This window comes from Glandiceps talaboti, chromosome 3 (assembly GCF_964340395.1).
Source record: "Glandiceps talaboti chromosome 3, keGlaTala1.1, whole genome shotgun sequence".
Classification (NCBI taxonomy): Eukaryota; Metazoa; Hemichordata; class Enteropneusta; family Spengelidae; genus Glandiceps; species Glandiceps talaboti.
This window is the reverse complement of record NC_135551.1, coordinates 16611682-16683770: the sequence shown is the minus strand read 5'-3', so window position 1 is coordinate 16683770 and position 72089 is coordinate 16611682. Positions and strand designations below refer to the sequence as shown.

General features: G+C 35.4%; 1 protein-coding gene across 1 annotated transcript; it reads left to right on the top strand.

The window, feature by feature from the left end:
* The first annotated feature begins 38413 nt into the window (after positions 1-38413).
* Positions 38414-53349, top strand: LOC144432890 (small ribosomal subunit protein uS15m-like). The gene is made up of 7 exons (XM_078121192.1): positions 38414-38680; positions 41176-41256; positions 42547-42628; positions 44037-44085; positions 45440-45521; positions 51700-51758; positions 52942-53349. The coding sequence occupies exons 1-7, from the start codon at positions 38476-38478 to the stop codon at positions 53230-53232; spliced, it is 849 nt and encodes a 282-aa protein (XP_077977318.1). The 5' UTR covers positions 38414-38475; the 3' UTR covers positions 53233-53349.
* The last annotated feature ends 18740 nt before the right edge of the window (positions 53350-72089 follow it).

The window sequence follows — 72089 nt, the reverse complement described above, 5'->3', positions numbered from 1 at the left end:
AGTTTACAACCCTGTTTCGAACAAACACTTGTCATTTAGGTGCACAATGCATACAATTATGACTATAGCACATATTACATTTCTTGTTTGACGTCAATAGTGTCTTTTGAAAAGTGGCAATTTCCTTAAAATCTCGTGGACGGATTTCCAATGCTCATTAACATATTAATTCTTTTGTTAAATTACAAAAAAAATCATAAAAATAGAAAAGAAGATGTGCTGACTTGAAATTAACAAATCTGAGTAAGCTACCCCCTGCGCATCAACACACTTCTAGATATCAAAGCAATCTGACAAGTAGTATTTGAGGAGATGATGAAAATATCTTTTTTTGAAGAAAAAAAATCATAAAAAATTGAAAATGGCACAGATCAACTTGGCATGAACAAATCTGAATAGCCTCCCCCCAGGGAACATGCACAGCAAATATCGAAGAATTCTGACTGTCACTTTCGGAGAAGATGATGAAAATATAAAAAGTTGACAGACACCAATGATTCACCTATATACTCTATACCTCAATACCCACCTATACCTAAAGCTACGCTTTCAGCTTCTGCTGACAGCGGAGCTAAAAAAACAAATAAATACTCATAAATAACTTGTAAAGTTTCTGTGTATAAACTTTTACAGGGTAAATCATTATATTGAAAAAAAGAAGATAACCATTTCATTCACAATGGCAAGAACACCATATTTCCATTGGGCAATGTGGGTATACTTTAAATACTTCACAACTGTTCTACTTCTTAGATACGTATTGAATACAACTTCAGTTCCAATGCTGGTTTGTGTTGCTCAGCTTGTCAACAATGCAAGTATAAATGTGAACATGTTTTATTGTTGGAAGGAATAGTCAAAAACTGAAATAATTAAACTATCAACATATTTGCTTGTTATACTTTTTGAATGATATATAAGTAACTTCTATTTCCAGTATTAGGTGATTTCGCAAACACAACCCAAACTGTAGATGACTTCCAAGCAACAGAAAAAAAGAGAAAACAAGAAATATAATGACTATGACTGGATCAAGGTGTTCTTGAGAGGAACTCTTGAAAAACTGAAAGTGAAAGAGTTAGATAAATATCTTGATGAGCATAAATTACCAAAACAGAGAACATTAAAAAGAGAAAAAATAAATATAATATCCACTCACGTAGTAGGAACACTAGAACTTTGATCAAGCAAAATGACTGCAAATGAAATTAAAACTAATATCATGGACATGAGTGAAATAGACAGTAGTGACTCTGAGACTGATGAAAGTGATACTTCTGTAATGCATGTTCTAGGCAGTGATGTAGACAATTGTGATACTGATAGCTCAGAAAATTCATGTACTGATGATAACACTGATAGTGATTTTGATGAAACAAGTCTTGCACATCCCCACGGACAACTTATACTTTGAGAAGTGCCAAATTACAGGTCGATTAAAGTTGCATTAAATAATCTTGTTTTTTTCCATTACCCCCTAGAAAATTGTGAAATTTTTGTTAAACCCCCCCCCCCCCACCCCCCTAGTGATATCTCCCTAATCAGAATGTTACATACTGGCATTGGGGAATGTCAGACAAACAACTGTAAGCAGAGGAATGACAACATTTAGACAAATTCAGATTGGAACCTCTTATCTGAATAGACATGTTTTGTTTACAGTGGTCATGTAGATGAGAAAATGGTATTATTTTTTGAAATAAACAACTTTGTAGAGTAAAAAATCTGGTGAAGTAACAATGGTCTAGACCCATTTTTGTTACCCAATAATCGGTTCAAAACTGAAAGATGTGAAATAATGTTGATATTGTAAATATAATTTGTAAATAACCTGGGTAAATAGGAGTTACTGTTTCATGACATCCAGTCTGTGGTGCATGTAATTTTCCAAAATACATTTGTATATTTGTATTTGACTGTCACCATGCAGTTTCATTGTTGTGTGATTAAAACTTACCTGAATACCCAGTTTGTGTACAAACCACTGTGACTTTATGTGTGTACAACAATAACAATAATCTTGCCACACAATATCAATTTTTATTTATTTATTTATTTTTATTTATTTATTTATTTATTTATTTATTTATTTATTTATTTATTTATTTATTTATTTATTTATTTATTGGGGGGGGGGCAATTTACTGAGTTACAAACAGTGACTTAGTCTGTTTTGTTTCACATTCCTTTGCAAATTCATAGAAAAGTTGTTTTTAGTACCAAAATAGAAAGTATAAAATGCCCAAACTTATATAAGTTATGTGTTTTATAGAATTGTAATGATTTTACATCAGTAAGAAATGTAAATGAAGGTGAAAGATTGTGTGTGTGTGTGTGTGTGTTTTCACAAATTAATTCTAATATTTATTTGTTTGTTATTCTCACTCAATTGCAGTAATGATGTTAGACAGGACATTGATTCTGTGGAAGTAACTGCTTCAGTTGATGGAGTATGACAAAACAGACAGCGGAAAGTGTTACAATAGTTTACCAGGTTAGTAAATGTAGATTTATTATCTAACTTTTAAAGACAGTGCTCAAATAGTAGTCACATGTAAATCAAGACACTTCTACAGTAACACATCTCTGCATTAAATAAATACATAAGATATATATAACATATACATAATTGTCTGTCAGTAATACAAGTATGTAAATTTAGCCACGTTGTGAGCAAGTGAAAAGACATGAATATAATTTAAGGATAACTTGACATGTAAGTTTACAAGTAGTCATTGTTTTATTTTCCCATATGGCATGCTACTATGGTAGGAATAAAGACAGGGAAGTGTATAGGGTATAGTGTTAAATGTAAAAGCTGTAAGACATGCAAAGCGGCTATCAGGAGAGGAATAAATGCTAGGGACCATGACTGTAGGAAAAATAGGACAGGAACATTGAAAGCAATGGAACCAAGTATGATAGATAACATGCTAAGAGAAGCTAAAGCAAACAATGTTGAAGTAGGCACATTTGTAGGAGACAATGACACAACAACAATAGTGAGAGTCAGATCACAAGTAAACAGTGAAATAAAGAAACTTGGTGACAAAAAACATGTGAAGCGAAACATCAGCAATGAACTCTATTCATTAAATCCCACTCACAAGCAACTTAGTACAACACTGATAAATTTTCTAGTGAAGTGTTTTAGTTATGTTGTTGAACAAAGTAGAGGTGATCCAACTGCCCTGAGTACAGCACTGTATTATTCCACATGCCACGAGAGAACATAGTAGTTGTTCTTCCAAATGGTGTGGATACAGGCAAAATCCCCACAATTAAGAACCTGAAAGGGTATGTTCCACAAATATGCAGAGTTCAACCAAATTAGCAAACCTCAGCACAGGCCAGAAAGCTTGAACAACAAGATTGCATCCAAGGCACCCAAATCACACAATTACAGTTAATCAGAATGTTTAGCTTTCAGAGTACCTGCTTCTGTTACACAGAAAAACAGAGTTAACACAAATGTTCAAATCATTACAGTGCTTTGAATCGAAGAATGAACGCTGAACTACTGCAACATATTGATACATTATTCAACTTGTCCTGATGCATTGACATAAATTTAGTAATATAGTAGTCACAACATTGCCTACTCAGCGGAAAAGTTGAATAACAGTTTACTTTGATGATGCCGCCGAACCGGCGCGCAATTGCTCATTGTTGCAAATAAAACTAAAACATACTAGAAAAAAGGCGTGCTTTAGAAACTTTCACCTCGCTAATCTACGTGGAGAACGCCAGAACGCATTCATTCCAGCGCAGTTGTCAACGTCATGGCTGAATACTTGTTTAAAATCCATTTCTCATATTACTATGATGAACGAATCGTACCTGTGTACGTTCGTGAGGAGGACTTCCTTGCTATGTCGTACCTAAACTTTGTCAACTTTATAACTGATCAAGTGGAGTATTTGAAGAGAATTCAGGTAGAACGAATACAAATAGAAGATGAGGAAAACCAGTGTGTTGATTTACCATACAATGATCGATTCAAACAGTTTGTAGGAGATATACTACGATCTAGAGTGACATTCTATGTGCTAAACTATACGTTGTCGACGGTACTTCACCATCTACATCTGCAAAGCGGCCATCGAGTAAGTTTGGTACAAAGTGTGCTGTCACATGTAATATGGCTGATGGTGATGCAACGTCGACAAATAGGAAACGCTGTCTAGACTATAGCCCTTCGGCTTGCTCTGACAACACCAGAAAATCAATCCCAAGTTGTGGACCTGGATCACAACGTCTATAACCATCACAGGCACCAACGATGGAAAATCGAAAAGATGAGATGGAAGAAAAACTAGCCATGGTGACGCAGAAAAAGATATTCCTCGAACGCGAGTTGAGTGACATGGAGACACCACCATCACCTTTAGCTGTTTTACCGCTACCTGGTTTGAAACCCGTAGAAGCTACATGTAGGACCGGACCTGCCATCACCGTGGACATAAAGGAAGTGGTAATAGGAACCGACAAGAGTGTTGTTACGAGCCTTGGCCAGGTTTTATGTACTGTGGTATCAAAGATAAACATAAAGTCATATGGAGTCTGTACGGCAGGTGAGTTCCCTTAATACATGAACTGGTGTTACCGGTACATTGTAAATGTGCACCCCTCTCCCCCATCACATATACGTGTATATAATTAGAAGAAGACACATGTTAGCCCTAATCAATGTGGGTTGATTTCACTAATGCATCCATGATTTACCGTACAATAAAACATACATTGAAATTTGACATTTATTTATCCCTGAACTGTTTATGCTATTCTACCGATTAAATTCGAATGCGGTTCTGTACATGTTTATAGCATATCACATTCAGTTGTAATAATTATGGTCCTTGTCACTATTTTTAAAAATCCTGTTCTGAGATCGACAGAGATCAAAAGTTTTTTGATGATGATCCGCTGATCACAACTACCAGATTTACTTTTGAAAATAAAAAAGGACTCCATCAACAATACATACACATCGTTATGTTTCTCTCGATTTTATGTTTTCCCTCAGAGAGAATAAGAAATCAAACTGGTAAAAGACAAGGTTAGGGAGACCGAAGCAGAAATACAGAACGTAAAGCTGTTTATTACTAAAAATCAAACATAGTTTACCAGAGTGGTGAAGCCTCGCTTGCATAAACTCTACCCGGAGAAGTATGCTGGATTACAAGGGTGCTCTAAACTGATGAAAGACGTGCGTTTATTGAAAGTTGCACTAGATGGGAAGTTACCGCCACCTGATCTCAACGATGCCGTTGAATTTCAGAGGTTGCTAGCAAAGGGAAAGGAGAAAACCTCAGAGTATTCTACTGGATTATCGCCTGAAGAATATGAAGAGATTTCACCTAGTGTTGTAAACAAAGTGAGAGAAACCTCGCCAATAAAGTCTGTTGTCTCTTCAAATCTTAGCCGGAAAGATTTTACTACAAATAACTTATCAAGTTTTGGCTCCGGAGCACCACTTCCTCCGTTTGCTCCTCCACCACTACCCATGTCACCGTTTATCCCCCAGACCCCATGGTTTTGGAGTACCCATTTATGAGTCCATGGCCATTTCAGCATGCATTGAGACAGCCGCTCGGCACGTTAGTGACTAGTAATGAACGACAAGTTACCTCCACAATAACCAGCCCTACTCAGGTATACACCACACCGGTATCGACACCAGTTGTTGTTACTATTGCTAGCATTGTGATTCATACCAACGGTACCAACGCTCCAATACATGATGACAATGAACTAATTAGTACTGTCAATGTACATTTGTTGTGACTACCAACACAGTCAGTAAATGTTCACAACAGCTGAGGACAAAGTCAGTTACTAAAACCAGGTTAAATTATCTTCAATCATTTATCACTTGTTTATTTTAAATTCACATTGATCGAACAGAATGATTTACATTGTATTTCCATGGTTATTATAGAGTAATAAATGTTTTTACTTGGACAACTAGTACTCATCTGAAGTTAGACCTATGGATGATTGTCAAGAACACTTTCATGCTATTCCACGCTGGTAATAAATGAAGGAACATGTTACTGTTCGTGTGTACAGTTCAGTATAATGTCCAGAAACAGAAACAGTATATTCTAAACGCTTTGTGAAGAAATTGAAAGTAGAGTAGTACTACATGTTATTGTTAAAACATAAAGTTGGATAGTATCAGTATATATATTTTTCTCACTGATCTACATAGTTGGTTCATAAAAAAATAACTGGAAAAGACTAAAAAGTTAAACTTGTTATACTAGTTGTCATTTTTCACAGTTTTTCATGTTTGTTTCCAAAGGGACATGACTGTATGGCGTTCAAACTCTCATGTTTTTTGTGACAGTTCTGATTTACAATAAATGTACTACAATGACCAGTGTGTAACAGTATACAGTAGTCAATAATAGTTGCTTATCAATGGCCATTTGAAATGTTTTGTGTAAAAAAATTACTCTTGTATATGTATGTATGTATGTATGTATGTATGTATGTATCTATGTATGTATGTATGTATCTATGTATGTGTTGTGTTATGTGCATGTAGTATTGTTTGTATTTTATACACATGTTTGACCTACTTATTTGTAAGCAAAATAAAGTAAATAATTTTGCATGGGCCCCTTGTTGAATATAATCCTGATAAACTTTAGAGGAAATCTGCAAAATCATGTATACAGTATAGATATCCTTTGGCAATTACCAAATACTATTTTTGTAATTGTGTCAATCAATTTTCAAAACCTCAATAGTTTATGTTTAAACCACATTTGAAAAGCCATAATTATCTCATGCCATGCACTATGTCTAATAAATAATTTACAATGTTCGTTGACAGTGAGTTCAAGTTATAGTCATTATCCAGTCTTCAGCAAAAGCACAACATACCCCAAGTGTAATCCTTTGAGTGGCTTCAGCGACAGCAAGCTCTGTGAAACGGTATGAATACCCCGGTACTCTTGGTTTTTATCGTAATAGTATTATACACATTTAATTTGTCGAAAACAGAGTTCGCAGACATTATATTCCGGATTATATGGTGGTTGGAAAGGCAGACGAACACCTCGCTGCCCTAGCATGTGATGAAGGTACGGTTTGACGAATCTTGCATGGTAGAAACCACAGTTGTCCATAATGACGCAATCTCCAGGTGCCAGACACGGATTTTCAAAGTCATCCTCAAAACCCATTGCTTCAAGGAAAAAATTGATCATCTCTAGTCCATTGGAAGGGCCTAAAATGATACATGTATAAGAATGGTCGACGCCTGACGTACCAATAAGTGTAAATTTATTGTGAATGTTGTATTTGACGAGTGTCTCTGAATTTCGACTGCCGGTTGGCCGATAACTGCATGTCCATAAATTTGATTACCTGTAGTACGAATACCAGCAGATTCATCAAACCAATGTAGTTGGTCAGCACGATAATCCGAGACAATTTCCATGAAATCCATTCATCGTTCCTCGTTCTGTGTTATAGATTCGGCGGGTACACTACTTATTATGGCGAGACATGTTTAGATAGTTGGTGACACCAAAATAAATTGTGGACATACATGGAACTTCGTCCGCGGTGAAAATATTGTCGTCCACCAGTTTCAGTTGTATTTCTCGTAGGTATATACTAGGTTGTTCTGTTTTATAGAATTCAATGTGTTGCAAGATGTCATCATTCAACTGGCGTCTATATGTGTTGATGCGTTTTCCTGCCAGTTGACACTAATTTCTTACATATGTTGTAAGCTGTGCCTTTCGACACACCAGTCTGCTGGGCTATATTGCCAAATGAGTTCCCATTTATAAATAATTCAGCAATTCTCGTTCGCACGCTAAATGGGGTTGGAAACCATCGTTTATTCAATGACATCACCACAGCTAGACATACAAAGTGGTGTCTAAGCTAACAACGGTAACCTCGATAACTGTAAGAGGCACCGAATTTGAAATTTGTTACTAGTATGTTCGAAGTTATCAGTATTTACGCGCACTATTGCGGCACGTCTTTGATCTGACCCTACCAAATTTTGTACAAAGACACAGACCTACTTTGGTGATGTATCAATATGTTACAGTAGTTCATCATTCATTCTTCGATTCAAAGCACTGTAATGTAAGTAGTAACAATAAAGTAGTTAGTAGATATACATAGTACAGTAAGTAGATAGTACAGTTGTTAATAGATAGCATAGTATTGATAATACAGTAGTTATTAGATAGTATAATAAGTAGTACGGTTGTTAATATATATTATATTATACCAGCTAGTATATTGATGATGCAACTCGAGAGATCTGATTGGCCTAGACATCAAACTAGCACGTCTAAAATGAGCGATATTGCACGGTTGGCACGCGTCCAAATGTTGATGTCCACTGTTGTCTATGGGAGCATTACAGTCGGCCACCAGGACACTGATAGTGAACTATGCAAATTGTCAGAAGAGGATTTTCTCAAAGAGACAATATTTTATGGGAAATTATGACGGAAATTTCGAAAGCAGCCAAGTTTTCGCGTATTTGTACAAATCATCGCCTACTAAGGTCAAGGCATGCACACGATCGGTTCTAGTACTAGTAGTAGTACTAGTACTACCATCGACGCGTCTAGCCTCAGCTGGAGTGAAAACAAGTGAGCTGTCTGTCCTGTCTGTCATAAAAATGAAGCAAGTGTAAAAGCTTACACTGGCCGACTTACCATTAATCTAAAGAAAACTTTGTCTGTAATCCTGTCCTCGAGTATCAGTCATCAATCCGAGAGGGAAAACCTCAAACTCGAAAATCTACTGACATAATTTCCAGTAATTATATTTATAAAATAAATACATTGTAAATATCAACCTATCGCCATGTCACTCCACCGAGTCGTGATGTCAACGGGCATGAAGTGGGCTGTATTCAATAAACCACTTCAAGTTTATACCTTGGGTCAAACAGGTTATTTATTCATTACTGTACACTTTTAATGAGCGGATCAATGTAAGCCTTAGAAACGAGTAGCAGATAAATAAATCCAGTCACTGCACGACGTTCATGTCATAGTTGTGGCCCAGATCAGCTGTTGATGTCTTTAAAGCAGCTGTATTGTTATGCAAATTAGTCATGGATACATATGAAACTAGAAAACGTTAGTTCTCATCATTTTTTCCGATGTTTTCAATATACTGGTATAATGGTACATTGTATAATATAATAGCGATACACCACTCCCTGGATAAGGTATACCACTCGGTTTTGACCAGTGAACTCAATATATGCACTCGCTATCACTTGTGCATATATTTCGTTCACTGGTCAAAACCGCTTGTTATACCATCCCCAGGGAGTGGTTTATTGCTTAAGTATAGTATTGATAATACAGTAGTTATTAGATAGTATAGGAAGTAGATAGTATGGTTGTTAATAGATAGTATGGTATTGATAATACATTAGTTAGTAGATACTATGGTAAGTACCATAGGTAGTATAGTAGTACACTGGCACTTATCAATTTTGTACTGGAATGAGGCATTATTTTTGTTGCAGTTATGTTAGCATGCTTTGAGACATGTGGGCTGGTCTACAGTTATTTGCAATGTTGAATTTCATCATCAACAAGTAGTTTATTTGAATTCAATTTGCCATTTTTGTATTGAAATACATGCCATGTCTGAAAGTACATTATTTAGATTTGAAGTTAAAACATGGATTATTCTACATAACAGAACTAAAGGTCTAAGGGAAAAACAAAGGTACACAGGTAAAAGTGTCAATAACATATCCTGTTTGTACATTTTCATTCTGATATCTAGATCAATCGAAGTACAGACCTCTGTCCCGGAACTTATACAACACCATATGCCATCAAACTTAACAATTTACAGAAACGACAACAAGAACTACAAAAACACTAGAGAATTTAAAAGGAAGAGGAGAGCCACAAAGGAAAGGTGTTACAGTGCAAGACCAAGTCAGGAAGTTAGAGAAAACAATACATACAGATCTGTAATTGACAACTATATCAAATAATTGTGTGCCTTTGAGGGGAGCACTCCTCATAAGAGGGCGCCCTCCAAGGAATTAATTATGCAAGCTAGGGAGTCCACTTTCAAACTTTCAGCCCATAGTACCAGTAAGAGTGGGTGAATTGAGCTCTTCTTAATGTAAAATTTTAACCCACAATGGTTGTTTTTTTGCAAAATCTAACCAGAACAACGTTAGTAAACCTACACAAATTGACCACGCTGTATTTTTTGGAGCTGATGTTGTCCGTCATGGCTTCTAAGACAAGTGGAAAAAAAGGTGCCAAAAGTAGTGGGAATACTTGTAGAAAACAGCAATCAACCTCCGCACAGTCAGATTCTGAAGAACCTACCGACGATTTTCTATGAGAATTTCAAGAACTCAGAAGGGAATTCAAAGCCCTTAGAGAACAGCTGGATCACAGAGTGACAGAGAATTTCTGTATTGCCAAATAAGGGACGGTATGCTCAATCCAACGATGTCACCGCAAAGGGGCCACACGAAGGTTTTTTTCCACACTGTTAAGGAGCGATCAGTTTTTATGACCGAGGTTGGGCCTGTGACTTCTTGTTCCTGTTGTACTTAAAAAAAGTGACCCCCTGTTATTCATCCACAAAACAATCCAACCCCCAACCCCCTCTGACAAATACAAAACACACTGACCCCCCCCCCCACATCTGTTGTCAAGAAATATTCTTGTTCTTGCAAAAGACACTCTAGATTCTCAAAGCACAATACAGCACACTGCATAGTTGATTTTACTTGTTACATTTACAGTAATTTTAAGTGTATCTGGTAAATTGCTGTCCCAAATCCATTGCTTCACATGCATAAAGCTCTTTAGACAGGAACCCTATGAGAAGTATGATTGTCTGTTCATGCACATGCAAATATTCATGGTTTAGTAACCAAACGTAGTAGGATATCTCTTAGATAGACTGAGTGAACTATTACCATTATAGATTAATTCAGCTAATTGTAAAGTACAATATTAGAAATGGAGTTTATATAATTGTAAACCTGGGGTTTCAGTAAGTTTCAGAGTAGGAAAAGAACTGGAAACAGTATGGGGAGTAGTGCACGCTACGTTCGTGCACGCCTGCTATACAACCGGGGGGGGGGGGGGGGTTCTCCCTCCCATGGTAAGAGCTTTTGGAAAAATGAACACCATTTGGAGGCCATTTAGAGCACCATTCAGAAGTAAAACAACTTATATCATAAAAGTGTCACTAATTTTAGGGTTTCAACAGTTTAAATCGTTTCAAGTCATATTGACACAAATAATAAAAAAAAAGATCAAGTAGAAAGTGAGAGAATTTGGGGAAAACATGCACAGTGGAGGTCAGTTACCATTTAGAGATAGAAATTCATAAAATGATTTGAAAGTATGTCTTTATTGGCTATATTTGTGTGCAATGCAACATGTTCAGGTCAATGGAGGCACAGATTTTAGAGTCAGTCCATCAAGTAAATTTCAAGGTATTTAATTTCTTATGTGTTACGTGTATAGCTACACTTACAAGTTTTTATATCACATGATGACACAATGCAACTCATGGCCTGCAATATTTCAAACAAAACTATTGCTTAAAAGGTGCAATGTTATGACTCCATGTCATATGCTTGGGGTGTATCAAGAGACAAAGACAGCGCAATCAAGCTTAGGGTACCATAATTTTGAAAATGTGTTACCAGTCTGTGACAATTAATCTTAAGATATATTATTTACTATTTTCACAGTAATATATCTAATTCCCAATATTTTACAACATAGATAACATTTGGCTCTGTTGAGTCCCCTGATTTTTCTCAATTTCAAATAAAAGGGTCAATTTTTCCATTTTCTTGCTTTACCAATGGCCAAATTAAAACATGCATGAGATATTTACATTTCCCACACTAACATTAGTACTGGCTAGGTATTTTCTCACTTACATATCTTGCCTGGTAGACCTTACTTGATTTGCAGAATGATATCAAAACAGGTGTATGGTATATCTGGTCATAGGTAGAGACAGTAGAATATGGAAACTGCTGTGTTACCAAAATGGGGCCAATTATGATGTCACTTTTTACTGGGTCACTGTACTGCTATAAACACCTGGAAAAAAAAACGTTGCTACAATGTGTCTGAATTAGGACTGGCATGAAAAATGTGTTGCATATGTTGCTTGGGTACAGTGACTTTGTTACAGAATTTCACTGGAAAACAAAAAATCTCTCCAGGATTTCTGTAACACTGTGTCACCTCCGATCCTATGTATGTGGTATATTTCTGACATGCAAACAGTTTGCTGTCAGCAGTCAGCTTGGATGTGGACATTTCATAGTACAAAGCAAAACAGTTGGTAGCCTAAACTTGCTTGTCAGTGAAAAGGGAAAAAACTGTACAGAAATGTTACAATATATTGTAAACTATCTCTAAACCACTGAAAACTTGAATTCTTGTGCACTAAAATTAACAATTTTTTATGTTTAACATGAAGTTGAACTTATTTTTGGATTATGACTTGTATAAGTACCCAATTCAGATCATTTCCAAAACCCGGTTTTATGTTTTCTGTATTTCAGTATATTTGCATGAAGGCTAATAGAAGAAACTTATTATATTTTCATCAGTAATTACCTAACAGTTTTGTAGAAGCCCTTTTCTGAGTGAAACTTGGTCACAGCCAATGTAGCAAAAATCTTGTCAAAATTAATGCAGTATATTTAACTAGCAGGGGTCATGCACTTTTGCAATTTTCAGAAGACTTGTATCTCTATACACCAGAAACACTTATTTTCACACTGATGAAATACAACAAATAATATACCACCCATTTAATGTTAGACTGTATTCAGATATTTTTTTACATAGAATTACTGGTAAAATTGTTTTAAAATCATTATGCTGTTGTGCCGTTTCAGATTGTGACCCCTGTTTTGAAGTTTTATTATATATAAGGTTAATATTTCTCATTGACAAGTAACTTTTCTCAGAAATAATGCACATGGTAATCACTTAATTCCTGTGAGTTCCTTCCTTCTGGACTCCTTTTTGTGTCAACTACCTCCAGGCAATTAAATTTCCTGAGATGGAAAAATAAAACTTTGAAAGAAATTAAAGTTTTCTCCCTTTTGAGAGGTGTTCAATTTTTTCACATCCTATGTAGGCATTGTTCCAAAATTAACGAGATGTTTTACTTGCAGAATCATTTTCAAACAGTTAGCTTTTTATGTACCTCAAAATTAGTATTATGTGTGTTATCACATATTTAAAAAAACAGACATGTTTCTATACAGTGATCTGGTTATATCAGAAAGTGTTTAACACATTTCCAGTAGTTTGTTATGCAGTAAATGTAGCAATGTCTGTCACCAACCAGAACAGGATATTAATCAAGAAACATCGATTGACTACTATTTAAAGTTATTGTACCACTCTTATTTAAGTAGGATACTTGATTAATAATGAAAACAAATTGAATTTGCCTCCAACAGTAAGGTTTTTTATCCATTTCTGATTATATCACATCCTATGTAGGCAATTTGCATACTATATCGTAGCATGGCCAAATCTGAAATATTTTGCCAAAGGTTATCTTTTCATATATACATTAGGTGTCCTACTTTCCTACTTGGGTGGAAAATAATACCAACTGGGAAATTTATTTTTTGTTAACTTTGTCCACCAAAATGGTACCCTAAGCTTGCCTGCGCTGAAGAGTTTGTTATATTTGAACGTATATTTATAGCCATTGTTTATGGTTTATTGTATGCACATACATTTGTTGTATGGAAATTTAAGTACAGCAGGGTGGTTCATGATTTCATTCAGTTGCTGAAAATAAGGTGACCCCCCTATTCACTTTGTAAAAATGATGACCACCCACTCACCCCCGGGCCATAAAAAACTGATCGCTCCCATAACAGTAATTCTCCCGTTCAGTCCGTTGATGAAATGAGACAAATGATGTCAGCTGATCGTCAACTCCAGCAAGAATTAGAGGAACATCAAAGGCAGTATATACCAGACTTCTTCAAGTCAGATCAATCGAAACCTGGTAAGTCTCAGCGTTTCCAAACTCGTAAAGATAATGCTACTACTTAGGTCCCATGGCCCCATATAGCCGTTCAACCTAGGCCCCATAGCACAGGGAGAAAGAAATGACGTACGACACCATGGCCCTTAAGGAGTTCGTCGAAGGATTCACTGCTATATACTGCTCACAGGTAATGTCAACAGTGAAGAAAAACAACTTTGCCTACAACATTTATTTATCCATGGGAGGCTGTTCTTGAATTTCACAAGGCATTCTTACAGGATATTGAATATGGCCTTCATGCATGGAGAAGTGAAGCACCTGTTGCATGCTCTTGGTGAACTTGAGTTGGATGCAAAATGTTCAACCTAAGTAGCAGGCTTTAGTGACACTCTTCCTCTCTTTCGAACAAAGTATCATGATATAACTTCATTTGCACAACTGAACTGATAAGGTTCAGTAGTGCTATAGGCATGGTGTGGTGTCTGTCTGTCTGTGTGTGTGTGTGTGTGTGTGTGTGTGTGTGTGTGTGGACGACTTAAACTCAAAAACCGCCAGACTGATTGCCTTGGTATTTGGTGAGACAAAAAAGTGCTGGGCAGATTGGTTGAAATACGGTAGACACATTCTTAGGGCTTTGTAAATTAAGATTTGTTCATGACATAATGCTGTGATTCCATCGGTAAAATGCAAATTGGGGCTAGAAATGTGTCCTTTTTGATCTAAAATCTTTAATGCTAAAACTGCTGAGCAGATTGGGCTGAAAGTTAATGGTGATGCACAGGGGGCGGGGAGAGGGTTATATATGAAGATATTTTAAGCATATAATCATCGATATGCAAATTAGATGTAAAAATGTGATTTTTAATCGAAACGTTATTTCTCAAAACGGACTTGGTCGATAAGACTTGACATTTGGTGAGATGTTATTATAGAAGTGTCATTCTACAGATTTTGTTCAAAATATTGTAATTTAATTGACTCTAGCAACCATGACCACACTCTTAGCAACAACCAAATGCCAGTATATTTCACTAAAATAACATCATCATCTGGTAAGTGAATAAACATTCCAAAATGTATGCAAATATCCCTAACAATGAAGACCACGCCAATAGAAACAGCCAAACAGTTGTGTATTTCACAAATATAACAGGAATTAATAGACAACTAAATAAGCATTCCAAACATGTATGTAAATGTACCTAGCATAAGACCATGCCCATAGCAACAGCCAAATGATCATGTATATTGCAAAGATATCAGACAACTGACAACTAAATAAACATTCCGAAAGTGTATGAAAATGTGCCTAGCAACAAGACCACGCCCAGCCATAGCAACAGCCAAATGATCACATATGTTCGAAAGCTACATGTAGCAACAGGAATAGACAACTGAATAAACATTCAAAAAAAGTTTAAGCAAATGTGCATAGCAACAAGTCCACGTCCATAGCAACAGCCAAATGATCACATATATTGCAAATATAACAGGATTAATAGACAAATAAACATTCAAAAATGTATGCAGATATACCTAGCAACAAGACCACGCCCATAGCAACAACCATATGATGATGTATATCACGAAGATAACATCAGGTATTTATAGGCACGTGAATGAACATTTACAAGAAGTATGCAAATATGTCTAGCAACATGACCATGCCCAAAGCAACAGCCAAATGATCTCGCATAGATTGCAAAGATAACAACAGGGCTGGATAGGCATCCAGACAATCATTCAGCAAATGAACATGTATACCTAGTATGGATAAAGAATTTTAACAACGGTAGATTTATGCTAAAACGCCATTTGCACTATTTTATTCACAACCTAATCTGTATAGTCATTTCCTCACATGTGATTACAAAGCTCAAATGCTCTTGAAGATGTTATTGCATTGCAGAGATTATTAGTCATAGCATAGGTTACAATGACTGATGTGTTAAATCACTCATCCACACTAAAATCTATGCGTAGTTATCAGAAATTTGTCCAAAAAAGTTAGTACATTAAAAGTTCTTTGTAGGGAACAAAATAAGGTAGTAACACTTAGTATGACAAGTAAGATAGCTGAACAGAACTAAGATATTTACAATAAGCCTTTATATTAGGAGAGATGGAATAGAAGGTTTAACCTCACTATTGAATGAGAATTTTCAAGGTAAACCTAGGAACACTAGAATCAAAAGAATCATTAACTTGTATTTGAACATTTGTGAAACTAGTAAGGCAAAATATAACAAGCCTTCTGAAACAAAGACAGTTCTTAATAGTGTGTTTTATGGCAAAGTTGTTGTGCAAATTTTAATGGTAAAGTAAAGGTAAAGATATAAAAAGAAAGCTGACCTCCTGGGTGTAGCCATTTAAGTGGATTCAACTTCTTGAGTTAACATAGAAAGAAATATTTTGGTTATTTCACATTGGAAATGTTTGTCAACGTCAAAGGCCTATGTCTCATTAGAAAGCTCATTGATAATGTGAGGGTAGACACTTGAATGATGTTCATATGTATCACACTTTTGGAGATAACAGGCAAAATGTGGTTGTTTATCACAGACATGGCAGACATTTTGCCATTCAGGTCAAGGTTGCGAAAATAAGTGACATGCCTATACAAATAGTAAAAACCATTACATGATTTAAAATATCCTCACTTGAAATGTTTGATTTAAAAAGCTATGAAGATAACCCAAATTTGGCTATTTGATCTTGAAGAAGAATTTCAAGGTCAAAGTTCAGGTATTAAAAGAAGCTCACATTTGATAATTTGGGTGTAGGTATTTAAATGGAGTCACTACATATTATACCTCCAAAGGTATGATGATGCATATTCTGAAATATAACAACAAATATGGTCGCCATTTGGCCATATTTCATTCGGTTGTAAGGCACAGTGACATACATATGTATCACATAGTGTATTACCTTTATACCAGGTTTGGTTGAAATCAGTTGGTGCATGCCAGATTAAAATCAACAAGATAAAACAAAATAAATAAATTCCTGGCCTACCTACCCTATTTTCTGAGACCATGTTTTCTGTAAAACACAATTTTTTGTCACCTAATATCTCAGGATAAATCAATCAGTGCAGTGCAATATATGAAGGAATAACAATGACTTAAACACAGTAAGTAACTTGAAATTAGCCATCTTTACTTTGTATTGTAAATTTCAATATTAATACATTTACCAACTCACGAAAAGCGTACCATTTTGATTTGTGATGTGCATATTCATCATTTGAAAACTTTTTTATAAATGACTGTGTATGGTGTCAACTTTGTTTGAAATAAGGCAATAGGTTTGAAGGAATACATAGTATACAGTATTTAATTGATATAATGTAGTCATACACTTTGAATCTCATTCTTTAGAGAAATGTATAGGGTGTCATTACAAAACAATCTTCACTGTCATGGTGTTGAGAATACAGAAATTTATGTAAATAGCTGTCATTGTAATGTCATATGTTCCCTGGAAATGTTGGTAATCTTTGCACATTGATACAATGCTATAAAAATAAATCTTTCACTAGTACCACAAAGTTGTCACTGTGTCAATCTGTTAGTAATTCAGTAAATGAACCTTACACATTGTCAGTCCACATAATGCAACCATGTTATTAAAAAAAATCAAGTATGTTTTGTATACATTTGTAATTCATCAACAGTTTACACATCATCAGCTTTAGTCATTGGTGTGTATGAATTATACAAACATTCATCCATTGATGCACATGAATCCATAGGTACACACTCGTACGAACCCAGCATGTATGCATGCATACATACATACATACATACATACATACATACATACATACATACACACACATACACATGCATGCATTCCTTTTTTTTAAAAATACCAAAACATTTTCATTTTAGATTGTTAATCTTGAAATAAACCACAGATATTCATATTATTTGACAATGTAAGCACCATATTATTAAGATAGCAAAATGTCTTGAACAAAATTATATTCATCCAAAAATGATATTGCCAGGGATTCATTTATTGCCATATGTTTTTTTTTTCTGAACGAAACATGAACACATTGAACCTCTAGAGGGCGCCCTCCTTAAAAAACTTGAACAATATTATTTCAGGACACCTCCCCAGGCTCCCAGCCAAAAAACAAACACAAAACCTTCTGACTATCAAAATTTCCATGCCCCTCCCCCAATGTTTTCATGCCCCCCTCCCCTCACCTCTCGCTTTGAGGGGATCATGTGTCTCGTGTTTATTCAACATCAAAGGGTTTTCTTTTGTTTGAGTCGCTGCATCCACATCATATATACATGGCTACATTGTAGTCCATCGGATGTAAGCAAAGAGTTACCGTCTGGGTGTCCATGGTTACGATCACAATGTTTACAGGGGCCCCAGGCAAACCATCTGCCTTCCCATGTCTCTTACCAGGGCGATGTATTATAGTGAAATCATATTCACCCAAACACTTCCATCTATCGGGCAAGTCACGTTGACAATAGGGTTCTTTGAAATTTAGCAACCATCTCAATGAACTGTGGTCCGTTCACAGTGTGAAGTGTTGGCCATACAAGTAGGGTCGAAAGTGTTTTGCGAAGTAAACAACAGCACAGACAAGTAAGAAACTAGCTAGTTTTTGTGTCAAAACTGGTAATGTCATCCTCAAACATTTCTCTTAATAAACCTTTATAAAATTTAATAGCTGGCACAATCATTTATGTGGAGACAATTAAGATATCATTTATTTCTAAATATATTGTTTTCAAGCATGGTGTAAAGAATAAATGCCTACATTTATGTTTATTCCAATTACCATGTGTTAAATGGAAATTGTTAAATGGAGAAACGTATGTAAATGGTAATTAATTAATATGCAAATTATATAATTTAAAGACGTCAAACAATGTTTTCTCAGTCATATAATTCAATTTAATTCAATCATTTCAATGTTTTATCAATGTTTCATTACATAAACTGTTTCAAATGTGAATTGCCATCCATAAAACACCAGCTGATTATTGTTTTACTTTAATATTATGGTCTTATGTAACTTTGGATGAAGATTACTACATAAAGCTTCCAAATAAGGATGTCCATCAATCATTTTTGACATCTACAGAAAAATGGTTTAAGAAAGAAATGTTTCATTGAAATTTGGTACCTCATTTTGGTACCAATTGGCTAACAATCAGGGTCTGTCATGGACTAGTACTTTTTGCGTCATCTTGGACATACACGTAGTCGTACCTTTCTGTCTCCTGTGAGATCGTCACACAACTTGGCTCTGATTCGTAGTTATGGTGCATCACGTCTGTCTCTATCAGTACAGTGAATATACACGTTTTATAGCAAAAAAAGTCGACGCAAAAGTCACGCATGATAGTTTATAAATATGCAGCCCCTGGGACACTTTTATTTCCTTTGAGAGTCCGCCTCAATATACAATGTTGCAATTTGAAGCAAAATGACATGACATTGTACACGCTATACTTCTTTTCAATTTCGTCAACGAGGGAAAGTGGTAGCCAAATTGCAATTTTATGACACGCACGTTAATGCCACAAAATATACAGTATCACATGCATGTGGTAAACTATCATTGAAAACATTTAATTTGTACAAACAATGTCACAATTCCTCCCATTGCTCAAAATATTATTTAAGAAATCCCACTTCATCACGGCGCGTTTCAATTTGACAGTTTCGATTGGTACAAATTGTTGATACATGCCACATGGATGAGATGGATCAAGTGGTTGTAATTCGGTCCGTGATTGGATGATGCATTCATTTGTTACAATATTCCCTTATCTGACATTTACGTTGTATTCTCACCCGACGTAGGCAACTTCACCGACATCGTTTGATCTGACTTGATAAGATAATGTAATAAGTCCCAGAAAGACTGTCAATCAATCAATCAATCAATCAATCAATCAATCAATCAATCAATCAATCAACACAATGTAGCTTTCAATCGTGACCACGGTAACTCTGCAACGTGATATTTCGCTAGCACCGAGCGTTGAACACAACTTTGGTATTCGTAAACATGTATACGTATTCAATGTTTCAATTTATAATAACACTTTTTTGGTATGTACAGATAATGTTTTGAATTCGTCGGAATATCTGGTTTACGCCACCTCAAGGTTTTTAATGGACGTTGAATTGGACTTATTTTCTCGAAAAGATCGGCGGAGCGGTACCCGCTCTCGGTCGTCGTTTCTCGATGATCTGATTTACTATCCGTAGTCTCTTGTTTGTTTCTGCTTTCGGCTTAAATGATATGACTGTGTCTGACATTTTTTCATGAGATTCGTTTTCGATTTGTTGCTGTCGTACATTGCCATCTTGTTTTCGTTGAGTTTCAGCGTATTATCTTCCTCCTTATCCGATCTGAATCTTACCGTTGCTCACCAATGTTACAATCTTTCTCTTTATTCTGAGTTTGGTATTTATTTATTTATTTATTTATTTATTTATTTATTTATTTATTTATTTATTTATTTTGAATGTTAGATGTTAGGGTTATATTCTATGTGCGTGATAACGATGGGTAGACTTTTTAACCACACCACTCACACACAGCACAACATACGGGGAAATTGTGTAATTAGGGGATATGAGAGATTTCGTTTTCTTTTATGAAGATAAAGAGTAGCTGGGGGCGCTGTTTATCGTATAAAGTTAGAAGTTGTCTGAATGCCCACTCTGTCTAGAATACATCGAACGTTCGCCGTTGTTTACAACAAAACGAACATTTCTTGGTTTCAACTTGTTGTATATTGTATGGAGAAAATGGTGAAAGCGAATGGGTGTTGAAATAGGAGTGTGGAGAGCAAGTATTGGGACGTTTACTGCTCCCTCTGGCTACGATGGAAGACATCGGCGTATCGACATAAAGACAATAGCGTCCATCCACCTGCTGCATTCCCCTAAAGAGTCTCTCCGATTAGTGGTCGAGTCTTCTCATACTTAATGGAGAAATTGATCTAAGCCCAGGGCCTCAAAAATCTGATACAGCAAGAAACAGACAAATGACACTTTCCTCGACTGGTGATTTCTTATTGCCTACATCAGAAGACAGTGACATGGAGGTCGGCAATCGTGACATACAATTGTCATAGTGTACAGTACATTACAGATGATTGATAGTTTTTAATTTTTCTTATCTTTGTAAGTAAATAATGTGTACATTTGTTTTCAGTAGAGCATATAGTCATCAAAATTAATATATTAAAGTCCCTAATTTATTTATTTTTTAAAAGAAAAAAAAATGTTGAGATTAACATTTCGCAGATGGTGAAGACATTTCAATCAAGTTAATATTTTATCAGAATAATATCATGTGGGAATTCAATTCTTGTTTTCAATTCTCTGTTAATGTCCCAGATTATTGATGATACACTAAATACGGTGACGGGTTGACTTACAATGTATTACTTAATATTATGCTACTAGATTCTTTCATATACTATTTTATTCCAATAATATCCCTTTACGTTGTATATCATATTTATTTTTTTATTTTTTTTGTATACAAAGAGTTGATGTTGAAATTTGAGATTTGGGTTTTGTAGCAAATGAAATGAACATACTTTAATAACACAGTTCTGTTTTTACACCGTTCTCATGTTCTAAATTCTAATTTATGCCTATATAGTACATTAGTTATACGATAAATACAGAAGACGCGTACATAGTAATTTGAATCATTTCACATGAAATATTTTGCTGAGAGGTGCCCTTTTTTCATTCCATTCCAATTATAATGCTCTAACTATACCAATAAGTGGCATTATACTTCTATACATACTTTAATCATTTCACATGAAGAGTTTCAATACAGTTTCTCATTTGAAAATTCCTCTATTACATGTGGTGTGTAATGTATTCTATTACATTCACTGTACTGTTCTAAGTATACCAATATATGACAATATACGTTTCTATACATACACATAATTGACAGTCATATTTACAGTCGCTTACTATGTTTTTGTTTAACTTTCTGAAAAGAATAAAAGTGAAATACAGTTAAACCTGTGAATTAATTAGTCAAATAGCATTTTATGAAATTGCGTAATTATTGCGTTCAAGTTGTTGTTTATTTACAGTTTATAACGACCCTTTTACCACCTGTTTATCTAATAATTTCATCTCTCTCTCTCTCTCTCTCTCTCTCTCTCTCTCTCTCTCTCTCTCTCTCTCTCTCTCTCTCTCTCTCTCTCTCTCTCTCTCTCTCTCTCTCTCTCTCTCTCTCTCTCTCTCTCTCTCTCTCTCTCTCTCTCTCTCTTTTGTGACGAATGGTGTTCCACTCATTCCCTGTATCCAGCCGGTAAGTTTGCATATGATTATTATGGAGTATACTACTTATGCATTGTCAATAAGTCATATTTCTAGACTTAAAATTGTCACATTGTACAGTACACTACATATAATTTACAGGTGTTTTTCAATATTTCTTGTCTTTGTAAGTAAATAAAGTGTATATTTGTTTTCAGTGGAGATTATAGTCATCAAATATATTAATGTTCTTAAATTCTATCAATGTTTTGAGATTAACGTTTCACAGATGATGAAGACACTTCAATCAAGTTAATCTGTTATCACAATAATACAATATCATGTGGGAATTTCAATTCTTGTCTCGTTTAATGTCTCATATTATTGATGATACACTAAATACGATGACGGGTTGCCATATTACTTAATATCATGCTACTAGATTATTTCATATACTATTTTATTCCAAGATATATCACTTTTACTTTGTATATCATACGTTTTACATTTTACTTCGTATACCAAGAGACGACATTGATACTTTAAGAATTTGACATTTGGGTTTTGTAGAAAATGAAATGAACATACTTTAATTACGCCGTTCTGGTTTTAAATCGTTTTCATTTTGTAAATTCCGTATCATGCTTATATGGTACATTAGTGATACGATAAATACAGAGGACGCGTACACAGTGATTTGAATAGTTTCACATTAAGAGTTCCAATACGATTTCTTATTCGACTTTTCTATACATACTAAAAAATAACAGTCATATTTACAGCCGCTTACTACGTTTTTGTTTATCTTTCCGAAAGGAATAAATGTGAAAAAAAGTTAAACCCGTGAGTTATTTTAGTAAATTAGCATTTTATAATATTGTAATTATTGTGTTCAAGTTATTGTTTATTTACCGTTTATAATAATTATATTCATCACAAACGGTTGAAATAAACAATTTGAAAAGACTGGTTTAAAACATAGCACGTGTGAATTGTCTCCTTATCTTTCTCTATATGGTCTATTAGTGATGCAATAAATATGATGAATATGTTGATATTTTTAAATCAATTCTTATGAAAATATTTATATTACATTTTCTATGAAATACATTCAATTGTACACTTTTCTATAAATAATAACAAATAAGTAATATCCTCATTCTTAGGGTACAGCAGGGAATCTATATAACTAAAATATAATTAACATATCAGTTAGTAATATTATTATAGTTTGTATATTCACCACTATTTATTTATGTGTGTCTCTCTATCTCTTCCCCATATCTCTGTTTGTTCGTCTGTTAATTTCACTGTACCTGTCCTTTCGTTTATCTGTATGATTGGTTTCCCCATTTAAGTATGAAGAGTTATGGAAGGTAAGTTCAGACAAATATGCTGACATCTATAATGTCAATTCCTCTTTGAAAATTTTAAATTTTCTAAAAGTATTTCATTTTCTAAAAGTATTTCATTTTTTGGAAAACAAGATTTTCACTGTACCTTTAAAAACCTACGAAAAAGATTCAGGTTTGTTTCAGTCACTCAATTAGTAAATTAGCACTGCGTAAAATATTGGCTAGTTCTGATGATTCCGTTGATAATCTGTATGTGTCGCTCACTTTGCTGTTTGTTTAAACAATAAGCTTATATCTCATTATGTCTATGTGTCTCTATTTTTTAGGAGGAAAATACTAAACACGTGAGTATAATGATGATATATCAGTAGAGAATTACAAAAAAGTATATATCAAAGACTAATTAGTTTTATGAAGTTTCCAAAACAAATAATATAATACAAAGCGATTGAATCTATCAAATACTAAAATAATCAATTACTGTGGTTGGTTTGAATTATTTGTATGTACACCTTATTTACTCATACAATTTTGGTCAACTAGTAGGTAGTCGTATTAATCATGTTTTGACCCATTTATCGTGATTACATATTATTAAAGTCAGCACATTTCTTTGTCCGGTAATCAGGCAAAAACTATAATCAAATCGTAGATCGAGTATGTGCGACCAGGTATTTAAAGAGACACCTCAAATAGGCAAAATCATAATCCTACAAGCTAAAAATCCCGAGCTATGTTTTTGTCTACAATAAAAAGGACCTTCAACGTGCAGCTGAATTTCCAGACACGAAGAAAAAGTTGTATCGTGGTCGAATTATGCTAGTTGGAGCTTTTGGTGCTGGAAAGACATCAACGAAGAGAAGCCTTTTAAAAGAAGTTTTTAAGAGTGAACATTTCAGTACAGATGGAGCTGATGTTTATGAAATTGACATAACGGAATGGGTTATAAAAGGTGTGTGAGTAATAAGCCAAGTTTATAGTATTATAATCATAGTACCTCATTATTATTCGTGATATCATGCACATTTTCAGTCACGTGATCATGTGGCAGGTTGTTGAAAGAAATTGGGATGTGAAGTGTTAGTTTTTTTAGTTTTTTTCTAGCTATTCAATAATCTGTTATTATGACGACTCGAATGACAAGAAGGCGGTGTGGAAGGGGATAGACATTATTACGATCTGCTACATCAACAAACAAGACGATTGAAATTGAGACCGAATGGAAAGGTTCGCCAGAGATGACTTTGAACTTAGTGATGACATGTGTCTTGCCTTGTACCTAACGGCTTCACTAGTTTCCGAACACAGAAATCAATGCAGGAGCAGGATCTTCGAATTCGTCACTGAGTCTTATTCGTTCCTATACCACAATCTCAATATTGGGTAAAAGATAACAACTATCACTTAAATAATTGATGCAATTAATCCAAGCTAATACATGTCGACGTGACTCTCACTTTGTGAACAATTTGGCGAAAAATACAGGGTAATTGATTAACTGAAAATAATAAATAACACTACAGTGTGAAATGTTAGTGATAACACTATTTAATTTGATTTCAAGGTCAGCCTATTGTTTTAATCCAATGTTGTTCTGTTATGGCGTCATAATATAACAACTATTGATTTCCAACAGTTATAACACACAAGCAGTTGATGGTTTTTGGCATTGAGCTTTCGAACTGCCTTGCTCGACGTGCCTCATCGGAATGACAAATTCCATAGTTACAGTTGACCACTAGGTGGCGGTATGATCAGCAGATTGTAGATGTTAGGTCGTTCAGTGATATCTACAATCGGGTGATCATACCGTACCGCCGCTTAGTGCTCAGCTGTAGCTATGAAATTTGTCATTCTCATGATGATCGTCGACCACGACAGACCTAAAGCTCATTATGCTAAAATATTTGAACTGCTTGTGCTTTATAACCTTTGTAAAATCATTTGATCTACCAATTTCACAAGCTGATGAACATTTCTAATCACAACACTGTCCTTATATCAACACGTTATTCACATATGGTCATTTATTTAGTTTTTCAAAGATTAACGAATGGCATGGAAAGTAATTGGCATCATTGTAAATAAGTACGATGTAGTATATGTACATCTAGGACTTATGGTATAAATTGCTCTAGTATACACAGGGACTGCCAATTTTGAAATTATTTTATCGTATTGAGACACTGGCGATAGAAATATTCCAATGTCTGTGACACAATTCTGACGGTGTCTTTTCCAAGATATGTTTTACAATAATTGTCTCACCTGAAATCAACTAACAAATGTTGCGAACAATCTGTTGAGTCTTCTCTGACATTAAAACATTCTTTCAATGTAATCTTTAGTGAAAATAGTATTTATGACATGTATGGATACTAGAATACATCACATTTTCATGTCTGATAACTCAAATATACGCCAAAATCAAACCTGTATTAATTTAGATAGAAACGGGTATCAATATTGATTGGAACAGTTGATAGAAGAAATGTAAATTGTGATAAGGTTATCTACTTATATTTTAGTGTGGAATTATTCATATTTCAAATCAAGCATGAAAACAATATTTAAAGAGAGAGAGACGAGAAATTAAATGCCTCCCATATACACGGCAAGGCCAATTCTTATAGTTCGTGGACCAGAAGTGTTTGCCGTTTTCTCTTGTTCAGCACTCTCCAATGAACAAACATACATATGTCGGAGATGTTGGGAGGGTGAATGGTATGGTAAACCTCTCTGGCCCGTTGAGTATCATAGTTATTGAATAATATCCATATGTGACAAATTCGTAATCTTGAGTACTGTTAGTTATGTTAATTATTTCTGTATATCCAGTACATCGTCAGACAACAACGTAAAACACTTAATTATCATTGTTAAACAATATTTTATGTTATAAAAATTGATATGAGTTATGACATTGACAGATAAACAGCAAGTATGTATATATGTGTTAAATTTTAACCACACAAGAAAGAACTTGCAATCCAGACTGAGCATGCTCAGACACAAAGGACTGTGGGTTTATCTGTGGTTATCGTAATACCTAATCTGAATCTATTGATAAAATTAACCCCCCACAATTGTCAGGGTGACTATGAATTGATTATTTGTGGTTACAAACAATGTATCAACATTGTTTAAAACACTAATTGAGTGGTATTTATTATCACATTTCCCATGACGCAACATTCCACATGGCGGGTTTGCAAGTTCCCTGTTATGTACATTTGAACACTACAATGCCCCTTTCAAGCATTTACACAACTTCACACTTTATATCTTGACTAAGAATCGAAGACTGATCATTACAGAGGAGAACGTTTGATCGATGAAACGAGACAGTTGATGGAAGACACTCTTTTGTTTGGAATGAAGCAACAAGAATATCAGAAAACACCTGTCAAACCTACAACAACATTTGGTAAACGTAAAGACATTATTGGTGACTTGACGACGGATGATGAGAAACAGTCTCACAACACTGAACGTAGATTTAGTGAACGCATACAGAGACGTCTACGCGAGGTTAAAGACGTTGATAAACCTGACCTATACTTCAGTCTATGGGATTCTGCAGGACAGAGTTTATACTATACAACACATCAGGTATTTCTATTTATATCTTCATCATAATGATTGCTGACATCTCAATATCTTGATAAGGGTGTGTTGAAGACTAAGTTACAAATCCTTAGGCAAACGAATTATAAAAGAAAACATTGTTATAGAAGAAGGGAAGTTTTCTTTACAGTACTTTAAGATACTAGTTTATATACTACAGCTGTTTGATCACAAACTCTTGGTATTCATACATGATAATTCATAACAACATCACGGCAATGATGTCGATGGGCTCATACACGTCTGTTTCACAGTAAAGTGGTAACATGTTATAGTTTGACATTCAGTATTATTTGGCATTTAATAAGGCTATGGTCGAATACATTATTTTGCTTCTATGTGTACACTTGTACATATTAGAATTTATTAATGTTCTACGCATTTGACTGGAAACGTTAACCAGAAGTAACCATCAATGAATGCAAGAAATCGACGGAGATTTACAGTATTCTATTTCATAAATTCTAGAGGAGGACGACATGTGACGTATATATACTAACTAAACATGTTATTTCACAATTCAATTTTAAAATACTAAAAATACTATTCTATCGTCTTTCATGTAGTTTTATATTAATCAATAGCAAACATTTATGAAATTATGTTAATCGGAAAACCATTGTTATTCACAACCAACTCAACGTTTTACTTCACGTCATAGGTATTCCTGACAAGTCGAGTCATCTACATACTTGTAACGGATCTCACAAAAACTCTGGATGAAATCCTATCAAGCAAAGCTGAAGGACCATGGAGAGATGAATGGAGTGTCAAAGGTCGGTTATCAAAATATGCACGTAAATCACTTGATAATATCAAATATGGACATTAACGATCGTGATAGATTTGCGACTGCGTGGTTGAGTCGATTTCCTAATACTAGCAATGCAATATCAATGTATGTATGTATGTATGTATGTATGTATGTATGTATGTATGTATGTATGTATTTACTTATTTATGTATGTATGTGTGCGCGCGCGTGCGTGTGTGTGTGTGTGTGCCTGTAAGTACGTACGTATGTATGTATATGTGTGTCTCTGTGTGTGTTATCGGTGTATTCTGACAAGCGGAAACAGATAAACTGATTAATGGATAAATGAAAATGATTAGTCAGACAGCTAAAACAGTTGTGCCTAGAACATAGTTTTCATGCATTTTCAGATTTCCTCTCCTTCTGGATGAATTCCATTCATGCCCATGCAAGACCCGATGATTCCCCTTCAAGTGGAGCACAGGCAGCAAGGTATTCTGTTACAGCGCCACCAGTTATCATAGTTGGAACAAAGAAAGATCTACTTGATAAGGTCGGTTGGCTACATAGTTTTTGATCTTAGGTTTTAAAGAAGTTTTGATCCCGATAAAATATAAAACTGCAATCAGGGATTCTACAACAGGCGCAGATTGCATTGACTCAACACAAATGTCTATTATATTGTTGATGACGTGTAAAATAAGTGATTGTTTTTTATACGATTTGAAATATCACTCTCTTGGGTAAAACTTGCATTCCACTGCGCTTAATTATTTAATTTCAAAAAGATATTCATCTACACTCCATAAGTAAAGTCCTTACCAAATACCAATACAATACAATTGGTCTGGCGGTTTTTGACTTTAAATGGTTCACCCCCCCCCCCCACCCTCGCCAACCAACACAAACACACACACACACACACACACACACACACACACACACACATATATATATATATATATATATATATATATATATATATATATATATATATATATATATATATATATATATATATATATATATAACTCGGTGAGTATCAATCTGCTAAGACAGTGCTCTATATGGACATTAACGTGTGTATGAATATATATATATTCATACACACAGACATTTCACCATGCCCATAGCACTACTGAACCTCAGGTCAGTTATCATCAAATCGTTTATAAAATGGATATATTATTTTCTTTGCCATGAAATTGACTAAAGTATTTGGAGTAAAGGTGACAGAATTGTAATACATGGACCCTAGATGTGTAATTTGTGTACACTTTACATATATTTCGGTCTATTGTTTTTCAGGGTCGTAGTAGAGAACGATTGGCAGAGGAACGACTACGAGACATCAAAGATTACATACGTAAACACTGTGTAGCTGCCAGTGTGCATCTTGTTGACATGATTGCCATTGACAACAAATCGAGAGAGGGAGACACACCGTCCGATCCGAAGATCGAAGAACTCCGTCAACAGATCAAGTCGCTTGCGGAGAAATATTTCTTTCTTGGCGAAGTACCTGTAAAGTGGATTCACCTTGAACTCACGTTCAGAAAGCTGAAAAAGCAGGTGTTAAAGCTACACGAGGTTTACGAAATAGGAAAGAGAATAAATATGAAACGAGAAGATGTAGATAAGGCTTTGGAATTTTACCACAGTGTGGGCGAGATCGTACATTATGTTGCTGAGCCAGAGCTTAAGGATACGGTTATCCTAGATGTCGGATGGTTAGTCAACCTATTCAAGCTGGTTATTACCCAAAAGCTACCAGGCTTACGTTTGCCACCCATACTTCACAACATGGTTGATGAATTGTCTAGTGAAGGGTGCATACATGAGAGTCTACTGGACCATATACTCAATGAGAAAGGTCGTATACACGACAAGGAAATTCTCTTGAAGATAATGGAAAAGTTTGACATCCTGTGTTATGTACCAACACGTGCTGGTCCTCAGTCGAATGTCTATTATCTACCATCCCTACTCACAAGAGGTAAAGACGAGAAAGAAGACATCATTTGTCCTACAGATAGTATAGCCTGTTGCCCTATCTACTTCCACTTCCCTGGTAATTTCCTGCCCGAGGGATTGTATTACAAATTGGTCGTGAGATGCTCCAGGAAATGGCGTCAGAACCCAGTGTTAGTGAAACACCGTTCTCGTATACCAAGAAATAACGATGGAATTGTCCAGGTCACTCTGTGTAAAACTGGTTCTGATATTGAGATGAGAATTCTGTCACTGGGAGGAAGACACATCACAGAGCTAAACCCTGAGATGGTGACAAACGTCAGGGAAACAGTAGAGGCAGAATTGTCAGCATTGATTAAAACCTATTGTCCTGGTTTATCTTATCGTCCCTGTCTGAAATGTCCTTGTAAACATCATGAACCAGGTAAATTGATACCAGGTGTCGACGACGTTGATGATAAATGCGTTGCCATCGATACACGTGATGATGGTCCTCTCAGGAAAGTGCATGTCATTTGTAGCAGAAGTCGTATTCCTTTCAAGGAAGAAGATTTGAGGATATGGTATTCTACAATTGCAAGTAAGTGTTATTGAAAGGATAACAAATATGAGATATCCATATTTGCGCTCTTTATTTCGAAAAATACATTTTTGCCTTGTAGAGAAATCTCTATCATAAACACACAAAGTGGAAATGTAAACAAACAAACGAACAGACAGACAGACAGACAGACAGACAGACAGACAGACAGACATACATACATACATACATACATACAAACAAACAAACAAAGGAAACAAACAAACAAACAACCAACCAACTATAAACTAAGAACGCGAAATAATTGTATGGTGTTTGTATTTGCATACACTCCTACATATTACCATAATTGATAATTTATATTTACATTTATTGTTTAGTATTCTATGGGGAAAGTATCCGTAAGAAAGCGAACTTTAAATCATTTATATCATGTCAGGTATTTTAAGGATACTATTTATTAATTGAAATAATTTCCAGTTCAAGCTCAGACGCTTAGAGGCATGAATGACAAATTCACACATTCAGTATTTAAGCCAATGTCCTAACCTTCCTTTTTTATTATTATCCTGAAGCTATAGATGCGACGAGACACGATAGCCGTAGGTAAGTAAAAGTAACAAACCATCCACAATTTCTCATTGGATTTATGATTTTACAACGGACTTACAAATGTGTACACAACTGTAAAGTACTGCTTTACAGACACTCAATCCCATCCTTTAAATGGTAGGTAGGAAACGGTATTAAACCCTTTATAACCTAGCAATGAATAACTATACGACCATGGAGAGATGTGGATGGTTCACATTATACATCCTCGACTCAGTATTGAGAGGAACTGAACCCTCACGACTGACAATCAAATCATCTCTGCCACCTCATTGTGTCGGATTACTTCAAAACAGTCGAGGCAGTACATTTAGTACAAGTAATTCTTTTAAAAAAAGCTCACCGTGTATGTATAAACACAGACAAGGAAAATATTTGAATTAAATGGGCGTCTCATAGGTTATGGCTGTACACGCCCACCTAATCCATACAATGCAATGCTCATTTGATCCCTCCTGCATTATACTTGAACCATGCCATACCAAAACTTGTCATACAGTATTATGTCTTGATCGAAGAATATAGCTAGTATTTCTCTGTACCAAGAACACGATGAAAAATTATAAAGTATGAATCAGATTACTTGGAAGATTGAATCATATCACATGAACTTGCAAAGTTATCATATTTCGTTCTTTCAGAGAACGTGGAACTGGGTATATTCATCCCTTACGTATTCTCTACGTAGACATCGGTGATAGACTTGAGAAGGAGGACGTCGAGAAAATGAGGAAATTTCTCAAAGATCAGGAAATTCCACGGGGTAAATTGGAAAGATTGAGTGACCCTGTAGATATATTCATATATCTACAGGACAAGGCAGTGATTGCAGCAAATAATTTGGATTTCCTTGAGACGTTACTCAAAAGAATTGGCAGAAAACAATTGGTTGCATTGATCAATGACTACAAGAAAAGTAATTAGTCATGGTAAGTGGATAGTTGAGATCGTACGCCTAGAGAGGCAGCGCATAAACAAAGAATCACAAATCAGTTACATGGTGGACAAAATTTAAATAATTTGAAAGCACACTTCGATTTGTTTTACAGTATGTACATGTATCATAGTATTAATTACTTCCAATAACCGAACGAATCAAATTCAAGATCCTACTCCTGACCTATCGCGTTCTCAACGGTACCACCCCATCATATCTGTGTGATCTTCTCACTGTGTATAAACCAGCCCGCTGCCTTCGTTCTAGTAATCAACAACAACTAGTTGTACCGAGAGTTGCATCAAAGTCGTTTGGAAATCGCGCCTTCTACTACGCTGCACCGAAGCTTTGTAACAATCTCCCATGTCACATCAGACAATGCACAGAAATTGATACTTTCAAACGCAAGTTGAAAACTCACCTTTTCACCCAGATTTACAGTGTGTAATCTAAACTGAATTACTCTTACCAATCATTTATTTAGATTTAGTCGATTTTGATGTACTCTTTAAATCATTTTAAATCATTATAACGTTGCCATTTTTTTTACAGCCATACTTGTAATTGCAGTAGCTTTTGATTTATTTCAAATGTGAAGCGCCTATGAGCACTGTCGTGGATATATGGCGCTATATAAATGTTTATTATTATTATATTATTTTATACTAATCTTCTCTAATACTCCCATTTTATTCATTTAGATACAAATATAGACCAAGTCAAGCCATCTCCTCTTTCCCTTATACAATTAACAACGGAACTATATTGGAATAAACATCTTTGAATGAGCAGTAACTCTCCATATACTAGATGTGGCAATGCTATAACAACTAAAATGTATATGATTGTGAACTTTCACGATTACTAAAGACATGATCTAGCAGAGTGAACCGTGCACATCCCTGTAACATTCACGTACCAATGACAGGGTTGTGCACATAGCTGTACAAGCTCAGGGGAGCCACGGGTACTGTATCAGCTATGTGTACAATATCCCTGTAACAGCTCTGGCCAACACACAAGGTGTAACTTACCTAGATTGAACACATTAGTATGCCAACATCAATGTAATACGGACAGTCATTAAGATACCAATGCAGTATAGATTTTTATGACGTCCGGGTACACAAGCTTTTCCAACAGCCATATACCAGCTGTGAGCAAAGCTGTAACGTAGGTATTTCCCATAGCCATGAACCGGCTACATGCATATCAACTTGGCTGTAACAGCGGTATTTTCCACAGCATTTACCAGCTGTGTGAGCAATGCTAGTCGGATATGAGCAGAAGAGTTGCAACAGGGTACCATTCCACCATAGCTTTTACATGTGTGTGTGTGTGTGTGTGTGTGTGTGTGTGTGTGTGTGTGTGTGTGTGTGTGTGTGTGTGTGTGTGTGTGTGTGCATAACTGTGTGCAGTACACAACCATGGCACTGGGATGTGCTAAACAGTCATGGCAAAGATGTGGTATCCCGCATCTATGCATCATGTATATTTTTCACAACCATGTACCAGGGCTGTGGGAAAATATAACCTGTAACCACAGGGGCTTGAAAGGTAAAGAAAGAAAGTAAACAATAAACAAAAAAACACTTTTTTGTAAACAAGTATGGTCAATTCCAAGCCCCTGTGCTGTAACTGGGCTATGGGGCACACAGCCGGTACATAGCTGTGCTCTTCTTCCAAGCACTAGCATTTGATATGACCACTAGGATGTGCACATCTTAGTGCTAGGATGTACAAGGTTCACTGTGGATACTTCATAACGTCGTCGTAAATAAGAGTGTAGTCAATCATTATACCGTCATTTGTCCCAGATCAGAGAAATCAGCATAGATAGTGTATATTAATGTTGTCGAGGCCGTTGAATATCCATGAAATATTGTAACAAAGTGTTATTCCCTTACAACATCTATACAAGATGTACATAGGACAACCAATACATAGGTTAAATTAGCACGAAAAGTTAATATTTTGATTTGATATCACATTATGAATCGTGTATGGTATCGGTCTGCTCATATCCCAACAGAAAGAAAACAAATGTACAAGCTAGCACATATGTGTATCTCGTGTGGAAATCACCTACAGACCAGACCAGACCAGACCAGACCAGACAATAAACGTTTCACTGGATTGTTATTTCCTTTACATGTTATGGATTACATATATTTACTTTCAATTGACGTTAATGTTGGTTTTATAGGCTTAAAGTGTGTTATATGATCACCTGTAGACCAGACTAGACACTGAACATTTCCGGTAAAAATTACACTAGTTTGTTTATTTGTTTTAAATGTTATCAGTAACAATTGGAGTAAACGCTATCAGTCGACTAATTGTTGTATGATTAAGTTACTGGCATTGTTGTTAACATTAACTATATATGCTGACTGAAAACGTTCATTTGTATACCAAAGGAAAGTCAATGTATCATTGAAAGTAAAAGAAAAAAAAGAACAAACAAAGCGATAAATAATTTAACTGAATATCTTGAAATATCGTGTAGAACTTTTGTAACCGTTCAATGATAACGTTGTAGTCGTTTATTTTAAATCTTATTTCAGTTTAATATAATTGTAAGCAAATTATTGTACAAGTCGTTCAACTTTTTAGTGTTGAGTTTTCTATATATCCTGGTCAACAATTCCTATCAGAATGACAAATACAAGGTTAAAATGCTTAATGTAGTATAACCTATGTAATGGTATCTACCAAGTTGATGAACATATTCAGTCTTTTCATATTATACTCAATTGTTTTGTACTATTACTGTTTTCGATTTAACTATAAATACATTCTGACAAAGGGAAACTCTATATCCGAGCAGGCTGCGTACATAAGTCTACTTTCAGAATTGTGTCTAATGTCATCCTATGACAACGGTCTTAACATGAAGGACTGTTATGCTGATTAGTTGGCTGCATATGAATATGAGAATTAAATAGGAATTATATAATATCGTTAATATTGTATTTCTCTCTTTAGTCATTGTTGTAGAAATATGAAATTACCATGTTTGATTTTTTACTAGAATTACTTGCTTACAAAATATCCCAATATAGATAAATAAATAAAGGAATACATAAATATGTTTGTATTTGACTTTATGCATGTGAATGATTATATGTTAGGTAATTACAGATGAAAACGTGTCATGTTAACATATTATATAGATAAACAACCTATACTATACAAGTAGTCAGTGATAATTTATGTCTATTATAATGTCTCAAGAATACAAAACATAATGTCTGTTGCAACGTAAAGACTTCACATCTAAAATTGTTATTGAAAATGTTTTGCATAAACCAAAATATTCATATCATAATCTCAGTCCACTGATGATATGAGTTACAATCAAACGATTAATATTATTACTTTGGCTATTATTGTTTAAAATGTAAACCTGTGTGTATTTTGTAATAAACCAGAGTGCTGAGTGGCAGTTCACAAATGAATACGATATACTTGTACAAACACTGAATTCTATGAGATACACTGTCTCTGACATAGCTACTAAGTCGTACTTCTTATTTGTAACATAGTGTTCTCAACATTTAATATAAACAAGTAGCTGAGCTGTTACGACCTATGACCTAGCATGACCTGTACATTGCCTTCAACCATTGACAAAAACAACGACACTCTAGTAAATTTATTATTGGTTGGTCTGCAGTGCAGTGAGATGTGTTGACCTAGCATGACCTTCATATATCTCTTAACCCTTGACCCTATACCAACAACCACGTGATAGTATATTCGTCGGTGATTTGACGCCAACGTTGTCAACATGACACTTGAAATCCCACCTAAATAGTTTACCAGATTAGTTCACCATGTTCAATTGATACCATGCTTAACTGTAAATGTAACATACAAGAGTTTGGTATTGTGAATAAGAAGCTTTATCATCGCCTTATGAGTTGTCATGATCACTGACTATCAATTCCACTCGTCAACAACATTACTGCTTATAACATGCATGCACGACTAAAAATGAACTTTTTAATAAGAATGTTTAATATTTGTTTGTTACACATTAAAATTCCTACTGCATTAGTTATACATGTATACATGTCATTACGCTTTAACATACTCTGTCCTTTGTCTATAATTCTTACTCTAGTTCTAATGACAGTCACCCTGTATAACGTTTCTCAGCTCCCTGGCAAGTTGGAAATCATTCAAGTCCTGCTTTCACAAAGAATATGGTATCAAATTGTTGCCATGGCAACCTCTGTCCTATCAACTTCGATATGCATGATATTAGTAGTTCTATATATTCATTGATATGTGATTAACACAAATTGCTGTATGAAAAGTTATACACATGGTAACGCTTTTTAATCGACTATAGATACGTCGAGGTGTTGACCGATGTGTGAGGGCGCCCCGACACGGTGTCCCTTACACTGGCTTTGTAGAGAATTGTTTAATTCATGGAAACGAATATTTATACTTTGATGATTCATGATGTCATAGTAAGTTAGTAACAATACAATCATCGGATTTTACAGACAATTTATATCCTCTACTGTTATTGAGGTATTGGTTTAGGGGATTTCGAGTAAATTCGTTGCAATACTGTTTGTTCAAGATTGTATCAACAAGTGCATATTGATATTATCATACATCTTATCGATAATTCCCATTTGACATCTCCTAACGTTGTTGGTATGTGATGAAAACGTTTCTACAAAGTTTCATATCTCTAGCTAGCTGTGAATGAAGCAACGACGTCGTTACAGTAAGTCTATGTGAAGACTTATTAGTATTCATACGTTCCGTTATTGAAGAAGCGTAAAGTGCCTCAGTGTTTGCGCAGATTTCAACGAAGGATGACGTACATACTGTCGCATCATATTTTGGCGCCTAATTCAATTGAGATAAGATTATCGTTACTGACCTTTCAGCTTCGTTCTTCGAGAACATCATTTTACTTCACAGCTAAATCCGATATGTATTGTTAGTTGTTAATAATCCGGGGAACGTTGAAAATAGTAATCCATGTATGGAACACAACTAAATACAATAACAATCTCCAAGGAGTAACTTTATCATTTTTGTTCCCTGTACTAAACGCTATTATTGAATGAGACTAAAACCGCGGAACATCATTTTAACTTCACAGGTAAATCCGATATATTGTCACTTGTTGGTAATCCAGGAAATGTTGAAAACAGTAATCCAGGTACCGAACACAACTACAATCTCCAAGGATTAACTTTATCGTAGTGGTCTTACCAGACGTACCTACTTTTTGGCGCCTAATTCAAGTGAGATAAGATTATCGTTACTGACCTTTCGGCTTTGTACTTGAGAACATCATTTTACTTCACAGCTAAATCCGATATGTTTTGCTAGTTGATAATAATCCGGGGAACGTTGAAAATAGTAATCCAGGTATGGAACACAACTAAATACAATAACAATCTCCAAGGAGTAACTATATCATTTTGATACAAGACATTAACGATGCAGATTAATCCAATGACAGTGTACAGGTACGTACGTGTGGTACCCTGTACTCGACATTATTGAATGAGAATTGAAAACCGCGGAAAGTTTGAATATTTCCCTCTATTTGCATACCAGTTAATTATTACACCAACTGTAACGGTGCCCTTCCGGCCACATTCGAATAATATTTACACAATTTTTCCCTCCAAAACCTAAGGTCAGGGAAGTCAATAAGACTCTAGATCTTTCAAGATAACAAGATTGCAATGTCTTGCTACATTTTGTCTAAATAAATTAAATGAATCGTTTAAATGTACTGCAACTATGGCGCCAATGGTTTGATGTCTACAATTTGTAGTCTTCATAGTGGAAAGTTAATTCATTTCTTCATATGATTTTATAGACAGATCTAGAATGTAGCAAGAAAAGATCGAAGAACTGAATTCATTCAGTCTTGCAATCTGTATATGTGCATTTCGTATTGGTGCATTGTGGTTGTATCAAACAAGGTCGTGTCTGTGACCTGGGTCTGTGAGCTCTACGGGGTAGACCATTTGATTTCGGGGGGGGGGGGAGGGAACTTGTCGCAAATTGAGGGAAATGTTACATATCTACTCGATACTGTGGTTTTAATATTGTTTCTGAGAACAAACTGAAAGTTTCTATATTATATTTAAACTTAAGTGAGGGCGACCCAACTGTGTGGATGTGTCTCTTACTACAGGTAGATTTTAGAATGTCCTAAACGAAAGGAGTTTTCAATGCGAACGAAGAGGGCGTTACAGCAGCCGAGAAAACTGGTAGCAAACAAACAGAAATAAGGTCAGTCGAGGTGACCTTCAGCATGTGTTAGGTACAATTTTACTTTATTTGCTCAAATTCAAGAAGAATGTTTATAGTTCGTCGTGTCGTACACAACGGTACAAGTCTCACTCCTCAAAAACAACCTTTTGATAAGACAGTTTACGATCTCCTCACACATTTTAGTCGATCATGTCGTGTGACATCGAAAGTGCGACTAAGTCATTCGACATGTTCGTCGGGTTCATCGATTGTTTTCTCCAGTGATGGCAAGAACTCAGGCGAACAGAATGGTAAGTTCACTCTAAATGTAAAGTCTATCGACATTTTCTCACCTGTCATGGTGTATTTCATCATGCAAATGGTGGTGGTGGTATAGAAGCAATTTTGAGTGAACCTCCCGGTTTCCTTTATTTGTTGGATTTTTCAGAATGATGAGTGCCCCCCCCCCCTAATTATTTTGTCTATGGAAGGAGCCATGGTGAAGCCTTGAACTCCACTAAAAGGAATTAGGCTATAGACCACGTAATATGTGAATCCAGAGCTAGTAAATAAGTTAAAGCAGAAACTAAAAGGTTCCTGAAAATTAAGTTTATGTTCCACATCATGTGTTTACTGGTAACTAATAGGTATGTTTATTATAGGCTCAGCTTGTACTAGCAAGTGATAAGAATTAAAAATAGAATACTAGAAAAAAAAACATTTATCAAGTGATACTAGATAGGATAGTAAGATTTGTTCAGTCTATGTTTTAGTAGTGCTTCTATGTAAAGTCAACACATCCTCATACAGGGCTCGAAATTCGCGGTAGTCCCGCGTCCACAGACTACCAATGTTTGTCTCTGGGCTACCAAATTATGTGAGTGGTAGCCCAATTGGGCTACTAAGTTTTGAATGAAACTGTGACACCCTGACTCCGACACCTTCCCGGGCCGGGGGCCTCCGAGGTCGCAGTCATGTGGGATATGTTCTCGCCAAAATTAGCGTCAAAATCTGTGCGTCTTTTCCAAATTTGCATCCACACTACATGTATATCAAATGTACACGAAATACATGTACACTGTACACGTCATTCTTCCGTTCATCGTATACACAGCTTGTACTTCCAAAATGTCACTACAAAACATTTATAAGCAACAATATTCTGTATAGCGATTTAATGTTATCTTTCTGTACTTTCAATTTCCCATGGTAATCACTCTCTGGAAATCTGCTCTCCGGCCCGGGCCCTTCCGGTCCTTCTCGGAGTCACTTTCGGTACAGCACTACTGCAGTAACTAAATTCCATAACATGAATGACAGCTTTAACTTTCAACTTGACAGAGACACAGTTGTAATGGTGTTTGATAAAATTTTATGCTGATGAGAACTGTTAACTTGGTATACACCTACAGATTCGTTTATTCTTGAACGATGCCTAAAACATTCCGTGTGTAAACCACGCTCACGCAACCCCTGAGAGCATGCAGTGAATGGTAAATTCACGTAATGCATTCGATCTAGTAGTAGTAGTAAAGCTCAAAAGAAAGTTGAAGTTTTAGTGAGAATGAAATGGTGACATGATGATTTGAATTTGTCTGAGTGAAGTTTTCAGCATGGACCGTCTGCTGATGTGGTCTTAGACTCTGTATGATTATCTCTTCGCCCATGAATGGAAGGGGCCGTCATGTATTAATACAAATCCTGTCTAACCCGTCTGTTAATAAGTAACCAATCACGTGGATAGATAATGATAACAGCACATAGTTTCTAAACTACCCAAGACGTAGTCTCCACATCAGGAAATGGCCATGGGGCTTATGAAACTGTTTATACGTTCTCCATACGTTGAATCATATTCAAATTTTACAGGTCTCACTGCACCAAGAGATTTAGATAATAGTTACAATTACGAACTGCGACTACATATTTTTTCTTCATTGCAATGATAACCGTACGTTGTAACAGTAAGCCTCATACGGTCCCTCTTTATGACACGTCCCCAGAGACACATACATGCAAAAAATTGCGTCCCCAATGTCAAATATGGCATGAAATACACACAAATAACGTGTTAACGTGACTCTTAAGTTATTCAATCAATCATTGAATTCAATACACCATGATATAGTTATATACACAGACACCATTAATTTAGGAATGCATGCATATGGGCTACCAGTCATTGCTCTCGGGCTACCAAATTTAAAAGATGGTAGCCCACCTGGGCTACCAAGAAAAAAAACGAATTTCGAGCCCTGCCATAGCCTTCCAATTTGTTCAGTAACCCTCTACTCTAAATAAGTCACTTCTTCTACATGTAGTTCTAGCCCTACAACCCTTTGACAGCAATAAGTGTCACTCATCAAAATACATAAAACACATATTTCCAAATAGAAGAACTCTGTTTTCAGTTCAGGAATATATGACTATTGGTCACCATCCTTGGGTTACCACTCTGTGCAATTGGTAGCCCACTAGGATTACCAAAGAAAAAAAGTTAATTTTGAGCCCTATCAGTGTCATTTTTTTTTTTTTTGGTAGAAATTTGCTGTTTCACATGTAATAATAATAGCAGAACCCAATTCTGAGTTGCATTGAGTTCCAGTGTGGGTACATTCATGTAGGAGTACTGTATTGGCACTTATGCTTGCAGTGTTTTCTGATGCACTTTCACTCGCTACATGTAGCTCATGAAAATATGGCCACTATACAAGCACTTTTGCAAATAGTACTGCAACAGTGCAAGTATCCTACACTTGTAACTCACCTGTTTTGAGGTTATGTCATAATATTTCTATCTTCACAGATAATACTATGTTGCCAATGAAACATATCCACAGAACATATGCTACAAGGAGGGGAATGCAACCAAGGAAACCCGATAAAGGTAAATTGTATTTATTTTCAATTTTTTTTAGTAAAATGAAACTGCAGTGTTGTAGCCAGCCTTTTAAAAGAGTGGCACATGGTGTCCGAGACTTTCATTTCTCTGGGTCATCACAAATTTTTTGGGGACATTATCAAAAAAAGCACCAATGGCATTGTAGCACAACTACAGTTTTTAAAAATATTTACCCACATGCTGATTCATGATAGATATTTGCTGACTGATTATGCAGTTGCCTATCCAACCCTGTTGTTATCTACAAAAAAATGTATGCAATATACGTGATCACTTGGCTGTTGCTATTGGCATGGTCATGTTGCTAAACATATTTGCATACGATTTTAGTGTGGGTCATCTATGACCCATCACTTCCAAAATTGTGGGTCAGATCAAAAAAATGTGTGTCAAATGACCCCCCCCCCCCCCCTGGCTGCAACACTGAAACTGTTTTAACTAGCAATTGATAAATTTGATCATTGGAATTATGTCAAAAGTGATGTTGTACTGTAATGATGATCTTGTGTATTGTTTGAATATTTCAATTATTCACCTTTAGAGTTACATCAGTACAGAACTCAAACCTAGTGGTAGAACCAGAAGAATAACTCCTAATAATGCAGATACATGTAGTGTCATTGAAACTTAACTATCTGACTTCACTGAATCCGACTCTATAAGTCAAATTTGCTTTATGTCTTTAGAAATGAGAACACACAAATGCAAAAGAAAAACTTTTCCTGTTTTTAAAACCATCCATAATGTATTTGCTGACTTGTATCATTATGTGTGACAGCTATCAGACATTATACTATTTTCCTTTGGTGTACTCAAATCAAGATTTTTATAAAACTCCAGTATTACAACCACACATTTCTGTTAACAATGTTTCAAAACTGTAAAACAAAAACCCTGTCATGTTCACATATATTTGTGCATATCATTTCAATCTTTAATTCGGTATTCAGCTAACATCTATAATACAAATTATCATAATCCATATAATCATGTATTGCTATGGAGAAATCGCAAGCTTGGTTGTACGGCTCACAGGCAATCCTAAAGTCGAACCCGTTCCAGTGCACGTCCTCGTTCCTCAAAACCCATACCCAAGCTGTTAAGATTATTATAGACTAAAATTTACTGGTTAAAGAATATTTATATCTAGGGATTCAAAAGACACATTTTACCTCTCATTTTACATAAAAATTCAGTACCACATTAGCATGATGTGTATATCAATTGATAATATGTTTGTTTATAAAAATGTTGAATTTAAACTTTTATTTCCAGTAATTGATGGAGCTTTCAAAGACTTTGATTTGGATCCTACAATGTTTAAACTTGGTTTTGAAGACATAGAAGAACTCAAGGAGTAAGTAGATATCCAATCTCCATACATTTACATGTACTTTGTTATCGGGATACCATCCTTAGGTAGCTAGCAACAACAATTTCATTACTCTAGGGATTCTACCAATGCTCCCATTTTCCTGTCAAAGTTAAATACAACTGCTGACTTCAGACCATGGATGAACAAAAGTTGTTACAAACAGGGAAAGTAAACAAGTAAATTGGATTAATAACACTTTGCTTGCAGCATGTTGGAACAGCAGACACTGGTTTGATAAGAACAGTTTCATGGCCTCTTTATGTGTACATGAAATGGCAGGGAAACTTGAAATTTATTTGTGACCTTCACGTGAACTCCTATGTAAAGTGGCCCTGAAATAAAACTGTTCTTATCAAATGATTGAATGTGATAACAAGTCTCTATACTTCATATATACATGCTGTGCCAAGTGTTATTAATCCAATTCAGTTGTTCACTTTCCCTGTTTGTAACAGGTTCTGTATGTCCACTGTCTGATGTTGGCATTTCTATAACAATGAGGTTGATGGTGCTTGACACAACTTTTTGTATGATTAGTATGATTTTTGCAGCTTTTTGAAACATCTTAGTAAACTTCCAAATGTTGAAAAATAATTTCCTGCCATTAGTACATCAGCAGGTGAATATTGCAACACATATGTGAAATATTTACGTAATTTTGGCTACCATTGTACAAATTGGAAGAGCTCTTCAATATCATTGGCACAGATACCCCACCACTGACATTGGTGTTTGCAAAGTCAGTGTTAAAGAAATGGTGAATAATTCTTTAGGCCTAAAAAAAATATTGCTTGGTTCCAGTTACCTGACCCCATCTATTTTTTCACTGCTGACCCTAAACTCCTTTTTTTACATATTCGGGGAAAAAATAATAAATTCGCAAAAACTGTGAAGTCCCACAAGAAATAGTGGATTCAGAAACTGACATCAACTTGAAAAGATAATATAAAATTGTTTTGTAATGGCTGTACATTTGATGGGGAGAAAAACCAATAACACAGAGACCATATGGAAAAGAACGGAAATCACAACTACCTGAACTAGGCACACATAAAAAAAAAATTACCTACCCCCCACCTATTCTAAAATTGAGCGTAATCGAAAGCACACAATTTGTTTAGGGCTTAAAGTAAAACTATTTAAAACAATTTGGAACTTACAAAGAAAATTATGCACTCATATTTCATGAAGATGGATGTTAAATCCACTGAGAGAGATCATCTGTGGTAAAATGAGAGAGATAAATGAAAATGTGTAAGTACAAAAACAGAAAGCCATGATATATGTACAATATTTATTTTTCATTTATTTGAATACAGTTTGTAATTTTGATTATGTACATTACTCCACTCATTACACCATGTTCTACTTTTCTCTTTCTTCTTTCCAGTGCTGATGAGAAAGTGAAGAAAATATTTTCATTAGAATATGCTAGCAGGGTAAGTCATCTCACAAAGAAATAGGATATATAGTTATACTATTTCACTATATCATATACAGTCTATTTCACAATACCATGCAGCTTTTCTGTTTGATACAACCATACAGAAACCATCAAAAAAGTGCATATGCCACACTTCAGTAGCAAGATAACATTTGTTGCTACATTTAGTCAAAATCAAATAAACCATTTAAATGTATTGCAACTCCATGCAGATATTCGGGTGCCAATGTTTTTCCTTAGTATCAAACACCCATGAAGTTAAGAACGCATACATGTCCTTTGCAGTGTTCATTTGATGTCTGTATGGTGGCATGTGTAGTTCATTTCATTTAGACAAAATGTAACAAAAAACTGTACTCATTCAATCTTGCTATTTTAAAGTCCAGTTTCTTATTGGTTTCTGCATGGTTGTATCAAACAGAAAAGCTGCTGGTATTGTGAAATAGACTGTAAATATCCTACCTACACAGTGAAACTGAAAATCCAATAACACCTTCTGATTTTGTTTTATGTAGTTAATTTCTTACACTTTTCTGATATTTGGCTGATAAATAGACAGCATTTTAAAAATCGTGGATAACAATTATTGGTTTGCTGTAAATTTTGAAAGAGATAACCAAAACTTGAAGATTATGATGTAAAATTTATCATATTTGGTAAGAAAATAAAAACCTAACATAGACCAGGTGTTCAACTTGAGTCAGCTCTGCTCTGCACTGTACTGTGAGATATGTCATGTCACACTCTGCCCTCAACAGTCTTGCTCTTGATAATCTTTATGACCCAGATATGGGTTTTGCAGACCGAGGTTGCACGGCAGAAGGGCCTGACTTTAGGAGGGCCCATAAGCAGTACTACAGAGGTCTGCAAAACCCATATCCGGATCATAATGGTTTTATCATATACGCCATGTAGTGGCATGGAAACATCATTTGAATCACATAATCACATAAATTGGCACTGAAAGATTATTTTATTTGCAGAAACGTTTAAATAGTGAAGAAATTTACAATGCCAAATCACTGAGTGAACGGATATCGATGAGGGCTCCACTTGCCATATTTGGGCAAAGTGTGCTGGGCCGTGATACAGAAAATTATTGCCAGGGTTCAGTGTGCATGCTGTCCATTGAATTATATTGGGTATATATTGAGTATATGATAAAAGTGTATATGGCTCCCAGTGCAGTGTACATGTACTTTACAAATTATTTGATCACAAAGTACATAATGATTGTCAGTTTCAAGATATTCTGAATCACTCAGTTCTTATTAATGAAGATCTTAAAATAACCAGAAAGAGCAATGTGTTATGAATTCCAATCACTTTTTGTTTTGTCTTTACTACAGCAAGAGGTACAATTCAAGAAAGGTACAATGTTAGTTGACAAAGTCAGAGAAGATGAATTCAAACCTTCACATGAAGCAAAAAGTAAGTGATTTTTACATGTACAATCATAGAAACATTGATAATTTGTGAAACTTGTCTGAATATGACGACATGTGTCCATTTACATTCATCAAATTGTGGGTCATTTCATGTTTGAAGCTCAAACTTGATGTAAATAAGCTATTGGCAGCTACACATACAAAATCGTCATTGATCACCACAATTTTGACAATAGAATTCAATACAAATTACAGTACTTCTTCATATCAGATGTGAGTCATACCACCCAATGACAGGGGTGAACAAATCATTTTGTGAACTGGTGGTCCCCGGACCAGTGCCTTAAAAAATCCAGTGGTCCTGCTGAAGGAATTAGTGGTCCAAGGTCCCGTTAATGTGAAACATTAAATCTTACCTATGAATCTGTATATTCAGATGACTTTTTAACATAGTTATTAACAGTAAGGTACTGGTCTGATGGACCAGACAAGGTAAAATTTGTGTGGTCCACCCAAAAAAAAATCACTAGTCCTAGACCCAGTACCAGTGGATTTGTTCACCCCTGAATGATATATGTGAAGTACATGTAATGTGTGCATTTATCAGTTTTGAATACATGTATGCATAGTTCTTACTTAAATATGATCATATGTTAACAATCTATGGAAGCCACCGACAACCAACCACAAACTATAAACTATAACTGCAAATCGTATTCATTGGAACAATTTAATTCGGGTATATCTCCATTAACTTCTGATAATAACCCAAAGCAATTCTTTTCAACTTTTCACTTAAATATTAGATCACTTTCAAAGCATTATGATGAGCTTGTTTCCTTTTTATGCAATATACATCATGATTTTTCTGTAATTGCATTGACTGAGATATGGTTGCACAACAATGACTGTTCCCTTTTCACGCTCCCATGCTACAAAATTATCACATGCAACCGCGTACATACCAAAGGTGGGGGAACAGCATTATACATTCACAATTAATTGTATTTTTCGCAAATTAACACCTTTAGAATCCAACATTCAGAATCATTATTCATCGAAGTTGGCATAAACAAAGAAAGTGTGATAATTGGTGTAATTTATAGGAAACCAAACACACCAGTTCAAGAATTTCTTGACAGCTTAGAAATCTGCCTTGAGTCTATTTCCTCTAAAAACAAAAAATGCATTATAATGGGCGATGTTAACATCGACACAAGTCAAAAGAATACCCTAATTGCAAATTATACTTCTATTCTGAACAGCTACAATTTTGCACAATTGATAGACACTCCCACCAGATCAACTGTATCCAGTAGCACGACAATTGATCACGTGATAAGTAATATAACTGATTATTTTATTGAATGTGGTAGCATCCACACCGACATCAGCGACCATTTCCCAGTCTTTGCACACATCAAACACTTTGAGCATGTCTTCAATAGTAACAATACTTTCTCCAAATGTGATTTTTCTAAATATGACAGACAGGCCTTTCTATCTGATCTTAGTAACATCTCTTGGCAGTCAGTTTATGACTGTGATGACCCAAACATAGCATACACCATATTCTGTGATATCTTCTGTCGTCTCACTTCAAAACATGCTCCTACAAAACAGTGCAAAACCAAAAATCGAGGATTTCGTAAACCCTGGATATCAAAAGGGTTACACATTTCTATTCGCACAAAACACAAGTTATTTTCAAAAGTAAAGCGGTGCCCGAACGATTTAGAACGTTTTAATAGTTACAAAGTATATCGTAACCTTCTGACAAAACTGCTTAAACTAGCAAAGAAATGTTACTATTATAGAGAAATTTTGTCAGCAACAGGCAATACAAACAAATTATGGAAAACAATCAACGACATGTTAAACAAAAAACAAAGCCAGATGTCATCCCCAAAACAAATAAGAGCATGTAACAATACAGACACAATTTTAACAGAAAATGGTGATATTGCTGAAACTTTTAATAATTTTTTCACCAACATTGGGCCATGTCTTGCTGCAAATATAAATTCCACCAATAATTTTGCTGGTTATCTCACTGATAACTATCCAAACTCAATTTTTTTCCACCCAGTAACTGAAAATGACGTCGCTAAACAGATTAATCGTCTTGATTCAAGGAAAGCTATGGGTCTCGATCATATACACCCCAAACTCGTCATTGACTCTGTTCATTTCATCTCACCACCACTAACTCACATTATTAACCGTTCTTTTCTTGAAGGCGTTTTTCCAGACCCCCTAAAATTTGCAAAAGTTACACCCATCTACAAAAATGGATCAGTACTTGAAGTAAGCAACTACAGACCAATATCTGTGTTGCCTATTCTCAGCAAAGTTTTCGAATCCCTTGTTCAGAGTCAATTAACTGTTTTTCTTGAAAAGTATAACATTCTACTAAATACTCAGTATGGATTTCGTAAAAAGCATAGCACTAAGCTTGCCTTAATTGATCTAGTTTCCGATATCTCAGACAAAATGGACAAAGGTTTTGTTACATTTGGTGTTTTTATTGACCTTAAAAAAGCCTTTGATACCATTGACCATAACATTCTAATAAACAAACTTTTTCACTATGGAATAAGAGGCCTTCCACTCCGTTGGTTCAAAAGTTATCTGGAAAATCGTCAACAAGTTGTTCAAATAAATGGCACAACCTCTTCACCAAGACAGGTGAATTGTGGTATACCACAAGGATCTATCTTGGGACCTCTTCTTTTTCTGATCTATATTAATGATATTAACAAATCTACCAACGCTTTCAATATTCGTCTTTTTGCTGATGATACAAATCTATTTCAACACTTTTCGTCCCCAAATGTAAACCTTTTCGATCAAAACCAGTCTCTTGACCAGGTATACCTCTGGTGTAATGCAAATAAGCTTACAATTAATACAGACAAAACAAACTACCGGAGTTTTCCGAAAACTAGCCCTGGGCCACTATTCGGAAAATTGGCAAATTCGGAACCACAACAGAGGAACTAAATAGAAGCCCAGGGCGATTATTTGGCAGTGTTTTAATCAAGCCAAAAAAATGCATTCGTCCACTCTCGCAGAGTAGGTATTGCCCAGATTTGCAATCTTGGGTTTTACCTATCCGAGAGTAAAGAAGTCACAGTACGAAAAATCCTCCGTTGTACTGCACTTGACTACACTATTACCGAGTAAGTGTGGTACCCTCATATTTAACATGTTGAAACTCAAACCAAACGGCCCTTTTCAGGGCCACCACATACTCCAAAAAGAGAACTACCATTACCGAGCCACCGGCCAGCATTTTGTTGTCTGTCATCACTGTACGATCGTTTTATGATTGGGAAATTAAAAGTATTTTTTCCCTTGGAGACAAAAAACTACCAAACAAACCATCCCCACTCAATCCATGCTGTAAATCTCCATGAACTCATTTATACATGACATTACACATTACATCAACTCTCACTTGATGTTAAATTCACTTTGTGTTCCCACTCGTAATGTAACATGCAAATTACCCTGACCTATTTTTAGACGCAGTGTGTCATTGACAGTGACGTCTGCGGATCATCCTGAGTCATCTGCCGGCTTGATGATCGATGTCAGCACAAAAGTGTCTGTACCTACCTTCACGGTCACATTCTTCTCGTGGAAAAAACGTCCATTTTTTATTGGCACTCTAAGTTTATGGTTTTTTCAACTGAACATTCGAACTAAATAAAAACTAACGTTACCAATATAACAAGGCAAAATTCTTGCTGTAGTGAATCTGAAAAACCAAATAGACGCCCACTCGCCAAATAATCGCCCATGGGCGACTTTACGGATGGGCTTGTTTTTGGAAAACTCCGGTATATGCTTATAAAAACGCCCCGGAAAATTCTCAACTTTGAAGGTCGCCTTTATATTGGAAACAAACCTATTGAAAGAGTATCATCAGCAATATATCTAGGTGTCTCAATCGATTCCTTCCTAAATTGGAAGTCTCATATCGAAAAAGTGTGTAACGTAATCAATCCTAAGGTTGGAATCATTTCTCGTATTCGTCACTATGTGCCAAGATCTGTTCTCATACTCCTTTACAACACTTTAATTCTACCTCATCTTAGCTATTGCGTGGAAGTGTGGGGAAACACCTTCCCAACAGCACTACACCCCCTCCTTCGTCTACAAAAAAAGCTTGTCCGCTTCATAACTTTCTCAGATTACCATGCCCATTCTACTCCTCTCTTTCATCAACTTAAAATTCTTGATATTTACAAACTCTGTAGTCTTCAAACTTGCATTTTCATCTTCGATTTAATACACAATCGCTATATTCACAATCTTGAGCATTACTTCGAAGTTCATTTGACCCATAACTATCCAACCAAAGCAAGATCCAATGCAAATTTACCAATCCCTAAGGCCAACTTGACACAAACTCAGTATAATTTTAACTACGCAGCAGTCAAGGCATGGAACGCAGTACCCCTACCAATTAAATCGCTTCACAGTCGGGAAAAATTTAAGTCTGAATTAAAACAGTTTTTATTCAGTTAGTGACATTCCATATACATGTATATAGCCCATTTATTTATTTGTGACAGCAGTGATTTGTAAAATTTGTACAACTTTAGTTTATGAATATTTAGTATATGTATGAATGTATGATTGGTTTGGTTTGTTTTTTCTATGAGTGAGTGTGATGCGTGTGTATATAAAGAACATTTGTTATGTATATATTTATTTTTATAACAGTGTAACCAGCAATACATTATATTAAGCATGTCAGTCAGGGCCTTGGGCCTCGATTAGTTCAGAAAGAACTACTGTCCTTGGTCCTCACCAGAATTTTATTTTGTCCCTAGACGTTGTATTTTTTTCTCTCTTTCATTTCTATATATTTATTCAATATCTGTATAATCTGTATAAGTTCTGGTGAAATAAATTTCAATTCAATTCAATTCAATTCATCATAGCATAGAATGGCAGGAACAAGTAACAGTTTGGAGAAAAAGTTCCGTAGAACATGGTGATTTAGGTTTTTGATCTGCCCTGTTTGACATCACATAGTGACAGGTGAAGATTTGTATGTATTTATGTCATAAACCTGGATTTACAATGACTTTTCTTGAATGCTATACTTAAGCAATAACCCCCTCCGAAGGCGGGTATACACGAGATTTTGGTACAATTCGTGACATATAGCACGAGCCGAATGGCGAGTGCTATATGGAGCGAATTGTACCAAAATCTCGTGTATACCCGCCTTCGGAGGGGGTTATTGCTATTATATTATATCAAAATATGTGTCTATTTCTTCTAAATGTGATTCTGTGGTTATTTATATGCCTGAAAAGGCGAATTCGCACGTACAGAAAAAGATCGTCGGTAATAGATCGTCGGGAACAAGCATATTTTGATGAGTGGATACGTTCATGTCGCCCAAACACACACACTGCATGAACACAAACCATACACTACATTGCATTGCATTGATAAATTACTTTATTTACATCATATAATGCATAACGAAAACGCGTTGAAAACTAGCAACGAAGAAAACGGGGCAAGGGGTCAAAGAAAGTAACAATTTTGTTTGGATATTTACATTAAGAACAATACAATCTTGTACACAAAATAGATGTCTCGGCGTTGAATCAGTGGAATCGGAGAAAGCTCGAGACAGTAAATCAGAGACGCGACGTTACACAGTCTACTTTAATTTAATGGTTAACAAATTGAACATTGACTGAACCTGAAAATGTACAGTTTTGAAATAATCCTGACGCACTTGACTGATGGTTAAAAGTTAAATTGGTATTGCTTGATTCAACGAGAGCAGGACGCTGACGGCTCGTTGCATGGGAGAACTTGTACCTTATCAGCCATGGCCAGTGATGTTGAAGCCACTGATCGATCGTTACTTTCGATCGCAAGGTCATCAGTGGAATTATTTGGACTACTGTAACCCAAACTATTGGACAGGATACCTGACATACCTTTACTCTGAGGAAGTGTTAACTTATTGGTATAAGAACGAACACTAGCTTCATTTTTGTGAGTACTATTCATATGCTAGTTTAGGGGCCCATTTTACCACTGTCAGCCGTGGTAAAATGGGATTTTACCACAGTTATTATCCAATCAGAATGGCGCATAGTAGCATGATATAATATAATTATGTTTTTAGGCGACATCTATGATATATTAACAGTAACCTATTCTTCTGTATTTTTCTACAGTTGCAATCCTAACAGTAAAGATAAGGAACTTAGCAGAACATATGAAAGAAAATAAGAAGGTAAGTAATCTCTCTCTGTAGAATCACAATTATTCCCAGCATAGGTACACAGTAACTATTTCAAAGTCTGGTACAACATGTATATAGTATACTTGTCATACTGGATTCCTAAGATCTTAATTTTAACAAAATATTCAATTCATATTAATATGTTATAAAACTTTTCAATTTTGAACGCAAACAGTTTTAGTAAGCTGCGTCTACAGCTTTCGTCATATATACTACATTAATATAGCTAATACCACACAGTTTAACTTGCATAGAAATTTGACATTCATAGTTTGATATTTGCTAACCATTGATGATGTTAATCCATACACACTTACCTAACAATACACACACACAGATACATAGTGATAATACATCTATTATCAGTCATCAGATATTATATTATCCCACCATTTCAGTATTGTGATGCATTTCAGTAGTGTAAAGCTTTGTAGGTTCTTTAGAGGGTTACCCCCAGTACATGTAATCCTGAAATGTCAGATATTTTCAACTTTTGTGGACTAAAGACATTTTATCTGAATAAGTTTATGTGTGTTTGAATTTGTATGCATGTCTTTATCATGATTAAAAGGGTATCAAAACCATGTGTCAGTCTGTCTGTCTGTGTCTGTGTGTGTATGTATGTGTGTGGCTGTCTGTCTGTCTGTCTGTGTGTGTGCCTGTGTCTGTCTGTCGGTTTGCCTCTGTCTGTGTGTGTGTGTTACAGAAAAAGTTACGATGCCATGTGTTGATGTAGACTGTCGACAGTCATTCGTGCCTTTTTTGCTACGTTTCATCTAACTCAAAGTCGTCGCCTCGCTCTGTAGCACTGAATACTAATGTGAACTGATAGAAACTGTGATTGCTGAAGGCATGAACTGTGACTGCATGCCAAAGGCACTCCTGCACTCGCTGATCAGTTCACAGTTATAGTATTGCTCCAGATCAGAGCGAGGCAATGACTTTAGATTTAGATAAGACGTAGCAAAAAGGCATGAATGACTGTCGACAGTCTAGTGTTGATGTTGATAGCAATGATACGTAGATGTAAACATTACAGTGATGCTGGTGAACAATTTTGCAAAAATTGATTATGGATTACATAATATCATTATACTGATGTCGATAACACTGATTTCAATGATTAGCATAACAATTGAAAATATGCTAATAACTTACATCCTATTGTTTTCAGGATAAAGTGAATAAGAGAAGATTATATATAATGATTGACAGACGAAACCAACTACTGGGTTACCTTAGAAGAAATAACTACGATAGATTTAAATGGCTACTTGAAGAACTAGGGATTCAATACTCGGTACCCCCTATACAGATTATTAGAGTAACAAAACGACAACTAGAAGAGAGATCTGTAACAAGGAAAGCATACTTTGACAGAAAGAAAGCACTTTATGAATATTTCAAACAAAAAATTGATGATGCAGATGCTGAAGAAAAAGAACAGATGGAGAAGAAATCATGATGTTTAAATGAAAACGTTGACTTTTGAGTTTGTTTTGTATTCAGATATTTGATCTACCCTATTTCTTCCACATTTGGTCTGGTCCTATTGTTGTTTTATTGTGGACTTGTCAATTTGATCAAGTATGGGGGGGGGGGGGGGGGGGTGTTTTAGGAGACTACAAATTTCAATTACAGCCCCCAAATTTCAAACTTTAGGAAGCGACCCTTTTTGAAATATGCATCTAAGAGGAAAGGTTTGTAGACACCTTGTGATGTAGTCATTTAAATGTATGTGTTGTATCAATCAATAAAACACATGTTCTTAATTAATTAATTAATTAATTAATTATTTAATTAATTAAATGGTGTGAGTTGATTTGCATTTTTAGTATGTCAGTGTCATTGATCGAGTGTGATTAAAATGATGAAGGCCATATTCCTGACCAATCAACCAATTACAGTTTTCAATGGAAGTATATGTATGTAGTCCCCAAATTTATACTGGCTAGTTGAGGAAAATACAAGTTACATATTGAACGATCTTGTCACCAAGAAGACGAACCATGTAGTAACAAAACTCTCCTGCATGACTATTTTCTCATTCAATGAAAGAAAACATTAAAGTGGCCATATAGCTGACGACTGGGTATTTATTTTGGATTTGTAATTCTTCAGGCAACTGTACTGTGTTTTCCTACTGAAAAAAAAAAAATGTGAAACGGCATCCTTGTTTGTAACTCAATAAGATACAAAAACCTTAAAGGTGTAAAAGTTTGCTAATGTACGTACATTAACAAATATTTTAAACAGCTTTAATGTTTTTATAAAATTATTGAGTTACACAAAATGATTTCATATATGTTCTTTTACATTTTTTCAAGTATAAAAAAACATAGTAGAATTGTTTTATGCATTATAAATCCCAAATAAATACTCATTTGTCATCAATATGGTCATTGTAATATATAGGGGAGTTATTAGCATGTTTAACAAGAGCCACATTCAATCAAGTAACATAAACTAAAAGTCACATAAGTTATTTGGTATATATAGTTGTATGATCTCAAAACAGAATTATGAAAATAACTGAAATAATGGCACGTTTATACAAACTTCAAGTATTTGAAAATCATTTTATTAATATGTGAACAGATTGTCATGACAGAAGGAAAATAAAATAAATATCACATCAGCACATATTGTACAAGTGTGTTTTGCACTATAAAGCATCATAACCAAAGATCAAGAATAGATTACTTAAGTATCATATAAGAGAACTACTTTCACAAATACATACACACAATTTACATGTATAATATATACAGTCAGCAGTATTTGTAAATATGTACTGATTTGAATATTCATACTTTTTATTGAAATCTTACCAAAACAGACACATGACAGAGGTTTGCATGCACACACTCATTGTTACAAACATACATACAGACAGACAGACAGACATACATACATACACACACATGCATACGTACACACACATACATATATATATACATACATACATACATACATACATACATACATACATACATACATACATACAGACACAGACAGGCATGCATGCATACATACATACATACATGCATGCATACATACATGCATACATACATACATACAGACAGGCATGCATGCGTGCATACATACATACATACATACATACATACATACATACATACATACATACATACATGAGTTGTGACTTGCCTAAATGTAGACCACTTAGTCTATAAAATACACCCTTTGGTCACCATGTTCTTCTTAAATCCCTGGTATGCATGTAGCATAGACTATCAGAGTGCAATCCATACCTATATTTACAGTTTATGATTCCAGCACTGGACTGTCATCATAGAGTTTGGCATTGATTTGTTGTTTAGTCAGCGAGTACATGCAAACAGATCTTAATATGTAAATATTATATTCAAACAGCTGCTACTGTATGACATCACCTCACACATCCACACCTACTAATATGTTATGTACAGTGTAATTTACACAATGTGAGACCTAATGAATTTAATCATATATGATCATTAAGATTACCTAGACCAACCAGCGACACTTGTCTTTGTTAGTCCACGGAGTTGCGATACCAACAAATAGCGCCCTCTATGACTGAATAATGAAACTCAAATTCCAGTGTACAGTAATAATGGGCTTTAGACTGCAGTCACAATAGCAATGGAACCACTGGGAGAAATTATTTTGGCCATTTTTTTTCCCTTCACATACTCAAAAATTGATATGCCACCTATAACAAGAATTGTTCGCACAATCCCCCCCCCCTCCACCACAACAAATTGTGTAAGGTAAAAAACGACTGTTTTGGATGTTTTATTTTGTTCAGTGAGTCAATTTTACTCTTCAGTGATATTATCTGCCTGTATCTCAGTCATACATACTAATTCACTGTCTCCCCAATTTTGCGCTTCAATTTTATTTCAGCATCCCCTCTCTTTCAGCACATAATGTTCCATGCCCCCTCCTAATTTCTCCACAACCGCCCCGCCCCCCACGCACACACACACTGTAAATCCTGACCACAGCGTTAGATATGGACGAAACTATTGATTATACTTTGAGAGATAATACTGTTAGAAACATCTTCTCCCTTATAACATTACTGAGGTGATACAGATTGGTACCCGTGTTAAAAACATACCATGATTTCCAAAACTATGATTCTTGGCCAAGGAAACCCGGCGTTGAACCATCGACAATAGTCTCTCAATTCTCAATAGTTCAATGTTAATGTACACTATTTTTCTGTAATTTTAAAATTTGTGATAGCTGTATGATTTCCTGGGGTGTGATGTTTCTTTGCAAAATGTCTTGAAATATTAGCCATGGTAGGAAAAACAAATTTAAGACTAGCTATCAAGATAATAAGACTTTAATTTTATAGATTACCTGTACATTTTACACCTTAGACTGTTTCTATATTTATGTTTCGAGTCATTAATTCACAAAATATTGGATTTTCTTTCCTTTATAGATCTTTAGGATGCTAAAACAATGATGATGTTGTTGTTGTTGTTGTTGTTGTTGTTGGCGGCGTCGTCGTCGTCGTCGTCGTTGTTGTTGTTGTTGTTGTTGTTGTTGTTGTTGTTGTTGTTGTTGTTGTTGTAAATCTGTAGACACGTTAATTGTGAAAGGTCACAACACGGTGGAGTTTATAATAGTAGGGCCTAGGCGATTCCAAGCAAACGGACACTCTGGGAATGGTGCATGTATACCTGCATTTGAACCACCAATGTCTGACAGTAAGTTGCGTTGTTTAGTCCATCAGTGCCAGAATATATCTGTAATGAAATAAATGAAGTATACTTTAAGATAACTTTACAATTGTTATAGTTGTGATTGTTGTCACTTTCAAGATGAACGCCAATTATGTTGTCAATACAATAAAGTGAATTTGTCCTGTTGAACATTTCTGAATTCATCAATATATAGAGATACGGCACGTCACATCTCTGGTACATAATCAACGGAAGAGGAGGGCGAATCACTTAGTCGCACTGTATGGATACCGCAGCACCCACCGATCCAGATGTAATGAAATTATTGTCTAGTTTGTACTTGGAAAGAGTGATTTCGTGTTAATGTCTGTACATGAGTGAGGAAAAGGTTATTTGTTGTGTACTTTTCGCGGTTTATTTGCTTTTAATTGTTCGATTTGATCGTTTTGGTATGAGATATGTTGTGTCATGATGTGTAGCCGATATCAGGCAGTCAGCGACTTTGAACAAGAGTTTGAGTCGAAATTTTTAAATTTCTTCTTCGTTCTTGTAAAGGACGGATGTTGTGTTCTTTGAACATTTTGTCATATGCTACTGCGAATGATGAATAGGCAAAATGGCTGACAAACCGATGACGTACGTTTCTCGAGTAAATTGACACACTTTGACATTGACGTTCTCCAGTTTGGAATGTCGTTGTAACATGGCGAGGATGGTATATTGAACTACAAATGTATATTGTAATATGTCGCGATCGGGCGAGGGTGATATTTCCTATTTTTCTTAATAGCGCCATCAACGGTTAGACGTTTTCGAATGACGGCAGAAGATTTAAATCTTTGATTTCATACAGATTAATGTAAAAAGTAAATTGACTGTAGTTCTGTTTCAAGGAGTCAAACCCGAAATAAACTGAAATCCGTCTTTACATGACATAAGCAAGTAAATTAACGTTGACAGGTGGTCATAGAAAAGAGATTCTTTGTTTTATCATTCGCGGTGACGCTGAGGGCGCTGTTTTGCGAGAATCGCAATTTTCTACGCAACCAATCGAGTTGTGGTTGCTCAAGTCGGCAGGAACAGACTGAAAAAAGAAGTCAGGCGACAACGCGGTAAACACATAAAGGTAACGTACTTTGCGATCTTTCCTTTGATTTATAATTTCTAAGTGTTGATTTTTCGTTAGTTTAGATATTTCAGCGACTGTTAGTGCCAGTACAATGACAATTATTGCGACGTACTGCATTTCTTTTCCTCTATCTAGACTCTCGGTAGTCAAGGTTCTGAAAATGGCAATGAGCTCCATTTCGTTCTGTGATCAACAGACGATGACTTTTACTCTTCAACTGTAGAATTAATTATTATCAGGAAAAAAAACAAGATTTTGATATTTAATTTGACGACTTTGGTTCTCCACGCAGAAATGTTTAAAATTTCTCACACAAGAAAAAAAACGAACGACTTTTAGTTTAAAAATACAAAATAAAATTAAAATAAGGATTAGATCTGAACTACGCTAGGCGCTTTGACGGGGAAAACAGTGAACTGGTAGTTGCTTCCTCTTATTTATGTTTACTTGTCTTTTATGATCGCTTTGGAAGTCATTTTTTATTTGCCGTGTTTATTATGATAGTTTTGAGATTTGATTTTTGTTATTTGTCTTCCTACAAGTTGTGCAAACAAATTTACAGAAAATGGCTAATCAACAAATATTATGGTTAGCTACAAATTCGGTTTTTTTTCAGCTAGAACAGTAGATTGTAGAGCATTACTTTTCTGACGAGACGTCTGTTTAGATTTAGTTATAATGTGTGAAATACCTTTGGAGATGTCATGTGAGATTTCGGTTTATTTCTCTTGATCGCTCTATTATACTAAAAATGTGTCTTTTCTCCCTGAATGCCATGGCATATACCTCGCCACCACTACCCCAGAGTTTAGGTCTTTCCCGACATAATGTCTACCGCTTCACTTTCTTCACATAAATACATTAATGGTCATTTTGTTGTTGTTTTTTAAACCAATTACAAACCACCGAAATGGTTTTATGCGATGACTATCAACAAATTCTAAACTCTATAGCGACTAGAAATGTCTGTGATTGTAAATATTATTTAGCGTTGGCGTGAACAATTTCCGTTCTCGAAGATCTTGAAAAACTGTATCAACACAACCATGAAATGTACCGAGCGACGTTTATATTTTGTCGGGGAACGATCGAGTCGCGGAGGTGTAATTTCTCGTCTTTAAACGTGAACCCTGGACATTAGATGTGAACAGCATATCCAGTATCTATATATGTCTAAACGAAATGTACATTATTTTGGAACATGTTAATTTCAACACACGTGATGTCTCTGTCTTTGTACTGCCACGTTGGTACCTGGGCAAATCAAACAAAGTTTAGCATACAAATAAAAAAAATAGTATTGCCCTGGTTTAAAAGAAGATTAAATATATGTTTAAGTTAATAACCTGTCTAGAAATGGCAAAGAATATGGGTTATAAAATTCCATAAAATTGACTCCAGAATACATCTGACAAGAACTTTCGCGCAAATTCTCAGTTCTGTTAAAATTCAATGCATTTGATGAAATAACGTTTCACTGTTTCCGCTGAAAAAAAATGTTTGAAGGCCAATTTTTGATGTTTTGTTCTGACCATGACGTTTGCATTCTGTATATACAGGTTATGGATAAATGTATTGGATCGAATATTCATTCACCATTATTATTTTCCATGCAAAATCAAGTTTATGCAATATCGGGAAATGACTGCTTCAAGAAATACAATGTTAATTAAATTGAATCTGATTTGTTTGTACGACTAAATTAATATATAGAACGGGTAGGTGCAGCCTAAAAGTGATCTATTGTCAAAAAATGTCGATAAAAAACACAGATATCAGTCGGAATTATCATGGTATTCTTCCTAAAGATTGGAGACCACTGACCTACGGTGAGATCTTGTACAATAGTCGGACAACGGGGTCTAGGATTGGAAGCTATTTACTTCCCTCCAGTCTATAGTATGGGTGAAACGTGAAGAGAGAGAGAGAGAGAGAGAGAGAGAGAGAGAGAGAGAGAGAGAGAGAGAGAGAGAGAGAGAGAGAGAGAGAGAGAGAGAGAGAGAGAGAGAGAGAGAGAGAGAGAGAGAGAGAGAGAGAGAGAGAGAGAATGTGTCTTCATAAATATTAACAAACACTTGTTACTTTAAACTTTGTTGTGTTCAATGTAACCTTACAATAAGGAACACATACGTGTATAGATCTATTCATAAATGTAGAAAACTTTTTCTTGAAAACGCGACTGAGTTTGTACAGTAATACGTTCACTGTGTAATATTTACTTTAGGTCAGATGTTTCTACAGAATTGAACGAAGTCCTGACAACGAATCTCAGTCTACATTTGTACGAAGACGTCATCACTTGCAAAACTACGATAAAAACGAATTCTTGATTTTATTAGATTGTTGTGAAGAAGACAAAACAAATCATTAATTTAGTCGTTATTTTCTCCTTTTTCACATTCCTCTCGTTCTCTAGATAAACTTGTAAATAACATGATTTCCACCATTTGAATCGCCCTCTGTCTGTCTGTCTGTCTGTCTGTCTGTCTGTCTGTATGTGTCTCTCCCTCTCTCTTTCTCTGTGTGTTCCCCACTCTCCCTCTGTCTCTCTGTCTTTGTCTCTGTCTCCCTGTCTCTGTCTCTGTCTCTGCCTCTATCTGTCTGTCTGTCTGTCTGTCTGTCTGTCTGTCTGTCTGTCTGTCTGTCTGTCTCTGTCTGTCTGTCTTTCTCTGGCTCTGTCTGTCTGTCTCTCTGTCTCTGTCTCTCTCTGTCTCTCTCTCTGCCTCTCTCTCTGTCTCTCCCTCTCTCTGTCTCTGTCTCTGTCTCTGTCTGTCTGTCTGTCTGTCTGTCTGTCTGTCTGTCTGTCTGTCTGTCTCTCTCTCTCTCTCTCTCTCTCTCTCTCTCTCTCTCTCTCTCTCTCTCTCTCTCTCTCTCTCTCTCTCTCTCTCTCTCTCTCTCTCTCTCTCTCTCAGAGTACACAAGCCTCTCCCATTCCCATGTGTGTGTCCATATTTCTGTTGCTCCTTGTCTCTTTCTCCCTCTTCCCATTTTGTACATGCAATGTATGTATGTATGTATGTATGTATGTATGTATGTATGTATGTATGTATGTATGTATGTATGTTATGTATGTATGTATGTATGTATGTATGTATGTATGTATGTATGCATGCATGCATGCATGCATGTATGCATGTATGTATGTATGTATGTATGTATGTATGTATGTGTGTATGTATGTATGTGTATGCGCTTGTGGGATTTTTTCGCGTGTCTTTATATATAATGTATGCCTGTGTAGGTTTCAATGAATATCGTCACAAATAAGTATATGTATACACAAGTCATGTAAGTAGTATATATCCTTTTTTATGATAGATAGATAGATAGATAGATAGATAGATAGATAGATAGATAGATAGATAGATAGATAGATAGATAGATAGAGAGAGAGAGAGAGATAGATAGATAGATAGATAGATAGATAGATAGATAGATAGATAGATAGATAGATAGATAGATAGATAGATAGATAGATAGATAGATAGATAGATAGATAGATAGATAGATAGATAGATAGATAGATAGATAGATAGATAGATAGATAGATAGATAGATAGATAGATAGATAGTTAGATAGATAGATAGATAGATAGGAACAATTGACACTTCAAATCGTAAAGTCTTTCCACTGTAATAAATCCAACTTTCACCATAGTGCCCTTTGCAATAGTGTAGAATGCAGTCTTGTACAGAATGAAGGAATTGATGACAAGAGAAATACAAATCTGATATGTCCTCTTGTCATCAACTGTTTTCAATTCTAGCATCGATGATTACTAAAAGATGGTCCCAAAAATTCAGACTGCACACCAGGAATTCCTATGACCCTATCACAAAACCTTGTCACTTTGACGACGGACGTCTAGAACACTTCAAAACTTTCATCGTTACTTTTACTGACATTGAAAACGAAGTTCTGGGAGATTTTGGTTCAAAGGCATCCAAAATGTTCATTTTTATACATTTTATGCAAAATGAGTCTAAATTTGGTTCATTTACTATGTATTTCTTCATTTTTTGTTTCAAAATGTTGGAATGTTACGGTAAAAAGGAGACGTCCCCCTCCCTCCCTGCAACTGCTCGTATTTTTATAGAAGTATTTTGAAACTTGATATTCGTAAACCCATTTTCGCTATGCACACACAGAATTTTTCTCGCCAAAAACCTAAAATATGAAACATAAATTATAAAAGCGGGAATAGCGACGTGAGGAAAGACTGACACGTTTGATTTTACGAAGGTACAAAATTACGCGTTCGACTGACATCCGATCGTCATTTTCGTAAACTCTGGTGACCATACCATCGAATAATGGCAGTTTACATCTGACCACCCAATAATAGCAATGGGAACTAGAACAAGGTACGTATTTACCCAACTGGTGTAGAATTTCAACAAAAAAGTGAAAAATAATGCAACACTTGGCTTTAAATGAACTTTCTGCAACTGTTTCACAAAGACTACGTTTTTTTCAATAGAAGAATCCCATGTGGACATGCGCATCGTCCCGCCGCCTTTTTCAGCCCGGGATTGCTTTGTTTGGTCGTCACAATATGGAGACCTTTAACCTCTCCGCACTACACATGTTCGGCAGAAATGTGAAAACATTTTTTTCCTCATTTTTGTAAAATGAATCATTTTCAATCTAAATTTTGGCGGGAAGTCATTAAACGAACTTATTTCTTTGATTTTGGTCGAAAATAAAGTTAAAATGCGAAAAAAAGTTACAGAAAAACAAGCATTTTTGTTCAAAAGATTTTGGTTTGAAATTGCCTGATAGTCAGTGTCCGTGTTCCGTGACAGATGTCACGTCTTGAGACTACAAAACCTGTCAATGTTATTACAGTTAGCTTCAAAGGAGGTGGAACGGGTAAACTTTGTTGTCTATGCATTGTTGACTTCTATCAGAGATGGTTTTCTTTGCTTAATCTAGCGTTCAAAATCCATGCTGAGTTGGTTGTGCAATAATGATTGCTTTAAGTCGTCGCTCCCGGGAGAACATGTCGTCAATCCCCGAGACTCTGTCAATTACGACACGCATCGTTACAGTACGAACACCTGTAGCAGCAAAGTAATGTAGAACACCGTGATAGAGAAACAAACGAAAGCCAGACAGACTATAAATTGCAACACATACATCATATTTCAAAAAGTCAAACTTTTTTCACCCTCTTTTCCCACACAGCAACACAGAAGGTAACCCAAAGACAGCATCTTAACAACTTTTTTATTTAATCTAATAATATATGCACAGCGGGTGTACATAGACTACAAACATGGCGATTATATCCTTAGAGGTACATTGTAAACCATGGAGAACGCTAATGCTTATATCTCAGACCTTGTTTGGTGGTCTATTTCCAATGCATAAAAAGGAAACTGACATAACCGATACTAGAAATCTACATATTTGAATCAGGAGAACCTAAATAGACACAATTTTCATAAGTAAAGATAAAGACAAAGAGAACAGACACAATCTCAAAGTCTGACTTCAATGTTAAAATCGTGATCTGGGTTTCACGTCTTTATATAAATATAACACATATAGCTACTAATACTGTCCGTGATATGCATAAGATGGGGGTAATCTATTTCAACCTTCAATAGACACATCGAATCTACACATATCCTTGAAATGGACATGTGTTCACCCGATTGATTGGCTTGAAGGTGAATCAACTTGTAGTAAATATTGAACTACAAGTTCGATGTCCACGTGCAATGTCTTCTGGTGTCTCTGAACATCTGCCAAGGGTGTGATCGTCGAATTCTTTCATCGCATATGAATAATTTCTGTTTTTTTTTTAATTATTTGAATCATTTGGTCGATAATAGCATACTGTCGATATTACAGTCATTTTTTGAGTGTGTTTACACTGTTTCGTTGATTTCAAGTGTTCTATCTGTTCTGGTTTCCGTTTACAGTTTTCTGTTTAATGGCGCTACACGGATTAGGATTAAGAGTTTTGGGTGGGGAAACCAAAATCACAAAAGTCACAAAATTGGATCCAGATCATGAGTACATCCCTATGTTATCCCTATGGCTCTAATGATAACACAGCACTAATACGAGAACCAGGGATTGAAACACTGGCCTTTAAAGCTCCGGTTCAAATAATGATTAAAATTAAGACGTAGAAAACAATTGTCCGGCAGAGCTCGCTATAGAATACAGTTAGCCTAGAACAACAGAATCATCCTATGAATCTAGTCAGTGATTTAGAAACGTGGGATTGAATTCTAGGTCTTTAAATTATTAATTCGATTTAAATTCATACAATGTTTACGGTACAGTAGCTTCGGGTTTTTGAAATTTAAATCGGCCAGGATTGTTGTCATTTTGAAGCAAGCCAATCAGTCTTCCACCGGGGAACACAGACTGTGAAATTCTATTGTTTGATAACCATATCTCAATTGTAAAACCCAATCTCTTTAATTGTATACGACCAAGTTGCTATGACACCCTATATTAAATAAAATGAAAAAATGGTCAAACTGGCCAGAAATGAGCAAACATTTTGGGGTTATTTTGAATACAAAATAACATTGCTATGTGTTACTCTCTTTCTGTGAAAAAAACAAAAAAAAGCACGTGGTTCTCAAATACCAAAGTATATATACGTTGCGTATGTTGAAAACACTATTAAAAATAACGGTTTGTAGCCATTTACCTGGATCTAGATTATTGTCTGTAAAAACCACATAATAATCCCTTTTTTAAAAGGTGACAACCTCGTACATCATCGATATCTCCTAAAACCCGAGTGCCACTATTATACAACACAGACATACGTCCCCGCTATGTCCAACGGAACAGTTAAAACGTGGACCTGCATATAGTAGGGACATTAGTTTTAATCGCCACCAGACGATCAAATCATATTTTTTTTCTTCTGATTGTTACATTATTTATAATCTTAATAAAATTATTTATAAAAGACAAAATGGATCGATGATCAGTAATTTTATGATTTTTAGGTGTGATTAATAGTGATGGAGTAATACAACGTTTATTCAGAGATGGAGTCAGATTGTAGTTTATGAGAATATCTACAAAATTGTGCGATGTGTTTTAATAGTGTACTACTGCGGAAAAAGTACCATACATATAGTTTATTCGATGTTTTTTCTGACTTGTCACGTACAAAACATGATTAGCGTGATTTTAACGTACAATGTGTGTGAACAATGATACAAAGACTTTCAAAGTGGTGCAATTATTTGTAGTTTTTTTTATATGAAGTCCGCTAAGTGTGGCATTATCGACCCCTCCTTTTCTTGTGTTTCAATTCTCCAACACAACGTCTTACTTCTCTCGTTTTTGATATCCAAAGTGTGGTTAATATATTAAACTTGAAGTTCCATCTGCGTTGGAAGTTATCTATTATTAATACAGTTACGATGACATCAAGTTCAAATATCACATTTTATTCCGATTACGAATCAAAATTTTGTCGGACTATTTGGCTGAGATGTGTGTGTGTGCTCCTTAGGTTCGGGTCTCCGAATCTCAATTATTATAACCCCGGGGCTTCTCACAATCTTACTGCATCAAATTTTCGATACTAGTTTCTCGGATAACGCCAAAACACTGATTCATCGCTCTCCTGAATTCTAGCATACCTGTTTCACCGTGAGTCATTCTTGTTTGTCTACAACGATCGAGTATTGCTCTTCAGGGAAAATGAAAGCAAATCATTTAAGTACGTCGTGTGTATTCAAGATTTGTGAAATCGTTGGTATGTTTCGTGTCTCATTACTTGAATTATACATGAAATTGACAATATATTGTTCATTTACTGGCTTTCCCCACCAGTGTCCAATATCACAGAACAGACATACATGGGGTGGGGAGATAGTGAGGGATTTTAATCCCCGTTCATATTTTTGCAGTCTTCGGTTAATCATAAGCAATCATTTCTTCGCATACTTTAAGGTTTTTCATATTTCTAAAAAAAAACGACAAACTCACAAAAGAATATATCTGATTTCGATGGTGTTCACCTGTGTTATTTAAACTTGATATCTCTCAATTTATATGGCGCGTGCTGATAATATTATATAAAGCGACATGGCTCCATTTATAAAATTATATAAACAATTACTGTAATTGATATACGATCATGTTCGAATCAAGTCCTTGGTACACAGCGGCGCCATTTTGAAATTTTATCACGCTGTTCACTACAACATATACAGTAAACGAAAACTTCCCGAGATATATACCGGAGTCGAATTCAAATTCACTCAATATGACATACGTAATTGTGAATTTAGTATCATATTTTATTACATTTTAAAAACTCGTTTGCTTCAGAATTGTGCTAGTAAACCTAAACATTGGTTCAATAAATTGTATATATCCTCGTGTAACTAGAAAACGTTGATTTTCTCATATGGGTGTCTGTGGACACTCCCCCCCCCCACCCTTGCTTATTTGGTTCCCCATTTAATTCTTAGTACAGTTATTAATCCATATACTTGACAATTGTAAAATGTCTCGAATACCCGTAAATATTTTCTGATCAGTTAATGTAGTCGATTTTGCATAGTTTTCTTCCGAAGAGTGGAAGACAGTTCTGGAGTTGGCTTCTACTCTTGTCCGGTCTATGTAAATTGGGGACATACACGTTTCTGCCCCAAACGAGTACAAAGTCGTCGTCTGCAGCAATTAGTTGTCACGTTTCGACTCTATTTTAGACCAAGGTGATAAAGGGAAGCCTTGTATTGCTAATGATATTAAAATCTTGCTTTAAAAGAGATTAAAATTGAAATACAAAATCAGAACATTTGAGTTTGTGTATTTGACCATACTAATGTGAGTAGTGTCGGCGGGACCTTGGCATCCATCGAAAGTATGTGTGCCAGCATATTTCTCAAATTGTTACCGTCAATTTATACTCGACATCGCTTTGTACAACGATTTATACACCATTGTTTAATTTATAGAAATATGTCGCTAAAGACATAATCGTATCTAGCAGCTAATCAATTGCTTCCACGTCGGACACTCTCCAAAACATTGCAACGAATGTAACGTAAGATTTCCGAGTTACTGTTAGTAATTCTAACATATGTACAGACCACAAACACATTGAACAGTCCTCAAGTTCTACATTGCAATTTATATCTCGGACCTGTCTTGCGATCACACAATTCTAAGTTCTCCACGTATTTCGTTCAACAAAAGTCGCTTTTAATCAGACCCCTTTTTTTCTTATTTTCTTCAATCAGTCACTTTCAAAATTCAAAATAGTTCCAAATCGTCTACGAGGGATTTATTCTGAATCGTAGCATACTAAGACATGTAAAAGTTAGCATAGCAATCGGAACTAACACATTCCATTATTCTCCCTTTTTCCGTTGTTATTATTGTTTATTTCACTTTTTCTTTCGCTCCATACTTAATATGCTAATTAATCGTCTGCTATGATCGGTCACGATTGGTTATTTTTAGTAACAGTGATATCATTTTTTTTTTTGTAAACATACAATAAAACAAAAATCTTGACATAGTTTTCAACACTGAACATCTCTTTAGTACTTTTCTAACTTTCCCCCCTTTTTCCGTTTTTTGATATTTATGTTTCAGTGCTGGAAGTACATGTATGTTTATACTTAACATAGTGATTGTCAGATATATAGTTGCCACCCTTAAGCCTATCATATTTTTTTGTTTAAAAACCAAACAAAGAAAGTAAACAAAACTTGCATCGTCATCAGGGTTGGACTTCTTATGTTACATACATTTACGTCTCAACTTTTGGTCTCAGTTCTTCTTTTAATTTATACTTTTGTTGTTTCTCGGAACATGTTTTGTAAATATCACGATCAGCCGTGAAGTAATCCCTTGATGGACAATTCTTTGTCTTTTATTTAACACAGAAAGTAAAAAAAAACAACTAATAAAGCCAATGTAAAAGTATTACTTTTTGAATTAATGTACAAACACTGTGGTAATGTTGCAAGTAACGTGTAATCAACTTGCTACTCAGGAGTATCTCGGTAACGCAGGTGGAACCGCTATAACAATTCTAATTCAGAAATTAACACATCTTGTGGGTGGTAGCCATTGTTTATTTGACATTTACATAGCCAACACTCTTATAATAGAATAGTTTAGTTAAAGTGAGAATTAAAAAGTTCACGGGGTTGCACATAACAACGGTGTTCATAGCACCCTGAATGCGCTATTTCCAGACGAGTTTATTTCTTTGGTCCCGGTCCCCGGTCTTAGCGGATTTTAGCCCATCCAATTAACAATCACATTGAGGTCCGTTATCTCCTCTATGAAAGGCTAGAATTAGTCATGCCTTTTGAGATGTCCATTTCACTTAGTTAATAATCAATGTTGTCAATCACTAATTGTGACGTCGAGGGATGAATAGGAGCCCAAAGTGACACCAATAAAGGAATAAACCAATTTTCACACGTCACACAATTGTTACAAGTTTGATTTAGGCATTGCTTCATTAATTAAAAGCGCATTTGTTAACGAGATGCTATGTGCAACTATTCAATCGATTTGTAACAATAGCAAGTATAGCGTTTGGGCTTAAGGTAATTTCAACTTGTCGATTAAAAGGTCCCCGGGCGTCAAAATAACAACAAAGTGCTTCTATTCCGGGATAGGGCAATCTGGCTGACCACGACGAGTTTGTGTGTTTACACTAACTCCAATTTCTCTCGTGTACACGGGCAACGAAAACATAGCCTGCAAAACAAAACCAACAACTTTAATTTGAAGTTAGAAAACTTTAGGCAATTTGGAAACACTTCTCATTACAACGGTGGTGATTTTGTAGACGTGTATTACTAACTTTGCTAAGATAAATAGACCATCATATTCCCAGGGTGTGACGTCAAAGTACAGTAAAAAGAAATCCATACATATGTCATATTACTACTATACTTTGACGTCACAGTATAGTAATATGGTCGGAATTACTTTGAATTATTTGCAAACATCATCAACCTGCAGTTACGATGAGGGATTATATTTCAAAATCACCAAGATTGGTTCTGACAGTATGCAATTCATAATAAATTGTATTAATAGGGTTATACATGATTCTCTGTGGGTTACCGTGGTATAAATATACCAGCACCCTAAGGAAACATTAATTTCATAGATAACTCTTATTTCATCAGAAATGAACAGCAAATGTATAATTTTAGTATGACACAGAATATGATGCTGTGATATATAATACAAATTACAAAGTTTATCAGGTACATTGTACTCATTGCATCTAGTCGGCATTGTGTCGTCACTACGGTAGATGTCTATCAACCTTTAACACATTAAGCGATAGTCAGATCAACAACACTCATCAGTGGAAACGACAGCTACATAATCACCAGGTCAGGTACGTAAACATGCAAACAATTCTACACAAACATTTTCATTGGTTGGGATGGGGGTGAAGTACTGACCTCGTTAAAGTTTGTTGACCCATCCAAATATTTCTTATTTAAAAAAGTTCATGAAAGCACATTAGCTTGTGAAAGGCTCCTATATTTAGTTATGTAAATGAATAACTTTGCAATTAAAAAGATGGAATTGTATTTATCTACATAGAATTATCTGATAACTCAGTAGTGCAAAGTATAGTTATATCTCCATACTTTGGGTGTTGTGATAAATATATATACAGAGATGTTAAACTCTTGTCGGTTTGTTCACACTACTCACATTATACACTAGTATTTTCTAGACTGTTCTAAAACACATTGTTATTAATGTAAGATTTTAGGTTCATGTATAACAATCTAGTGATCAGAGATATGTGGACTATTGACAATTAAGTAGTTACACACACCTCATTCTGCTTACATTATACGACAATCTACCGTTACGGTAACGTAGTTGGTGTCAATCCATTAAGTTGTCTCGCCACACTTTGGCATATCCACTTGAGGGGGATTATTTGTTAAAGCATAGCTATGTACACTGGTAGAATGAAAGTGACGATAATATCCATATTAAAGAACACTAATGCTTCAACCGAACACAATTACTAAAGACTGAAGTTATGACAGTGTTATTAACCTGTGTCACTAAATATCTTCAAGTTTATTTGATGGATTAATTTCAAAATCACCAAGATTGGTTCTGACATACCATTCATAATCAATTTTAATTATAGGGTTAAATATGGTTCTCTGTGGTTTACCGTGGCTTATATACACGAGCACCCTAAGGAAACATTAATTTCATAGATAACTTTTATTTCATCAGGAATGAACAGCAAATGTATAATTTTAGTATGACACAGAATATGATGCTGTGATATATAATACAAATTACAAAGTTTATCAGGTACATTGTACTCATTGCATCTAGTCGGCATTGTGTCGTCACTACGGTAGATATCTATCAACCTTTAACACATTAAGCGATAGTCAGATCAATAACACTCATCAGTGGAAACGACAGCTACATAATCACCGGGTCAGATACGTAAAAGAACTAATAATTCTACACAAATATTTTTATGGATTGGGATGGGGTGCAATAACTGATACCCCACGACAAATTTATCAATTGAAGTAACTGTTCAAACATGAAGCCACGATGATAAATTCCCAATCCGGATTAATATTTGAGAGAAATAGTTGGCAGAGCTATAGAGAGAGTTGGTCCTGAACACAAGAATGATTCTACAATGATAAGATAGCATTAGATGCAACTTGTGTAATCTAGTACATTGTACAACGCCGATAAACAAATCTAGGCAACGAATCAACACAACTAAAAAGCTAGACAAGGTTGGAGAGTCAGTCAGCAAAAATCTGTACTGACAGCAATATCCTATAAAGTAGACTTTGTTTCCCAAAATTCCATTTTGTCAGAAAACTTAGAATACTTTGGTCTAGAAATGTTGAAAGTAAATATTATAGATTTAATGACATATATCTTACCATCAAATGTGAGAAGACACTAAGCTAGGGGCACTCTCAGCTGGAGTTGTACTATCTATATGTCTGTCTGTCTGTCTGTCTGTCTGTCTGTCTGTCTGTCTGTCTGTCTCTTTGCCTGTCCGACATCAATCCGTCGACCTCTCCCTCTCTACCCCTACCTACCTCACTCTACCTACCTACCTACCTACCTACCTACCTGCCTACATGTACATTCATACATACATATGTACGTACATGCACATACATACATACATACATACATACATACATACATACATACATACATACATACATACATACATACATACATAAAATTACAAATCACTGATTTTTTCAACTTAGTGGTCTTTTTCGGTAATTGTGAGTTTATTTGGGTATAAAATTATTATTCACGCCAAGCTCTACATTTCATTTTTACATCGACAGAAAATAGAAAAATGTTAATGATTCTAAATACTAGGTGTAATTCTGTCGTCGGGAGTCCACTTCTTTTGAGACAGAAATTATGTTAATTTTTGTGAGCAAATAAATATGCATTGACGTGTATAAACTCCTAAACGTGTGGTAACATTACTTTCAGTTTACCAATTTAAATAATTGAATTTGCAAACATAAATTACTATTGATGCTAAACCTTGCCAGTCATCGGGTAGCGATCGCTCAACTGATTCCGATTTAATCCGACTCAACACGAAGTGTTTCGAGATCCAAATTTACGTGTTTAACTTTGCGATGATCATCGGATCAGGTTACACAAAACACACCACACTATTGATTTAGAACTATATGTTCAACCAATTGTACCTCTTAGTCTGTCTCAAGCAGTGCTGAAACTACCTACTGACGACAAATTTCTCTATTGATTACAGAAACTTTCACTCGCTGATGTTGATTGTAAACAAATTGTTGATAAGACCAAGGCAGGCAAGTCACTACACAGATGATATGACACACTTACATTCACTCGTCTCGGACTAATAAACAAACAACTCAAACATTTGATGTTAAAGTAGCAACTAGAACACAATATAAAACTTTACAACTTTGTTTACTATATCAGATTAGGTATCCCCACACAGCTTGAGACAGAACAAGAGGTACAGTTGGTCGAACATTGTTGTACTAGGTAAAACAATATTTTACGGTTTGACTTATGTGTTGATACTATGTAAACTGTACATGTTATCTACCCATCATAATACGAATATCTTACTTCTATCTAAAGGGTCGGTAAAACACCACATTTTGCAATTTGTTAACATTTTGGTATACCTTCGTATATAATATGCAGCTATTCAACAGTCAGTAAAACATAAAGTATTACCCCCACCCCCACCCCCGCCATTAACTATTATAAAAACACTTGACAGAAAAAATGCGTGTTCCTCAGTAAGATATGTTCTTTTGATATGATATTGTCTCATTAGCAAAATTCGTACGCCAAATATTGTTATCCTTATATACCCGTATTTCTAAATCCACAGTATTTCTGTAATGGAACCATTCTATATCAACAAGGACTTGACCTCCTTTCTCCTTTTGTGTCGTCAAAGTCCAGAT

What these genes read in the sequence shown, in the direction of transcription:
- LOC144432890 (XM_078121192.1), top strand. Translation starts at nt 38,476, where the DNA reads ATGTTTATAGTTCGTCGTGTCGTACACAACGGTACAAGTCTCACTCCT. An exon ending in GACATAGAAGAACTCAAGGA is followed by an intron (nt 42,629 to 44,036) that starts GTAAGTAGATAT and finishes TCTTCTTTCCAG; the next exon opens with TGCTGATGAGAAAGTGAAGA. An exon ending in ATATGAAAGAAAATAAGAAG is followed by an intron (nt 51,759 to 52,941) that starts GTAAGTAATCTC and finishes TATTGTTTTCAG; the next exon opens with GATAAAGTGAATAAGAGAAG.